At 45.5% G+C, this 62,955-nt stretch overlaps 1 long non-coding RNA gene across 3 annotated transcripts; it reads left to right on the forward strand.

The window, feature by feature from the left end:
- Positions 1-15,009: 15,009 nt before the first annotated feature.
- On the forward strand, positions 15,010-55,708 carry LOC144892942 (uncharacterized). Of its 3 annotated transcripts, XR_013624080.1 has the most exons (5): positions 19,171-19,206; positions 20,536-20,606; positions 20,728-20,814; positions 52,256-52,639; positions 55,601-55,708. It is a non-coding gene; the product is annotated as an uncharacterized LOC144892942 (long non-coding RNA). The 3 variants fall into 3 exon arrangements; XR_013624079.1 differs by lacking the exons at positions 19,171-19,206; positions 20,536-20,606 and adding an exon at positions 15,010-15,083; XR_013624081.1 differs by lacking the exon at positions 20,536-20,606 and having other exon boundaries at positions 19,160-19,206.
- Positions 55,709-62,955: the final 7,247 nt, after the last annotated feature.

Raw genomic sequence — 62,955 nt, forward strand, 5'->3', positions numbered from 1 at the left:
AGGATTTTAGGACCCGTGGGCTGATGCCATCTGGTCCAGTTGCAGAATTAGAGTCGAGGTTTGACAAAAACTCCTCCACCTTGTCAGGAGAGAAGGTCACAGAGTCCAGGAGCAGTTTGGTTCGACTGGGAAAGGTGGGAACAGAGAGAGATGGGTTTGGGACTAAGGATTTTGAGGCAAACACAGAGTTGAGGCATTCGGCTTTGTCACGTGCGATGTCAACTGTGTGGCCATTTGAGGTAAGGGAGGGGATGGAGGGGGAACAAACACGAGAAACGGATTTGACCAGACGCCACCAGGATTTGGAGGAAGGAGACAGGTTTGAGAGTTCATTCTTGAGTGAGGAGAGATAGTGCTTGAAATAGAGATAGAGATAGTGAGTGCATTGAGGCTCCTGTAATCCACACAAGCGATACGATTGGTTCTTTTTCTGAATGAGAACCATAGGAGAAGACCATGGGCTGTAAGACTCTTCGATGATTCCCTGCTGTCGTAGTTTATTGATTTCACCCTGCATGATGGCTAGGTTTGCAGGTGATGTGCGATATGCACACAATTTGATTGACGTGGCGTTGCCCTGTCCTGATGTTGTGCTCGATGAGGTTTGTCTGACCATAGTCGTGTGAATGTGTGCTAAAGATTTCGGAGAATACCATCAGGAGGCTCTCAAGTTGAGACTTTTCTTGGGAGGTCAAACCTGTGCTGTCAATGTTCACCAAAGGCTTTGTCCTTGGAGAGCGAAGCAGTGGTGGTGGCATCCACAATTTCAAATTCCTTGTGCTGGTGGCCGGTGATAGAGTGTAACTGGCCAAGGTTATGAACTTTGGGAAGATGTACAGGTTGTGTGGATGAATTAACCAACCACACTGCTGCTAAACCATTCTGCACTGTGGTTAGTGTCCTGGCCACAGCTGGACCTGTAGCCTCACCTTTTCCTGGTTCAAGGAGGCCCTTAACAGGAGTGTGCATTGTGCTGCAATCCAGACTGGCTGTCACAGTCATCTCAGACAAAGGTGGTACAGTCACAGGAGAGAAAATAATACCATTGCTTTGCAATGGAATGCGGTGTTAGGACTGTAACAGAGGCAATTTTTTGTTATTGAATGACAAGTGTCTGTGGACCAAATCAATGGTGACGTGGTGTTGTGTGAGGAAATCCCAGCCAATGACAGGATAATTAGCAGTGTGGACGACATGAAACACATGCTTCAATGTGTGGCTTTCCATATGCAGCTGCACCACAAGAGATCTGCATGTCAAGATGTCCTGTTACAGATGATGCAAAAACAAAGGACTTTTTTTTCTTTCTTTTTTTTGTATACAAGATCGAGGCTCGTGAAAGAGCTAACATTAATCACACAAAAGGTCAAACTGACACACAAAACATATAATAAGGGGAGCGGAAGACAAGATGGGGAGAGGGGGGGGAAGGACACAAACACAACATTTGAGAGCAGGGACATCGAGAGATCTGTGGGAGGGAGAGGGCTTGGGGGGAGGTGGGAGAGGCATAAAACATATGGACACCACAAGGATTTTCAGGAAAGAAGTTGGAATTTCAAAAAAGTGTATCTGGGGTGAAAATTAGCGGGGATAGAAAAGATCAAGGTTTTGGATGGGGGAAGATAAGAGATGGTGGTGAACAGCTGTTTTAAAGACCTGGAGGGAGGAGTGGGATTGAAGGGAGTGGGGGAGTTTGTCAATGGTGTTTCTGATGTTTGGAAGGGAACAAGATCTTGGATATTTATGAAAGCAAGAGGGCCCTGCAACATTCTGATCATCAGTCTATTGTTGTCCAGCTTTCTGTGGCTTATCTTGCAATTCACCTGCGGTTTCATCTGCAACAGGTTCATTATCTCCTTGGCAGAGTTTTTTTTTCTTGGCAATCCATCCATCGATTTGCACATTTTTGCAGCTGCTTTCTGTTCGTGCTCTTTCTGCTCATTGTGCCACCATATGACAAAAATGTTCCAATTCCAACAATCATAGGATATGGACATATGGTGGTGAGACCAAGTGCCTTCAGAATTTCATCAGCTCTCTAAATGTGCAGATGACACAAAGTTTAGAGTTAGGCTTCAGTCACACTGGATCGTACGATTTCTGGATCGTGCGATTGATGGCAATCTGGCCGAGGTACGACCAATCGTCAATGTTTGCTACGCTCTCCATTTGCGATCGCAAACAGCGATTGGTCTTCGGGGTCATCGTACGATTGGTGGTACACGTGGTTGTGCGATCACCAACGATTGGAGAAGATCGATCGCAAGATCAATCGTAGGTAATCGTGCGAATAGTGGTGGCGATCAGCGACCAATCGTACGATCAATCGTGGCGACTTGCGACCGCTCGGACAATCAATCGTGGCGACCTGCGAATGCTTGCAGGATCGATCGCAGACAGTCGCCCTACCGATCGTGAGGTTGAACGACAGGTGGCACCACCAATCGTCAGGTGGCAGGACCAGCAGCACGACCAATCGTGTGACTACTTGACCCGCGATCATGCACGACTGGTGGTGCGTCCATGCGCGACTGGTGGTACAACCATGTAAGACCTGTCTGCGACGTCTTACGATTTGGAATCGCAGGTCAGAAGTTTTGAACATGACCATCGACCTTGTTGCGACTGATTTTGCTCTGGCGATCACCCACGACCTCTGCGACCAGTCGCGCGCTCTTTCTACGATTTGCCCGCGATTCACAAAATTTTCGGTCGCAGCTAGGTCGTAACCTGGTCGCAGGCCCGGTGTGACTGGGGCTTTAAGTTAGATATAGCAGAGAAGGGAGGGGGAGATGATTAGATTCGGAAAAGTTTGGATACTTTCATGGATGGCGTTTAACATAAAATAAAATAAAATAGGACCGTAGGTCCTGAAGCTTACCTGGATCAGGAGCAACAGTCACTCAAACCCCCTCAGAACCTGATATTTTAAATAATGTGAACAAACTTTGGTACATCATGGGCGATTTTTTTTTTTTTTTTTTTTTGGATACTGAATCGAGGCTCATGAAAGAGCTAAATGAAGATGAAGGTTGGGATCAAGTTTCAACGAATCGTGTGTATAGTTTCGGAGAAGAGAGCAAATACCTATTTTGTGGGGTCGACACCCCCAAGTCAACACCCCAAGACATATTCCAAGTGTTTGACCAATTTGTGATTTTGTCAAGGTCTGCAGAGAAGGAAGATGCTGCTGCCTGTTTGTCGGAAGGATGAGAGATGTCACGACAGAGAGTGGAGTCTTCAGCAAAGAGATAAAGAGGATTTTCCAGAGAGTCAGTGAGATTATAGATGAATATTATGAACTAGCCGAAACCCGTGGAACATCCACGGAAGGGAGGATGTGGTGTATGGATAGAGTGTACCATTATGGATGGCATAGGGGATTTGCTTGTCACGAGTAAGAGTTCGGAAGAAAGATGAGAATGAAGAGTGCGTATATGAACAACGTATTTATTGCTCAGATTTTTCGAGTATGGCTGTACGTGATAAACAAAGAGCGCGGTTGGAAGAAATTATGGTAAACTCACCTGATGAGGTTAGCGTACACCGCGATCGACGACACCGGCACAAATGCATGCTCAGGGTTGTCCACTCAGTGGACGGCTTGCTGTCGCCTTCGATTGTCCAATCAGCGGACGGCTTGCTTCGCCTTCACCCAGCAGACGCCAATAAGATGGCGTCGTATCGGCAGTTAATCGGATGCTTTTGGGCCCCAACGTCGGCTAATTCAGATTTTTCGAGTATGGCTGTACGTGATAAAACAAAGAGCCGTTCGTAGATCGTAAATCCATTAGTGCCGTGGGCATCGGGTCACTGGGTGCGGCGTAAAAGGGATAACAAAGTCGAGGTCCTTACGCTATTATTATATAGATAGGATTGGGCTGAAAACACTGCCTTGTAGAATTCCAGCTTTGACAGGGAGAGGATTCCGTTGAGAGCCACACATTGGCTGGAAGAGTGGAGGAAGTCAGTAATCCAAGAGTGGAGTTCGCCTTGGATTCCATTGGCAGACAGTTTGGAGAGCAAGGCAGGATGTCAGGCTGTATCACAAGCTTGAGATATGTCCAGAGTGACGGCCCTAATCCCATGTCTGATATTGAGGGCTTCCATCCATTGTTGGGAGAGTAGAAGCAGCACGTCCAAAGTAGAGTCATCAGGTCTGATTCCAAATTAATGATTTAAGATGAGACTGTTGGAGAAAAGTAATGATTTCATGTCAACCGTGATGATGGATTCCATGACCTTGCTGATGATTGGAAGTAAGCTAATTGGTTGGTAGTTGAGGGGATCCGTTTTTGCACCCTTTTCACCCCTAGCCCAAATTGGGCTAAGGGGTATTGTCGTCATGGGCGTTGTCCGGGCGTCCGTCAACTTTTCGTTTCCGTCAATTTCAAGCAGAACGGCTTGTCCGATTAAATCCATTTTTGCTGTGTGTTGGTGTTGAGTAGAGGAAGGTTCCTTTCGAAAATTGGCGTGCTGCGATTTTCAATATGGCCGCCACGTCAGCCATCTTGAAATTGGTTTCCACCATGAATGGGCTGAGGGGTTACGCCCGCTTTGCGGTGCGATTTATTATGTAATGCTGTGACATTTGGTTGATGGCCGAGGGCAAATGTTAGGGTGAAAAGGGCAGTAGAGATGAACTGCAAGAGCAGCAGAGCAGGTTTTAGGACTTGTGAACTGATGCGTCTGGTCCAGTTGCCAAATCAGAGTCGAGGGTTGCCAGAAAGTTCTCCACCTTCTCAGGTGCAAAAACCTCAGAGTCCAGCAGCAGTTGGGTATGAGAGAGAGAGAGAGAGAGAGAGAGAAGAGAGAGAGAGAGAGAGAGAGAGAGAGAGAGAGAGAGAGAGAGAGAGAGAGAGCGAGAGAAAGAGAGAGAGAGAAGAGAGAGAGAGAAAGAGAGAGAGAAAAAGAGAGAGAGAGAAAAAGAGAGAGAGAGAGAGAGAGAGAGAGAGAGAGAGAGAGAGAGAGAGAAAGAGAAAGAGAAAGAGAAAAAAAGAGACAAAAGAGACACAAGATTTGGAAGCAAACACAGAGTTGAGGCATTCGGCTTCCTTACAAGCGGAGTCGGATTTGGTGCCATTTGAAGTGAGGAAAGGGGTGGAGGGGAGTATACTCCAGAGCATGTGGATCATCCGCAAGAAGCTTCGGAAAAGAATCAAGATTGTTGGGCAATTGCAAGATGATAAGCTGGTGCGGGCAGAAACTGTCGACGCAGGTTTATACATTTTTATTGGTTTGGCCCAAGTGTTTAAAACTGATGATGTAACGGTGAGAAATGTCACAAACTGATGAAAGATTGCTGCATCTGTCGAGTGAAAGAGTTGTGTGGTGACCACGAAGAGGGAGTCACCAGACTACTTCTGCATGTCCGACATACAGCACAGGATTCCCCCAAACAATCGTCCAAGTCAGAAATATGGACCCATTCTTCACGTTGTTGAAACCAATGCGTTCAGAATCATTGGAATCTCCCGCGATGAAGCGAACTCCAAGGGCCTTTCACCGCAGGCAGGTTGGTGGTCTTTCCATCTTCTACCGACTCCTCTCTGGCCTTGCCCCCCTAGCTCTCTCTGGGCTCTGTCCCCCAAATATTCCTACAGGTCGCAGAAAATCTGACTGCAACCCTCTTATGGTTAAACTGCCAAAATCAAGACTCTCTGCTCACCTTCACTCCTTCATTCCTTCATTCCTCTTTTCTCCCGCCTCTGGAACAAACTCCCTCACTCTCTTCAATCCCACTCCACCCTCCAGGTCTTTAAAACAGCTATTCACCACCATCTCTTATCTTCCCCCATCCAAAACCTTGATCTTTTCTACCCCCGCTAATTTCACCCCAATTCCACTTTTTTGAAATACCAACTTCTGTCCTGGAAGTCCTTGGTGTCCTTGTGTTTTATACTTCTCCAACCCCCCCCCCCCCCCCCTTCCCACGCCTCCACCCCCCAAGCCCTCACCCTGCCACACATCTCCCGATGTCCCAGCTCTCAAATGTTGTGTTTGTGTGCTTCCCCTTCTCTCCCCATCTTGTCTTCCGCTCCCTCTTTTTATATATTTTGTTTGTCTGTTTGATTTGTTTGTGAAATAAATGTAAGCTCTTTCACGAGCCTCGATTCTGTATACAAAAAAAAAAAGAAAAAAAAAAAAAGATGTGGGCATTTTGCTACTCGGACACGTGGACAAATTGGATATGGGTGTACATCTTCACTCCAGCAAAAGGAGAAAGAATCAATCCATCGATGTGACTAAAATGCACACACATCTCTCAGTGAAGATGTATATGCCAAGCCCTCATTGGCTTGCAAGCTTTTCAGGATGTGACACGACTATAGCTGCTTCTTTGGAGGCAAAGATGAAAAAACGACCATTTGAATTGATGTTGACCTCTCTGGCACATCTTGAAGTATGTATATTCTTATTCTTGTGCAAATAGTCAGGTTCACTATGTTTTTTCGTTAAAAATTTTGGTAGATTAGCAAAACTATACATTTTTGGAATATTCAGAGCATGAGGAATCCAAAAATTAATGTTTACATTTGCGAAGACACCTTTGCGAAAATGACACTCAGGACAGTGATGAAGATCTGTAAAAGCATATTCCTGAACGGTATAGACCGAGTAGATCCTGTGTATAGGACTTATAGTTCAATCTGATACTACCTATAACGTCCTATAACAACCTATAACTTCAAAGGACTTGCAATATCATGTATTATGTAATACAGTTATATCACAAATATAAAGACAATGGTTTTCAATTACCTTTGTTTGTTGCTTTTCTATAATCCTGAGCACTATTTTGAGGCCTTTATTGGATTCCTTGACCCAGAAAACATAGGATTAGCATATTTAATTAAGTCTCTAGGTTGACTAGAAGCCGAGATAGCGCAAAATATGTATTTTATGGCGGCCATTTTGAAAATCCAAAATGGCGGCCATGCAGGTGTCTGTGCAAATGCCAACATTGATTTTCAGATTCTCCATGCTCTGAAGATTCCAAAAATGTACAGGTTTGCTAATCCCAAAATTTTGAAAGAAATTATATTTGTTAACATATTGAACCTGACTATCTTCATCACTGTCCTGAGTGTCATTTTCGCAAAGGTGTCTACGCAAATGTAAACATTAATTTTTGGATTCCTCATGCTCTGAATATTCCAAAAATGTATAGTTTTGCTAATCTACCAAAATTTTGAGAGAAATTGTATTTGTTAACATAGTGAACCTGACTAAAATTTGTAGTTACAAATCAAGTTTACTTTGTTACTTTCTAAGCACATAATTTGCATGCATTTCAATATTTATAATCACAGAAATGACCAGGACCAACCCACCAGTAGTGTGTGTGTGTGTGTGTGTGTGTGTGTGTGTGTGTGTGTGTGTGTGTGTGTGTGTGTGTGTGTGTGTGTGTGCTGCAATGCCCCTTCAAGGCATATCGATTAAATATAATAACAAATAATAATAATGCATTTATTTTGTATAGCGCTTTTCAGGAAGCCCAAAGACGCTTTGACAGAGTGCAAAACATAATGCATAGCAAAACATAAAAACAATTGCAAAAAAAACAAGAATCAATAGGTAAATAATCAAAGCAAAAGGAAGGAGAAGGAGAAGGAGAAGAGATAGTCAGGGGTTAAATGCTGTGGGTTAAATGTTGAATGCAGTGTTGAACAGGTGGGTCTTGAGTGATGTTTTGAATGTGGTGAGTGAGGAGGAGTCTCTGATGGTGTGAGGTAGTGAGTTCCAGAGGGAGGGAGCAGCGATGGAGAAGGCCCTGTCCCCCCAGGATCTGAATTTGGTCCGGATGGGGGGTGGGGGGGGGGTCAGGAGGTTGGTACCAGCAGAGCGGAGGTTGCGGGTGGGAGTGTGTCTGGAGAGGAGGTCAGCCAGGTAGGATGGGGCCAGGTTATGGAGGGCTTTGTAGGTCAAGAGGAGGATTTTGTACTGGATTCTCTGGGGGATGGGGAGCCAGTGAAGCTTGTAAAGGACGGGGGTGATGTGGTCACGGGTCCGGGAATGGGTGAGTAGACGGGCAGCGGAGTTTTGAATGTATTGGAGTTTATTGGTGATTGTTGAGGGTGAACCATAGAGGAGGCTATTGAGACGGGATGTGATGAAGGCGTGGATGAGGGTTTCTGCAGCCATGGAGGAGAGGGATGGACAGAGACGGGCGATGTTTTTCAGGTGAAAGAAGGCTGTCTTTGTGATCTGTTTAGTGTATTTGTCGAAGGAGAGGGTTTGGTCAAAGATGATGCTGTAGCGGCTACCGCTGGGTTTTCACAATCGCCTTGCACCTATCAAGGACGCGGAGCGATCACCATGCCGGGCTCGTCCAGGACGCCCGGGCAGGCCCGCGCTCAACTTGCCAGGCCTCGGTCGGGACGCCCGGGCATGCCCGGGCATGCCCGGGCAGGCTCGCCCTCAACTTGCCAGGCCACAGCCAGGACGCTGGGCCACGCCCCCTCTCGCCTTTCCTGGGCAAACGCTCCGGGATAATATGTATATATATTGCTGCCCGATAAACGGGCTTTTCAGAGTGCCTGAGTGTTTGGTTTGATTAAAGCAACTCGGATGAATTCCAGCTTTTTGTCGCGTCCATTCTTCCGATCGACGTGGGAGCCCCAGCTCCTTCATTGGTGACCTACCGACATGGACACGGCAGTCGCCCTTAAACTGCCTACCTTCTGGGAGGCTCACGCGGCGGTTTGGTTCGCACAGGCGGATTCCCTGTTCGCCCTGCGAGGCATCACGGCCGAAGACACCCGCTTCCACCATGTGGTAGCAGCGCTCGGTTCGGCCACCGCGGCCCGCGCCCTGAAACTCCTCGAGAGCCCGCCAGGCGCTGACAAATACGGCGCGATTAAGAAGCTTCTCCTCGACGCTTTCGCCCACCCATCGGCGGAACGCGCACGGCGCCTGCTCGAACTGCCCGAGCTCGGCGACACGCGCCCTTCCGAGCGAATGGACTACATGCTTTCACTGCTCGGCGAGCACTCTCCGGCATTCCTGTTCCGGGAGCTGTTCCTCCGTCAGCTGCCGAACCCGGTACGCCTCGCCCTGGCAAGCACGACGATCACAGATCCCCGGGCCCTTGCCAGAGAAGCCGACAAGATCTCCGCCGCAGGACAGCGCATCGCAGCGGCGACATGGGACCCACCGCCGTCCGACGCAACACCCATGGCGCCCGAGCACCCGGCACGGTCGACGACCGAACTGCCGACGCAATTGGCGGCCGCTACACCGAGCCGACCACCTCCAGCACGACGACCGGGGCCTCCACCTGACCAAGCGTGGTGTTACTATCATGCCAGGTTCGGACAGAAGGCCCGGACATACCAACCACGGGACCGCCGGTCTACGCCAGGGCCCGCCGCCTCGACCCAGCCAAGCTCGCCGTGGCGAAGGCCGAATTCGACGCGTTGGAGCACCTCGGCATCGTGCGGCGCTCCGATAGCGCGTGGGCCTCGCCACTGCACATCGTGCCAAAGCCGGGGGGTGGATGGCACCCGTGTGGTGACTACCGCCATCTCAATGATGCTACCACCCCCGACAGGTACCCGATCCCGCATATCCAAGACTTCTCCGCCCGTCTGGCGGGACGGGTCATTTTTTCGAAAATTGATCTCATACGGGGATATCACCAGGTACCTGTCAGGGCGGCCGACGTCCCTAAAACGGCAGTCATCACGCCGTTCGGCTTATTCGAATTCTTGCGGCTGCCGTTTGGTCTCAAGAACGCGGCTCAGGCGTTCCAGCGCTTGATGGACGGCATGCTGCGTGACCTGCCGTTCCTTTTCGTTTACCTGGACGATATCCTCATCGCCAGCAAGTCCCGGGCCGAGCACCTCCTCCACCTCCGAACACTGTTCGGGCGCCTCAGCGAGCACGGCCTCATCGTCAACCCGGCCAAATGCCACTTCGGCACGACGGCCGTTGATTTTTTGGGCCACCACATCACCAAGAACGGGGCCGTGCCGCTGCCAACCAAGGTCGAGGCCATCACCACGTTCCCGCGTCCCCACACCATAAAGGCCCTGCAGGAATTCCTGGGAATGGTGAATTTTTATCACCGCTTCGTGCCCCGCGCTGCTCAACTCATGCGGCCCCTCTACGAAGCCCTCCGGGGCAAGCCGGCCAAGCACGACATCGCCTGGTCCGCAGCAATGGATGCGGCCTTCCAAAGCTCAAAGCGGGCCCTCGCCGACGCAACACTGCTCGCTCACCCGGTGCTCAACGCTCCCATCGCCCTCACCACGGATGCCTCCGACTACGCGGTGGGCGCCGTACATGAGCAATGGGTGAACGGGGTTTGGCAGCCACTCGCTTTTTTCAGCCGGCAGCTCCGGCCGAACGAGCTCAAATACAGCACGTTTGACCGGGAGCTCCTCGGTCTACACCTGGCCGTCCGCCATTTCCGCCACCTCCTGGAGGGCCGACCTTTCACGGCGTTCGTCGACCACAAGCCGTTGGTTTACGCCATGGCCAAGGTCACGGAGCCGTGGTCGGCCCGCCAACAGCGCCACCTCTCCGCCGTGTCGGAGTTTACCATGGACATCCGGCACGTCGCCGGCAAAAACAACGCCGTGGCCGACTGTCTTTCCCGGGCCAGCGCAAACGCGGTCCACCTGGGCGTGGACTTTGCGCTTATGGCGAGGGACCAAACCACTGACACCACGGTGCAAGCCCTCCGGGCGGCGGACACAGGCCTCCGCCTGGCCGACATCCCCTTCGCGGACACTGTCCTGCTCTGCGACGTCTCCCAAGGCCAGCCTCGCCCCATCGTGCCCGTCACCTGGCAACGCCGCATCTTCGCCTCCCTCCACGGCCTTTCCCACCCGGGCCGGAAAGCTTCCCAGAAGCTGGTGTCGGCGCGATTCGTCTGGCACGGCCTTCGTCGGGACGTCCGCGATTGGACCAGCACCTGCACGGCCTGCCAACGGGCCAAGGTCCACCGACACACCCAGGCCCCGCTGGCACCTTTCACCGTGCCCGAACGACGTTTCGACCATGTCAACGTGGATCTGGTGGGCCCCCTTCCCCCATCACGGGGGTTCACACACCTGCTCACCATGGTGGACAGGACCACCAGGTGGCCGGAGGCCGTTCCCCTCGTCTCCACCACCACCGCCGACGTGGTGCAGGCTTTCATCGCCACCTGGGTCGCCCGCTTCGGCGCACCGGCGGACATCTCTTCAGACCGCGGACCACAGTTCACCTCCGAGCTGTGGGGCGCGGTCGCCCGCAACCTGGGGGTCAAGCTCCACCGTACTACGGCCTACCACCCCCAAGCAAACGGGTTGTGCGAGCGATTCCACCGCTCCATGAAGGCCGCGCTCATGGCCGGCCTTCAAGACGGCCGTTGGGCCGACCGGCTGCCGTGGGTCCTTTTGGGCCTCCGCACGGCCCCCAAGGAGGACCTCCAGGCATCCACCGCCGAGCTTGTCTATGGCCAGATGCTACGCGTCCCGGGCGAATTCGTGCCCGACGCTACCTGTCCCTGGTCCGCAGCTCACCAGCGGTCGGACCTCCAGGAGGCCGCCCGACGGTTTGCTCCCGTGCCAACATCCCACCACGGTGACCCCCAGTCCTACGTCCCCCCAGCACTTCGCACAGCGGAGTATGTTTTTGTGCGTCACGACGCACATCGGGGGCCACTCCGGCCGCCGTACGACGGGCCCTTCCGGGTGCTGCGACGGGACGACAAGTCGTTCGTCATCGACATCGGCGGCAGGTCGGACCGGATTGCGGTGGACCGCCTCAAGCCGGCGCACATGGACGTCGACCACCCACCACGGGTGGCCCTTCCGCCGCGGCGAGGCCGCCCCCCGTCCACGGTGCCCCCCACTCGACCGCCCACCACCACACCGGACCCCCTCCCACGACCCGCCAGGGGTCGTTTCGGCCGGGTCATCAGGACCCCCCTCAAATTGACCCTGCCGGTGCAAGTCGATTCTGGGGGGACGTGTGTAGCGGCTACCGCTGGGTTTTCACAATCGCCTTGCACCTATCAAGGACGCGGAGCGATCACCATGCTGGGCTCGTCCAGGACGCCCGGGCAGGCCCGCGCTCAACTTGCCAGGCCTCGGTCGGGACCCTGGGCCACGCCGCCTCTCGCCTTTCCTGGGCAAACGCTCCGGGATAATATGTATATATATTGCTGCCCGATAAACGGGCTTTTCAGAGTGCCTGAGTGTTTGGTTTGATTAAAGCAACTCGGATGAATTCCAGCTTTTTGTCGCGTCCATTCTTCCGATCGACGTGGGAGCCCCAGCTCCTTCAATGCCAAGATTCCGGATATGAGGGGAGGGGAGGTGGATACTGGGAAACCGTCGATGTTGAGGGCAAAGTTATTGGTGGATTTTATGAGCGTTTTTGGGCCAATGATGATTATTTCAGATTTATCACAGTTAAGTTTGAGGACGTTTATTTGAAGCCAGGATTTTATTTCAGTGATGCAGTTTGTCAGGATAGAGTGGGTGGCGGTGGAGATGGACTTGGTAGAGATGAAAAGCTGGATGTCATCGGCGAAGCAGTGGAATTGGAGACCATGACGGCGGATTAAGTGACCGAGGGGGGACATGTAAAGGATGAAGAGGAGGGGGCCAAGAACTGAACCTTGGGGGACACCTTGGGGGGAGGGGAGCAGTGGTGGATTTGCAGTTATTGATGGAGATGAACTGGCGTCTGTCAGAGAGGTATGATTTAATCCAAGAGAGAGCAGTGCCGGTAATGTTAAAGGTGGTTTCAAGTCGGGTGAGGAGGATGGTGTGATCGATGGTGTCAAAGGCGGCGCTGAGGTCGAGGAGGATGAGAATGTTGAGGTTGCCAGCGTCATAGGAGAGGAGAAGGTCGTTGGTGATTTGGCCCCATTGGCCATGAACCTTGTTTATTAGTGAAACTCTTAATGCCAAAAGCAGTGGACCTGGAATAGTCTAGTAGGAAGACTAGGTCCCCCTGCACCCCCCGGAGATATACTTCTAATCAGTGTTTCTAGATTGGAAAAAATGTGTAGAAAATGACTAGCTATGGCCCCAAGCTGAAAAAATGTCCCACATACCATTTGTATGCAAATTACTGCTGCAAATTTTATGCAAAATTATGCAAATTTTATGCAAATTTTTGATGAGGAGTAGAGTTGAGGGGTCTTTGAGGGCTTCATCGAGGTGCTCTCGGTTGCAAGACTGGGTCATTCTGAGAAGCACAGCAGGGTCAGAGATCATGATGTTCTCCTCCTCAGTGAATCTCTCCATCAACAGCCTCTCCATTGCCTCACACACTGTTTTGAGGCAAAAGAGGGACTTTGCGTAGGCCTTTCCACTGAGAACACCTTTGAGAGATCCACTTGTTACTAGTTGTGCCTCAAAGAGAATCTCTGCATATCCAGAACCACGCATCTTGTGTCCAGTGAGCATCCCGATGTAGTTCATGGATGTGTGGAAGGGTCCAATCGTTACTACATGACTAGCAAATTCATTTGGCCAGCGCCAGATGATGGGAAGGCTTTCATGCAGACACCAGATCAAATGTATTCAGGACCCATCTCTGACCCACCTCAGCAGTTGCTGCCTCGGAACGCTTCAGTAGCTCACGAACAACTGCGTTGTCTGTGATCGGTTGGTGGATAGGCGTGCAGTAGTCGACTGTTGATTTGCTGGGTGGGGAGAACCAGTTGCAGAGGTGAAACCCCCTAGCCCAGGCACAGGCTGCAGGCCATTGCCATGCCATGCAGGCACCAGGCACAGACCGATCACAGACAACGCAGTTGTTCGTGAGCTACTGAAGCGTTCCGAGGCAGCAACTGCTGAGGTGGGTCAGAGATGGGTCCTGAATACATTTGATCTGGGTGTCTGCATGAAAGCCCTTCCCATCATCTGGCGCTGGCCAAATGAATTTGCTAGTCATGTAGTAACGATTGGACCCTTCCACACATCCATGAACTACATCGGGATGCTCACTGGACACAAGATGCGTGGTTCTGGATATGCAGAGATTCTCTTTGAGGCACAACTAGTAACAAGTGGATCTCTCAAAGGTGTTCTCAGTGGAAAGGCCTACGCAAAGTCCCTCTTTTGCCTCAAAACAGTGTGTGAGGCAATGGAGAGGCTGTTGATGGAGAGATTCACTGAGGAGGAGAACATCATGATCTCTGACCCTGCTGTGCTTCTCAGAATGACCCAGTCTTGCAACCGAGAGCACCTCGATGAAGCCCTCAAAGACCCCTCAACTCTACTCCTCATCAAAAATTTGCATAAAATTTGCATAATTTTGCATAAAATTTGCAGCAGTAATTTGCATAAAAATGGTATGTGGGACATTTTTCAGCTTGGGGCCATAGCTAGTCATTTTCTACACATTTTTTCCAATCTAGAAACACTGATTAGAAGTATATATCCGGGGGGTGCAGGGGGACTAGTCTTCCTACTAGACTAGAAGAAAACTGAAAATGTGAGATATACAGAAAATAAGTTTCATCCTCCCTTTTGACAGAAGCAGTCTTCCATTCCCGAGTACGGACATGGAGCATACGCAGTGTGGAGTGAGAGGCCTTAAGTTCTACCTATTACGTACTTACAGTATACAAATATATGATGGAAACTTGGAACCCACTCTTTTCTCCCCCATGTTAAATCTGCGCTTACCCTCTCTTTTCCTTCATTCTATTTAATAAATAGATATCTGCTACCCTGGGTGCATGGAGACCAAAGTAACGACCATTGGTTAGGTACATACATATGTCGATATATGTGCCTCACCCACTCCTCCCCCCCCCTAAATCCCCCCAACCCGCCCCCATCCCCCCCCCCCCCACACACACACACACACATAGTTTCATTAAAAATATATGTTTAATTATACTTAGCCTGATTTGTGTATTTGTGCTTTGCAAACCTAAAACCTAAAACTTGGAAATTGGAATCCTGTATTTTGCTGATAACGTCAAAGAGCAGAGGGAACGTTTCCAAAGTGCCGGGACAAACCACGCCCCTCTACGTCACACACACGTGACACAGGGCAGGTAGAGTAACGTTCTATCATCGTTTCCATTTCGAGACTCCGACTGTTCCTTCACGTGGTCTCAGGTTTGAAGTTTTTGTTGTATTTGCTAACAACTATCGTGGTTATTGTAAGTTTATTTTAACTTGTGATTAATTGTAATGCTGCGTCTTCGAGCAAACCATCGTGTCTTTGGTTTGGGATTGAATTTGCGAAATCAGTTTTTCAATACAAATGTGTAAATTATGGGCTGTTAGTTAGTGTTACTGTGTTATTGTGTTAGTGTTAGAATGCGTGACCACGACGTGGAAACAATTGTAATTCATGAAACTCCAGTGAACATGTCCTAATCGGTGATGTCATAATTGTTACACTATTTTTACTACAAAATGCAACCTTCGTGGAAAGGTGGACTTTTCCAGGATGTTTTGATACATCTTGAGGATTACAGGTAATACTACTACTACTACTACTACTACTACTACTACTACTACTATGACTACTACTACTACTACTACTATTACTAGTATTACTACTACTACGACTACTACTAATACAACTACTACTAATACTACTACGACGACTACTACTACTACTACTACTACTACTACTACTACTACTACTACTTCTAATACTACTACTATGACGACTACTACTACTACTACTATTACTAGTATTACTACTACTACGACTACTACTAATACAACTACTACTAATACTACTACGACGACTACTACTACTACTACTACTACTACTACTACTACTACTACTACTACGACTCTTACTACTACTACGACTACAACTACTACTTCTAATACTACTACTATGACTACTACTACTACTACTACTATTACTAGTATTACTACGACGACTACTACTACTACTACTACGACTACTACTTCTTCGACTACTACTACTAGTACTACTACGACTACTACGACTACTACTACAAGTACTACTACTACTACTACTACTACTTCTAATACTACTACTACTAATAATACTACTACTTTTAATACTAATACTACTACTACTACTACTACTACTACTACTACTACTACTACTACTACGACTAATACTACTAATATTAATACTACTACTACTACTACTTCTAATAGTACTAATACTACTACTAATACTACTAATACTATTACTACTTCTAATACTACTACTACTACTAATACTACTACTACTACTACAATTATTCTGACCTTGTGGGGTCGGCCGAGGAACATTTTTTATCTAAGTCTTTCACGAACCGGCTGGCTAGGTCTGACGTTGTAACGAAAATGCAGGTATTTGTATCCTGTTTGGGGTGGTGGGGGCGCAATAACTTCACTACTCTTCACAAAAGACATCGTGAGATCTTCAATATCTGTCTGCGACCAGTGCTGGCAGGAGGATCCACCGGCTTTATCATCAAATATTGAGGATTCCTCTGAATGGAGAAGTTTCACTGACTTCTATTATACAGGACTAGTTATGCTTACACCAGTCGCACAATGGCGATGGGAACATTATAATGAATTATCATGAACTTCTGGTTAGCTCACCTGGAATGTAGTTCTGGGAAGCTTATTTGTAGGATGGCGCATCGTACGTCCGTCCGTAAACACTTGAAACTTCTCCGAAACCGCAGATGGGATTGCGACCAAACTTGGCACAAATTATATTTGTTGTGTTGTGACTAAAGTTTGTTCACGGCATTAAAACAAATCCGGGTTTAAGGTGGTCTCCCGGGGGTCAAAGTGGATTCAGGTTTGACCCCCAAAAATAGGAATTTGCTTTTTCCTCTGAAACTACACACAAAATGTCAATGAAACTTCACCACAACCTTCATCACCCATGATGTACCGAAGTTTGTTCACACCATTTAAAATATCGGGCCCTAAGGGAGTATATTGAGGGGGGGGGGGGGAAGGTTGCCCCCCAAAATAGGTATTTGCGTTTTTCTCAGAAACTACACATGCAATTCCGATGAAACCCGACGACAACCTTCAACAACCGCGATGCACTAAAGTCTACCTTTCAGAGCCATTTACCCCTGGACCCCCAGCTAAAAGCAAGTATGATGGTAGAAATTAGTTTATTTGTGATGCCTTGGACATTTGTGGTGCCAGAATATAAAACAGGTGTTTTAAAACAGGTGTTTGTTCATATAAACAGCAGTGGAAAACGTTTTTTCCATATCTCGCCACAAAACCTTTGCGGTCTGTCTGTATCTTAAGATAAGCGTGGAATAAACACCACTTTGCGATAATAAAGTAAAACTAGAAGATGCAGGAAACTTGACTCCCAACCTATTTTTGCAAATCAAAAATTAAACTAGAAAACATCTGAAAAGTGCAAAGCCCATCCACGTCCACCTTGTATTCAGACTTCTTCTTCTGTATACTACGCATGACAAAAAGAGATTCAAAAAAAAAAGGGACGATTTTAGGCGACCTTGATATTTTGACCTCAAAAGCGATAGGCTTCAGTGACCCAATATGCAAATCCTGCTTAAATGTCAAGTCAATCAGATGAAAACTTTCAATTTCAGGTCAATTTGATGAAAATGGATGATTTTATGCAACCATGACCTTTTGATAAAAATAAAAAAAGCAAAACAATCAGCTTCTAGCTTTTGATTGGTGAACCAATTCAGTGACCCAATATGCAAATTCTTAAAATTTCACATAAATTGGATGAAAACTTGACGATTTTATGCAAACGTGACCTTTGACCAAATCATTCATTTGTTTTGACCAAAATCCACGGACATGTGTTTCGGGCTTGTTGGCCCTCATCAGCGTGCAGCAGAAGCTCCTCCCGAGAGTGAACCGGTCAAACCCTAGAAGGCATTATTAAGTCGAGATCAGCCAGAAGAGCCTTTAAAAAAGTATACAGTATATATTGAAATAACACAAGGTGCGGTTAACTCAGCCTGTCATCCTTCCGAGGTCGGAAAAATGAGTACCAGTGTACTGGAAGTAGGGGCACTGCATCAGCGGCATGACCGCACCCTCAGTCAATGATGCTACCTACAGTTCTGTGCTGCATACGAAAGAGGAAGAAGATATATACACCGAATAAAACAAATTGACACTACTAGGAATTTCAGGAAATAAGTTTTAGATTGAAAGGTGGATTTGGGGAGATTTAACGGGGGTAGAAAAGATCAAGGTTTTCGATGGGGGAAGATAAGAGATGGTGGTGAACAGCTGTTTTAAAGACCTGGAGGAAGGAGAGGGATTTAAGAGATTGAGGGAGTTTGTTCCAGAGGCGGGAGAAAAGAAGAATAAAAGAGTGAAGGTGAGCAGAGAGTCTTGATTTTGGCAGTTTCACCATAAGAGGGTTGCTGGCATATCTTGTGCGACCTGCAGGAAAATTTGGGAGGCAGAACACACACAGAGCAGGGGGAGCTAGGCCGGAGAGGAGTCGGCAGAAGACAGAAAGACCACCAACCTGCCTGCGGTGAAAGAGAGAAAGGCCCTCTCAATCAGCTTCATCGCGGGAGATTCCAATGATTCTGAAAGCTTTGGTTTCAACAGCGTGAAGACGAGCTCGGTGTGAGGCAGGAGCACCAGCCCAGAGGGGAGAACAGTATTCCATTGAGCTGCGGATGAAAGCCTTGTATGTGGTGAGGAGCTCAGGTGTGCCAAGGAAGGACTTCGCACGATGAAGTATGCCCAGACGGCGACTGGCTTTGGAGGTCAGCTTGGAAATGTGGTTTTCCCGAGAAATTATCTTGCAACAAACCAAAAGTGCAGCTTTTAAATGCATGCAGGACATAAATGTTACACTGGATTCAATACATGTACTGTACTTAGACATGTATCTCGTACAAGCATTGCTGTCTGCCTGCACGCGCCATGGCATGGGTTTGAAAGCACAGATGCAACATTGTCAAAATAATCTTCTTGGTAAGAAAACATTTTCTTAAAATAAGAAAAGTTTTCTTGAACCAAGAAAACCATGAAACATTTTTATTGTGGGTAGAAAACCTTTCAATTCAAGAAAACCATTCTTATTTTAAGAATATGTTTTCTTACCAAAAAGATTATTTTTGGCAGTGAGGTCCATAGGCGGATCCAGGAGTGGGGGGGGGGGGGGGGGGGGGAGATGCGCCCCTCCTCCTTTTGGATTGATGAATTATATGCTGTGATATTGGATGCATTCCAGTGGCAGATACAGAGTGGTGTTCACCATTCAACGTTCTCTTCATGAGTGAGTCAATTAAGCGTGTGTTTACAGGATACACGTGATGAGAGGTGTCGAGTTAATATTTAAACTCTTCATTAAATGTGTGTTTCCCAATCGTGCTGCTCAAATTTTAAGAGTGCTTTAAATGCGTGTTTCCCAATTGGCACATCAGAATGCACGGTAATCAAGCGTTACGTTGCGTTATGTAATCAAGTGTTATGTTATGCGTATTACTAAAAAAAAAAGGGTTAAGTAACTTTTTAACAGCCATATATTGGATGAAACAATCTGTGACCATGTGATGAATCATCTCGTTCTGATATAACCGTGGGGAGGCTGACATGAATAAGACGTGTCGAGTTAATTTTTTAATAGCGCATTAAATGTGTTTCCCAATCGCACTGTTCATCTTTTAAGAGTGTTATAAATGCGCTTTTCCCAACCCGGTCCATTACCAGATTTTGTTGTAGGTTGTGACCGCAATGCGGTCATTCTTCTTTTGACTAAGGATTTGGGCTGGACAAGTCGTTTCATCAATTCGCCATTTTGGCCCATTAGTCATCGTGAATCGGTTGAACTGTTGGGCCAGGGAAGAACGCAGGAAATGCAGTTTCCAACGATCAATTTTTCAAAATTTCCTGGGGGAGCACCCACAGACCCCTCTCCACCCATCCCCGTTCAGCACTTTCACTTAGTGCACCTCCATCCCCCATCCCTCCGTTCTGGAAATTCCTGGGTCTCCACCCCTGAGGTCAATATCAACTAAGCCACCGTGTGGACGAATTTGCACCATGCATGGAGCATGCACTAAAGGTGTCCTATGGACTAAGTTGAAAACATAAATAACGAAAAGGGGTGGAATAAAAGAAAGAGAGGAGATCAGGGGAATGTTGTGAGGAGTTTGGAGAGAAAGTTGAGGTGAGAAAGTTCATATTTGCATACATAATAAATAGATGGCTCTTTCCTTGAAAGCCGACAATAGCATGGTGTTTAACCTATACAAAATAGACATTTGTTGAATCATTCTGAAAGTTAAGAAACACTTCAGGTAGATAATACACAACCCGTTCCCTCCGTTAATGACAATACAGGTACCACCCACGTACGAGTATGCTCAGATTTGGCATTTTAAATGTTCTGGGGTGTTTATAGGGTGTAAGTGAAACGTATAGTTTGGGTCACATCACCATCGCAGTAAGCACAGTAATAAAGTAATAAAGTAATAAAGTCGCATAAAGTCGCATAAATAAAGTCGCATAAATAAAGTCGCAGTAATAAAGCAGTCACCATCGTTAGCAAAATGTGGGATATCAGAATAATGTTTTAAGACCTTTTTTGTTGTTGTTGTTGAAGTTCAACAATACAGCCAACCAGTCCTCAACAACAATGATGCAACCAACAAACCAAACTCCTTGTTGAATCCGGTGGAATGCATTCACGGGAATGATATATTTGTTGTACGATATTAGTTGCTGTTCGTCTTGAATTAATGTGCAGTTAAAATATTTTGTATTTTATGAGACAAATCAAATGTATTTGTTCCAGATTTGAAGAAAATGATGGATCAGTCATTACCCAAAATGTTCATCTTTGTATTACTCCTCCTGTGGTCAATTCCTCTCATCATCAAAGGTAATTATTACCTCCTCCACCAAAGGTGGATGGAGGTTATGTTTTCACTCGTGTCTGTTTGTCTGTTTGTTTGTTTGTGAACAAAATATCTCAAAAAGTTGTGGACGGATTCGGACGAAACTTGGTGGACCGGTTGGGTGTCTGACAAGGACGATTCGATTCGATTTTGGGGAAGATCTGAATATTGGATTCGGATATGAGTGATTTACTTTTTTAAGTGATTCTTCATCATTGTGGGATACGGCCAAAAACGATACATAGCAGGATATCTCAAAAAGTTATGGATGGATTTGGACGAAACTTTGTCGACCGATTGGGTGTGTGACAAGGACGAATAGGTTCGATTTTGGTGAAGATCTGAATATGGATTCGGATATGAGAGTTATTTAATTTTTTAAAGTGATTCTTCACCATTGTGGGATACGCCCAAAAACGATACATAGCAGGATATCTCAAAAAGTTATGGATGGATTTGGACGAAACTTTGTCGACTGGATGGGTGTGTGACAAGGACGAATAGGTTCGATTTGGGTGAAATCTGAATATGGATTCGGATATGAGAATTATTTCGTGATTCTTCACCATTGAGTGATATGGCCAACCAGGTGGAGGTATGCTCTCTACTCAGTGCCGTTCTAGTTACCCTGTGCTCGCGAAGCGAAAAGCGGGGTTAGGCATTCGTGTGCGTCGGTTCAATCTCGTCTGAATTTGAATTCAGGTTGTGAAAGACCACCTACCTACCTGCCTGCGGTGAGTGAGTGAAAGGCCCTCAGAGTTAGCTTCATCGTGGGAGATTCCAATGATTCTGATAGCTTTGGTTTCAACACTGTGAAGATGAGCTAGGTGTGAGGCAGGAGCACCAGCCCAGAGGGGAGAACAGTATTCCATTCAGCTGCGGATGAAAGCCTTGTATGTGGTGAGGAGGTCAGGTGTGGCAAGGAAGGATTTCGCACGACGGAGGATGCCCAGTCGGCGACTGGCTTTGGAGGCCAGCTTGGAAATGTGGTTTTCCCAGGAAAGATCATGGCAGATAGTGAGACCCCAAAGCTTAAGTGACAGATCTTCTTGGAGAGGATTGTTCAGAAAGAAGATGGGAGGGTTGTCCAGTCGGTCTTTTCTGAGAGACATAGTGAGAGTGTGAGATTGGCAGGATTGAAAGACATGTTCCAATTGTTTGACCAGTCTGTGATTTTGTCCAGGACTGCAGAGAGCAGAGAGCAAACCAAGCAACAGACTGCCGATCTGAGGGATGAAGAATGGAGCGGCAGAGAGTGGAGTCATCAGCAAAGAGATAGAGAGGATTTTCAAGAGTCAGAGAGATCATTGATGAAGATCAGAAAAAGTACAGGGCCCAGAACACTGCCTTGGGGAACTCCAGCCTGAACAGGAAGGGGAGATGAGAGAAACCCATTCAAAGCCACACATTGACGACGACCAGAGGAGGTCAGCAAGCCAAGCGTGGAGATTTCCATGGATACCATATGAGGAGAGTTTGGTGAGCAGAGTGGGGTGCCAGACCGTGTCGAAAGGCACGTGATATGTCAAGGCTCTAATTTCTAATTTCTAATTCATCCCTCCATCTCTAATTTCCAAGACAGCTCTAATTTCCTGTTTGACAATGAGGACCTCCATCCATTGTTGAGACAGAAGCAGCATGTCCAGAGTAGAGTGACCTGGTCTAAAACCAAATTGATGATCAGAGATCAAGCTATTGGAGAAGAGAAGGGATTTGATACCTGAAACAATGATGGATTCAATTGATAATTGGTATCAACATTGTTGATAATTGGGAGCAGGCTGATTGGTCTATAGTGTCAAGGATCTGTTTTTGCACCTTTTTGTATGAAGCAGTAATGTTGGCTTTTTTCCAAGCTGATGGCAGATGACCTTGAGCAAAAGAGAGGGTGAAGAGAACAGAGAGAGGGTGTGAAAGAGCGGCAGAGCAGGATTTTAGGACCCGTGGGCTGATGCCGTCTGGTCCAGTTGCAGAATCATAGTCGAGGTTTGACAGAAACTTCTCCACCTTGTCAGGAGAGAAAGACACAGGGTCCAGGAGCAGCTGGGTACGACTGGGTACGACTGGGTATGGTGGGTACAGAGAGGGACGGGTTTGGGACACAAGATTTCGAGATAAACACAGAGTTGAGGCATTCAGCTTTTTCACGTGCGGAGTCAGCTGTGTAGCCGTTTGAGGTAAGCGAAGGGATGGAAGGGGAACAAACACCAGAAACAGATTTGACCAGACGCCACCAGGATTTGGAAGAGGGAGTCAGGTGTGAGAGTTCAGTCTTGAGAGTAGAGAGGTAGTGCTTCCTGGCTCTCCTGAGGATGGACACATACTTGTTCCGGGCTTTGTGAAAGGAAATGAAATTTCCTTCAGTTGGATTTGCCTTCCAGGAGGCGAAGGCAAGTTGTTTCAGGCAACTGCCTCACCACAACATTCCACGTACCATAGGCGGGAGGAAGGTTATGACAACTGAAGACCAGATGGGATCAATCTGTGCATGAGAGAGAGCAATTTACTTTGGAAGAATTCCTAGGATGAGTTGATGTCAGAGGCAGCAGAGATGGGAGACCAGTCCAGATGATTGATGGCTGCTTGAAGACTGTGCCAGTTGACCTGAGTGAAATGCCAGGCTCTTCGACACTGAGGAGGCTCTCTGAGAATGGCCAGAGAGATGTCCACTTTAACAAGCATATGGTCAGATGAACCGATTGGAGCAGAAGAAGAGCAGCAGACATTTGCAGGGAAGTTTGTCATAACCAAGTCTAGAAGAGAAGATGCTCCTTGACTGAGATCCGGGTCGGGAAATTGACAGATTGTGTCAGTCCGAATGAGTCGCAGAAGTCCTTTGCTGAGGTGCCATGACTGGTGAGAGAGGAACCCACACCCAACCAGGTGGCATGATGACAATTGAAATCACCACATATGATGAAGAGAGAGTTGGGATGAGTAGATAGAAGTTGGTCCATGTTATCAGACAGCGAGATATAGATGGAGTCATCACTGTTTGGGGGGATGGTACAACACACATATGAACAAAAGGTGGGAGCGAAGGGGAAGCCGTAGCCAGAGGTACTCCTGGGGGTGAGAGAGAGAGCGAGAGAGAGAGAGAGAGAGAGAGAGAGAGAGAGAGAGAGAGAGAGAGAGAGAGAGAGAGAGAGAGAGAGAGAGAGAGAGAGAGAGAGAGAGACTGAGACTGAGACTTGACTTTTAAACTCTTTTTATTATAAAAGTATAAAACAAGAGTACCACCAAAGGCAATTCATCCAGGAAAATCAGTAAAATCATAGAAATCCCGGAAGGAAAAAACAATCGGTGCACTACAAACCAAGCAACAGAAAAGGTGCAAATACCAAAAAAACACGAGGAGAAAATCTAGGCATAATTTCTAAACTAGGCATAATTTTATATGTACAAATTTACAATTGCATCTGCAACCCTGAGGAGAGACGGAAGAAAGAAAGAGTAGGTCAAGACCAGGGGGAGAAAAAAGCCGGCAAGGAGAAGCATGGAACAGTGTATAAGAAACACCCGCACTGTATTTTACAGAAATTAACAATTTGTTATCTTGGACCTCACAAATCCCTCCAACACACCAGGTCACGACAAAATTTGCAAGGTCGTTTGCAGTTTGGACACAGCCAAATTCAAGCTTGAGCCTTGCTGACACAAACGAACTAAAAAACACCATAATACTGCATTCCTGCATGGGTCTGCCGCCCAGCTTCGCCTTCCGCGACAGGTATACGGCCAGTTTAGCAGTAGCGGTTAGGAACCCGAATACAATAGATGTGGTTCCCTTTTTGGGAGGAAAGCCAAAGATGTATGCTTTCAAAGAAAAGGTAACCCGCAATCTATGGGAAATAAAATTTAACCAATGAAACAAAGGAGAAAGTCTTTCACAATTAATGAAAGCATGAAACAAATCTTCCCTCACCGGACAAAAGGGGCAACAGCCTGAAATGGGGGGGGAAAAACGAATGACAGCATTGGAAGGAACAATCCAGTGGGTCAAGTGCCACTGAAGGTCACCTGTTCTTTTACAAATAAGTCCAGCATACATTGTATCCCATAAAGGCTCAGAGGGGGGACTGGGAGGCAAGAGTCCTTTCCACCGGGTAACCCCAGTTAGAGGTGGGTCCCCAAGAAGAAGTTTCACACAAGACCTATAAATACTCTTGCTGCTCATAGCATGGAAGGGGGGTGACCCTGCGCTCATGGGGGGCAGCTCATTTGGGGTAAAAGCCACAACTAATTTTGGAACTGTGGGCTCAACCTCTGCGCCCTGGGTCCAATGTAGGCCTAGCTGGTGGCCTCTTCGGATCACCGCTCTTAGTATGTTCCCGATTTGCCTCCTGGACCGAACACCTGTTAGGTACGCCAGCTCGTTCGCAGGCTTCCATCCCTGTCCAGAGTCGTGCCGGAGATGACACACTTTCAGGATGTTGGCCACTATAAAATGCTGGCAGAAGTCACGACTCCTCGGGATATCGGGGAAAAGTGGGTTGAAAAATAAAGGCTCGTGTGCATACATGTTAGTGCCATACGAGTCTGTTTGGCGACTTATTGAAACGCCCTGCCAGGCATTCAAGAGGCTCTGATAAAAGACTGGAAGCAGAGATGTATCGACGTGTTGAAGGTTGGTCAGGAAAAGTTCCTGTCCGTATCCGAGCCTCCCAGCTCGTTGAAGAATGGAGCAGGCCAAGGGCTTTCCTGGTAGGTGTTCTGCATAAAGCAAGCGTTGGATGGAGCAGAGCCGGAAGGCCAACAGGCGGCATTTCACGTCGACTAGGCCATGACCACCCTCGGCCGAGGGACAACATATGGCGCTGGGTCGAAGCCAGTGGTAGCCTCCCCCCAAAAAAATCCACCAGTTTCCTCTGGATAGCTTGGAGCAAAACCTCCGGTGGTTACAGGCAGATGAACCGGTGCCACAAAAGGGTAGTGACAAGGTTGTTGACAACTAGCACGCGACCCTTATAGGAAAGGTGGGTAGAGCTCTTTTCCATCGGCTCAAACGCCCATCTACCTGGTCAATGATCCTGTCCCAATTGTTCTGGGCATACTGAGGAGGACCGAGGAAGACGCCCAAATACTTGATGCCATCGTTTGCCCACACTAGCTCTGCAGGAAGGGGAGGTGGTGGTAATAACGGTGGCACAGGTAAGTCGTTTTTTGGAAAGGGGAACCACAGAGCCTTGCTTTTCCCCCAATTACACCTTAATGATGAGGCAAGGTTGAAGTCCGACAAACACTTTGCCATGGCGTCACTGTCGCATTTTTAAAAAACTAGGGCATTGCCCGTACGTGGGTGCCCGTTCCTTGCCAAAAAAAAAAAAAAACGCTACCCGTACGCTCTACCCCGCCCGTACGCCCGTAAACAAAAAAAACAACGCTCTTCGCTTCCGCCCTTCGCTCTGACTGAATTGGGAGAAATAATGCGCATAAGAAATCGAATTACGTACCGTAATGGCGGTCAGCTCGTAACGCGCTCAGCTCCGCTCGTCTCACATCGGCCACGCCTACGCAACAAAGCGTTCTGTGATTGGCTGCCGGAAGTGAAGTCGTCACTGTCCGGAAGTTCGCAAATCGCAGTTACGATGAATCGTTTTAATTTAATCGCAGTTTGAATTCGTTTTAAAACATAGTTTAACGGCAACATAGTTTTCCAACGTGAAATAAATGAATACGCTGTCAAATGTGCCGTCCGAGGCAGAGTCTGATCGCCACGTTCGGCACACGTGATAGCTCGCTGCTCTCTGATTGGTTGAAGCGTTTTTTGGACATAGCTCGGTAAGTACTTGTCCGATTAATTTAAAACCTTGAAAAGGCACATCCTCGGGTCCCCAGCAATATACCTGGCAAGTTTCAAGTATATCGGACCCGTGGTTGTCGAGAAACAGCGGTCACAGACAAACACACAGACACACAGACACACAGACACACAGACACACAGACACACAGAGATTGCTGGAATTATAGATAGATAATGACACATAGGTCGTCGGCATAAGCGGACAGGGTCAAAGGTGGGTGTCCTGGAGAAAGAACAAGTCCAGGGATATCTTTTCTGAGGGCGATTAAGAGAGGTTCCAAGGCGAGGGCAAATAATAGACCTGAAAGTGGACAACCTTGCCTTACCCCTCTCTGAACCTTTATGCGTGGGCAAAATTCGTTGTTAACTTTAATCAAGCTGGAGATGTTTGCATATAACAAAGCTATGTAGGCTCTAAAATTAGCACCGAGCCCGCAAGCTTGTAACACATGACACAAAAACTCATGATCAATGCTATCAAAGGCCTTTGCAAGGTCAAGAAACACCAATCCAAAATCCTCTTTGACACATTTACCAGTTAACAAATCTCTGATTAGGAATATGTTGTCGTAGATGGATCTGCCAGGGATGCTGCAACTTTGATCAGGTGACACCAGGTCCCCAATAACTGTCTTCAACCGGTTCGCAAGGACCTTGGAAAACAGTTTGTAATCCGTGCACAACAGAGATCGGACGCCAGTTTGACAGGTGTCGGAGATCGCCAGTCTTGGGTAGCAGGCAGAGTACTGCTCTTCTAAGACTGAGTGGTAATTCTCTGGATAAAAGGGACGCATCCAGAACATTGAGCAGCTCGGGGCCCAAAATGTCCCAGAATGCCAAAAAAAATTCGGCGGGTAGGCCATCGATGCCAGGGGCCTTTCCCGACTCCATCTCAGCAAGTGCACCGGTTAGCTCTGGAAGGGTAATTGGAGCATCCAGTTCCAGACGTTGGGCCTCAGCCACAGAAGGAAGATTAGAGGTCAAAACATTCATCATTTCGTGAGAAACTGTTTTGGCCTTGAAAAGATCAGAAAAGAAATCGATTACATTTAATCTTATATCACTTGGATTTGTTAGGATGTTCCCCCCTGGGTCCAAAACCGAAGATATAAGTCGTGCTGGTTTCTCTACAGTTTCTAGGTGAAAGAAAGACTTAGTTTGGGCATCTGAAACCTTTATATTCTGTATTCTTAGCCTGACCAGTGTGCCCGCTGCTTTTTGATGGATCAAATCCCTTAATTGGGCCTTCTTCTCGGGTAGCAACCGATAGTTCCCTGGGTTGCTCTCATTGGCCAACTTGCCCTCTAACCTTAAGATGTCTGCTTCCCAGCAAGCCATCGTGATATGTTTTAAATTGGTACAGTGTGAATTAAATTGTTGGCAAAATACTCGAATTTGGGCCTTTAGGTTGTCCCACCAAAGACTAATTGAGGAGAAAGAAGATTTTTTAGTACTCATTTCTGCCCAGAAATCACGAAAGGAGTCTGTAAATAAACTATCCTCTAAAAGTTTAACGTTAAACTTCCAGTAACTATTTCTGCATGTGGGTCGAGGAAAAGAAAGATCTAAGGTTACCATATGGTGGTCTGAAAACAATGATGGAAAACAACCTGAAGAGACCGCGACATTCCTAAAGGGTACATTAATGTACCAGCGGTCGAGTCTTGCCGAAGACACCCGGCCATTGGCACATCGACACCAGGTATACTGGGCTATGTTGGGGTGATGCAATCGCCAAACATCCAGTAGACCGGCCGTCTTAAAGAAACGGGATAGGTCCGCATGGGACTCAGGGTGGGGTTCTGCAGAGTTTCTGTCCTTTGAAGGGTCAAAGGTGCAATTAAAGTTACCAGCAATGCACACACATTGGTCGAGATCAACTGATTTCAGGTGGTTTACCATGGAGGTGAAGAAGGCCTTTCGGTCCCTGCTCTCACTAGGTACGTACACATTTAAAATGGTGCAGCGGAAGTTTTGGTGTACGTGCTGAAGGGAAATAAGCCGGCCTTTTATGACTTCCTGAAAATAGCAAGACTCAAAAGCTAGACCTGGCTTTAGAAAAAAACCAACCCCGGCAGATGAGGCGGACAGATTGCTAAAATAGCATTGCCCTTTGAAAGTTTGGCACCAGTCATGTTCCACGTTAGGTGTGATGTGGGTCTCTTGCAGTAAAAGAACATTTGCCTTTTTACGGTCAAACAAGTTTTTATGGATTCTGGGTCCAGATTCAAACCCAGGCTATTTATTTATTTAATAAATAAAGAATTGTGTAAACAAAATAACTTTCTCAATTATAACTTATGTTGCATGAAAATTGTGCCTTAGTTGTTAAAAGCATTAATTACTAAGATGACTATTAGGTATTTATTTACCACGACTGCAAATATAGATTTAACATAATATAGTGTACCGGTACATCATTCTTTGGTTCCAATTGCTATATGTTTCTAATACATTTTGAACACTACAATTATCATTGTCTACATTTTAGATAAAACGTATACACACACACACACACACACACACACACACACACACACACACACACACACACACACACACACACACACATACACATACACACACACACACACACACACACACACACGTATATAACATATAACATATGACTGTAGTTTATTAGACAAAAATAACAATGTGTACCCTTCAGTTTCAGTTCACCTGTGAACAAATGGCTTTGTTTGGATTGACAAAACTCTCACTCACTTATCACCTTGTTTACACATTGGCAATTCACTCCATCGACTTATGTTTCAGCTAGTGTTTCATATGCATGCGCTTGTATTTAAAAAAAATAAATTCCTTGAACGACAGCTGCAGCTCCAACTAAATTAATGTCGTCACTGTTTAACGTTTCATTTACGATTTAGATCCACAACACAATATTCTTTTTACAACTTTGATATTCTTTATTATCAAATAATATCATCCTCCCTCCAGGTCTTTAAAACGGCTGTTCACCACCATCTCTTATCTTCCCCAATCCAAAACCGTGATCTTTTCTACCCCCGCTAATTTCACCCCAAACCCACTTTTTTGAGGTGCCGACTTCTTTCCTGGAAGTCCTTGGTGTCCTTGCGTTTTATACCTATCCTGCCTCCCCCCAGGCCCTGTCCCTCCCACACATCTCCCGATGTCCCTGCTCTCAAATGTTGTGTTTGTGTCCTTCCCCCTCTCTCCACATCTTGTCTACTGCTCCCCTTATTTTGTGTTTTTTGTGTCGGTTTGACTTTTTGTGTGATTAATTTTAGCTCTTTCACGAGCCTCGATCTTGTATACAAAACTTGGGCCTGACGGAGGTGACTTGCACCCACACCATTCATATTTAAGGTCGCAAAGGAAATGTTTTTCATTCTGTGTTAATGAAATCGCCCTGTGCTTGGGAACACTCCGTACCTGCTCGAGTAACAAACTTTCTTAACCTGTGGAATTGAGATTTTGTCAGGTCAAAATCCTCATGCGCTTTGATTATTGACTTTGCGGTGCAAATGAATGCAGCCAAGTCAGGGAAATAGTCTTTAATGACAATGTTGCGGTGACGATACGTTTCGTTAAGGAATGTAAAAATGAGTTGAGGAGGTACCTCTGAGTGACCTGTCATCGCTTGTGACAGCTCGGTTGCCTCAATGTCATCCTCGGACTCAGACACATCAGATAACATGTCGTCAGGTTCTGGGGTATTACCCGCTGCCCCCGCGGTCTTGTCTGGAGGCACCTTCACAAGTTTCCCAAGGTGTTCCCGAGAGCACTCGTTAACACTTTGGTGGATATTTGTATCTGGGGTTGGAGCTTGGGTTGGAGATCCCAGCAAACTCAGATTTACCGGCCCCGTTTGTACAGTGGGAACGTTTATTGAATCCATAGTCTGCTCGGTATTCAAAGGGGGGACAAGCGGAAAAACATTTCCCAGCTCGGAAATGGTAGTAATTTCACTGGAGGTTTCGCACACGGAAACTTCCAGGTGAGAGGTACAAATTTTATTTTTCGGCTCATTTACATGATGAGACTCGCTGGTATCGTTGGTAACGGTATTCATGTACTCAGTTAGTGAGGGAATGTCAGAGGGACGCTCGGACACATGTGCACCGGGAATGGTGCCGCTTATGACCGCCTTCTTTGCAGCACCAGCGAAACTGCTTGGCACTGGTGCTCTTTGCTTTTTAGAATACACTATGGATTCTTCGTTCATGGGTTCGGGAAAGGGGGCAATGCTAGTTGTGTCAGTCACATCGGTGGATGTCATCACATTGGAATCGGAAAGCACCGGTGTGTCAGACGACTCAGTCGTGGTGTCAGAAGGTACGGTCGGGGTGTCAGAAGGTGCGGTCGGGGTGTCAGAAGGTACGATCGGGGGGTCAAAGGGTACGGTCGGGGTGTCAGAAGGTACGGTCGGAGTGCCAGAAGGTACGGTCGGGGTGTCTGAAGGTGCGGTCGGGGCGTCCGAAGGTGCGGTCAGGGTGTCAGAGGATACGGTCCGGGTGATGGAAGGTACGGTAGGGGTGACAGGAGATACGGTCCGGGTGACGGAAGGTACGGTAGGGGTAACAGGAGATACGGTCCGGGTGTCAGCGAGCACGGTGGGGGTGTCAGAAGGCGCGGCGGGGGGATTGGCCTTTTTACAATCCCTTTCGTTATGTCCCGGTTCACCACACTTCGGACAAGAGGCCTTAGGACAGAATCTTTTAACGTGTCCGAATTCTCCACAATTAAAGCATGTTAAGGAGGCTGAGGAAGCATACATGTGGTATTCCCGATCGTCCAACGATACTTTGAAGGATATGTTTAAACCTGTATCGGCTCCGCGATCCGGGAGAATCGTGTACACTTGCCTCCTAAAGCTCATTACGTGTTTGACACGATCGCTGCGACACCCGAGCGGAATCATTGAGATTCGGGAGACAATTTTACCATAACGAGACAGAACGGATAGGAGTTTCTCGCCTGGCATAAACGGTGGAACGTTGGATATTGTTATCTTGGTAGCTGGCGTATCCATAGGGGATACCGTCATATAATGACCCCCTTTTATGGTTAGACCGGTACTAACAACGTCATGAACGAACTTTTCTTCTGACACGAAGACAACAAATTTCTGTTTCATTCGTGATGCCGCTCGAACATTACCGTCTCCTATGATGGATCCCACGGCCAGGATAATGTCCTCAGTAGGAGCTCCTTCAGGCGGAACACATGCGAATGCATGCTTCCATGTTAAATTTTCGAACGCCTCGTAACGAGAGCGTCTATTCGCCATACCAGCGAATTTACCCCCCCCCCCTCCTTGTCCGAACCGGACAAGAAGGTATCAAACCTAAATAATCGACCTAAAGTAAATAATTAACGTGCATTATAAGCACAAAAATGGCGTACAAAGCGACGTCAAAGCCAGTAGGCCGCACCCAAAATGGGCCCGCTCTCAAACCTCTCTCTCTCGAAGACAAAGGTGCAGAACGGATGAAAACACAATGCCAAAGCACACAGGATGGAAAAGGAGAGGGAGGGGGGCAGGGGAGGGCAGGAGAGGGGGAAAAAACTCACAACAGACTCACCAAAACACAGAGCAGTTGCTCACAGCCGCCATGACGCCATGCCCAACACAAACGGCCTGCAGGGGGCGAGAGAGAGAGAGAGAGAGAGAGAGAGAGAGAGAGAAAGAGAAAGAGAGAGAAAGAGAGAGAAAGAAAGAAAGAAAGAAAGAAAGAAAGAAGAAAAAAGGTGCAGAGAGAGAGAAAAGTGCAGAGAGAGTGAGGAAGAGAGTTTTTGATAAAGATAGCAACCCCACCTCCAGGACGAGGCTCAGGTCTATCATACCGGAGGAGGGAGCAACCCGGGAGAGATATTAAGGAAGGACTAGAAACACTAGAAACTACAAACACACAGTATACACATACACAGCAAAAATAAAACTCAACTTTGATAGACATGGACGAGCTCAGACAACACAACCTCAATCGGGGAACCAGAAGAAAAAGAGGCCTTTTTAGTCTTCTGGGTCTTTTTGATCCTCTGATTCTTTTGGGTCCTCGAAGTCTTTTGGATCCTCAGCCTTTTGGGTTCTCAGAGTCTTTTGGGTCCTTGGTCTTTTGGTTCCTTGGTCTTTTGGTTCATCCATCTTTTGGGTCCTTGGGGTCTTTTGGGTCCTCAGGGTATTTTGGGTCCTCTGGGTCTTTTTGATCGTTTAAGGCTTTTGGTTCCTCAGTCTTTTGGGACATCGGGTTATTTTGGGCCATCGGGGTCTTTTGGGTCATCGGGGTCTTTTGAGTGTTTTGGGTCTTCGGGGTCCCCAGAGTCTTTCAGGTCCTTGGGGTCTTTTGGATCCTTAGGGTCTTTTGGGTATTTTGCATCCTCTGGATCTTTTGAGTGTGAGGAGTCTTTTGTGTCTTTTGACCATAATGAATACACAGTCGTGTTAAAAGTTTGGCCTTAAAAACCCTACTCAAATCGTCCTTATGAAGGGGGACAGACATCAGACATTTGTTCAAATGTACAAACGCACACTGTGTTTTATATGGTATTTTATATGGTTGATTGCATTAGATTGACGTAAAGTCTGTAATGGAGTGTAGGGCATGGCTAAGTCTGAGTTTATCTTTAAATTTGAATTTATATTTTACTCATTACAACATACATATGTTATACAATGTAAAGTCCAAAACATATTCACGAATTACATGTAAAAAAATAACAACTTCAATTCATTAGGAAAACATGATTAGGCCTAATCTGATTTAATTTTGCATAAAAGTGTCTTAGAATGTGCTAATTGAAGGTTAAAATTACAAAATGTAACCACCGTGGAAGGAGGACACCTCCCCTCACAGACCATCTCCCCTCGGCCGCTTCGCTCCCTTGCACCACAGATCATTTCCATCCTACCGCTGTTTGTTCTCTCAATGTTGGCAACTACGACACGGGTTGGTGCAGGGTAGGCCTCCTTCTGTGCCAAAGATCCTTGTGTGTGCACGCAATGTGTTTCAAGCTATGCGTGCCAAATCTGACAATTCTAGGTGCCCCTGTTGTTGATTTATTCTGCCAACTAACATACAAAGACGTCTTTATGCATTATGAGCAGAGCAGAGACAGGAAGCACGCTTGATGGAGGTGCTGACCCATGCCATTATGTTTCTCCTCTAAGTCATGGTTGCTTGGTCAATTTCACTTAAAGTTTGCAAATGTGCTCGGGCCACCCATGGGCAGGTCATGTGTGCAAAATGAATTTAATTTTGCCCCCTACTATATATTCATATTTGTGTAGATTTGTTGGTACTTAAAATTTTTTTTTAGCACTTCTGTCTAAAAAAAAAAACCGCCATCCTGTAGTAATGCTAAATTCCAGTGAAAGGTCATCATACTAAAATATAAAACTGCCAATTCATATTATCAGTGTATGTGCATAAAAATACGTTCCGACTTCAGCTTAAAACGACTGTCAATCCTGTTATAGTACATCAAATCACAAAACAAACATGACTTCTCCAAAGAGAAACATAATGGTGTGAGTCAGCACCTCCCTGAAGTGCAATCCAGTTATACCATGAATTAACACTAACATAGCGGAGGTGACTGAACTGCGTACGTAAAACATCATCGTTCATTTCACCTTATCTTACCACGTCGCTCACTCGGCCACATCATATAAAGACATGTGTGAACACCGTGGGGTCGCACCACAGCTCTCACTCAAACTATCACCCATCGCTAGCAAATTCCACCTGTTGCTTCGCTGAATATGGATGAGGGAACTTCTTCTTCTTCTTCTTCCTCCTCGTTTTAAGTTTTATGGCATTTTCAGAGCTGCGAGGCTCTATATACGTCACACGCCCAGACATAGTGAATGGAGGGAGCCTTTAGCTAATCGATAATACTATATTGATTTCCGGCTCTCTGTATAAAATCTCAAAACCGCCTTTCAGAGTCTGGAATGCTTCTGGTTCAAATGGCTGAAAGTGTTCGGCAGATTCGATATGTCAATCCCCACCTCTTTCATACTTTAAGATAGACTCCATCTTATCTCCCTCATATGGAGGGAATTTTAAAAACAGGTGGTTCAAATCTTTGGGTTTCCTCCAAGTATCGCAGGTCCCAGTCGAATGACACCCTATCCTATGGAGGTATGAATTAAGACAACAGTGCAGAAGGAGTTATAAGAATACACTTAGTTATAAGATTCGTTATTTTCTTACAATTTTCAGATTTCACTTCAAATTTAGACACTTATTTAGTCCATCGGATCCGATCCTTAAATCCAAGGCCAGATTTCTATAATATACTTTAATTAGTCAGTGTTTATAACATTGTGATTCCAAAGCAAGGCATTTTTTTAGCAGGCCGAACAATATGGCGGCTTAAGAACCCAGTGATGTGGCAGAAGGCAGACGAAGATGGTGTGCCACCATTTTCGTAAGGTTTTTTTAAAAACATTTTTTGTGATGGGCACCTCCTAAATTATCTTCAAAAGGGGTGTTTAAATGTACTCAAACACTCAGTTTTCACTTATGCACTCCTTTGGAGTTCCCTTAATATGCTTACAAAGTTTTGGCCTGATCAGTTTCATGGTTTTGGAGTTATGGAAGACACACACACACACACACACACACACACACACACACACACACACACACACACACACACACACACACACACACACACACACACATAAAAATATAACAGGCAGCTCCCCACTCCACCAGAATTAAATCCCCTACAACTCCTGTTGCACATTCTTCCTCTTCCTCTGAACTCTTCACACTGCAAGAAAAGAAATTATTTCTCACAAAAATGCATATATTTCATGTACAATGCATCTGTTATAACGAAGATCTTCATTAATTAAACTAGCGTGACTCAGCGCGCTGGGCGCGCCTCACCACACGTCGTTTCAGAGGGGTAGGCATCTTTGACCATTTCAGTGTCTTTTGGGTCTTCATGGTGTTTTGGGTCGTCAGGGCCATTTGGGTCTTCAGGGTCTTTTGGATCCTCTGGGCCTTTAAGGGTATTTTGGGTCTTTGAGGTGTTTTTGGGTCTTCGGGGTCTTTGGTGTCTTCAGAGGCTTTTGGGGTCTTCAGTGTCTTTTGGGTCTGTGGGGTCTTCAGGGGCTTTTTGGGTCTTCAGGGTCTTTGGGGTATTTTTGGTCTTCTGGGTCTTTTGGGTCTTCGGGGTCTTTTGGGTCTTTGAGGTATTTTTGGTCTTCGGGTTTTTTTGGGTCTTGGGGGTATTTTGGGTCTTGGGGGTATTTTGGGTCTTCGGAGTCTTTTGGGTCTTCGGGGTCTTTTTGGGTCTTCGGGGTCGTTTTGGTCTTTTTGGTCTTCGGGGTCTTTTTGGTCTTCGGGGTCTTTTTGGTCTTCAGGGTGCTTTGGGTCTTTGGGGTCTTTTTGGTCTTCGGGGTGTTTTGGGTCTTCGGGGTGTTTTGGGTCTTCGGGGTGTTTTGGGTCCTCGGGGTGTTTTGGGTCCTCGGGGTGTTTTGGGTTTTCGGGTATTCAGGGTCTTTTTGAGCCTCAGGGCCTTGAAGTGTCTTTGGGATCTTTGGGGGTATGTTGGGTCTTTGAGGGTCTTTGGGGTATTTTGGGTGTTTGGGGGTCTTCAGGGTATTTTGGGTCTTCAGGGGTTCTTGGTGGTCTGAAGGGTCTTGGGGGAATTAAAGGGTTGTCAAAGGTCTGAGGGTCTCAGTAGTCTTGACGCAATTGAGAGGGTTAATTAAGAGGGTGGTAATTTTATTTGAAGAAGAAGAACCGGATGTTTTCGTCGCATATAAACATACATACTGTTACGGACCACGGATAAGATGTTGGTTTTTGCCGAGCGGAGGCCCCGCGGCCCTAACAGTTACCCCGACTAACCCGATTCCCGAACGTTGGCCGGATCGCGCCACAGATATTCAATATGGAAAAGACAAAAGCGACACGGAAGTGAAGAAGAAGAAGAAGACGAAAAGGTTGGCAATACTACTAAATTTATTCCTATTATATACACGCTCAAAGTAACCAAGGAAGAAGGAAAGATATTAAAATAATTTACAGAAGATATTAGGGACACAGTGCAACGCTAGCTTATACAAACTTAATTAACCCAAGGACAGAACAAACAAAACAAACTCACGTACACAAGAAGATGGAAAGGCAGGAGGTGGATGGCTGGAGGGAGAGGAAGGTCCAACGGACACTGCAGCACGATCGGCGCGTTTGGCAGCCGCCGTTCCTTCGCGACCCCGCTCAAAACTGCCGTCAAGACCCCAAGTTGCTGTGTTGCTGCTGTGGCTGCCGCTGTTGCTGCTGAAGCTGCCGCTGTTTGGACGTCGCGTGCTCTTTTTAGGACTCGTCTCTCTCGTCTTGTCCAAGCTCATCGGGTCAACAACGACGCACGTCTCCCTGTCAAACAACCCTTTCTCTCTTGGTCCAACCACTGCACTCAACAACTCCCTGTCCAACAACCCTTTCTCTCTTGGTCCAACAACTCTTTCTCTCTTGGTCCAACTTGGGCGAGCAAGGCGACGAATAGCAGGCTTTTTGCTTCCCTGGATATCATTCGGCAGTACCTTGCGCGCGCGCTTTTATAGCGCCTCCGGCGATCAAGCCACCGGCATTTAGGACATGCCCATCGGTCAGCTCGCCTCGGCCCTGATTGGTGGGCACAGGCCCTCTGACCACGAGCTGAGCACATGCTTAATGGCGGCTATTGGGGTGAAATCAGCAACCCACCGCTGTAACAAACCTGTGCCCCATGCAGTTGGCAATGGAGGCTTGGAGGGGATGTAATTGGCAATCGAGGCTTGGCAATGAAAGTTTTTGGGAGTGGGAATGGGGAATGAAAGGAATCTACTCTATTTCACTTGGTGCAATGGAGTGTCATCTTAATGGAAGACAAGGCCTTACCCTAATACACATAATAAAGATATAACTATCAACCAGGGGGAAATCTATGATTGGCTGACGTGATTGTTTATGACCGAATTATGGGACGCCCTTTGACCTTTATACATAACTGGAGTAAGGAGGGTCCAGAATAAAGAAATATTTCACAATAATTTACTATACAATACAACACAATAAAAAAAACCACAATCCTCATATCCGCAACACTGCACCCTCCTCCTCTTAGGCACGTCCCGGGCCTATAACTTTAATTTAGTGTGACACGTAGGTGTAGTTCCCTCTACTTTTAACCTGACCGTGAGTGCGACAGTTTTAAAACATAAATAAATATGTCCCGCTGCTCCATTGCACCCTACCTAACAGACTCACGCCCACAGCTAACCGAATTGCGGAATGGTCTTCAAACTATACATTTACGGTGGGTATCATTATTTACAATGGCTTTACTTTATTTACAAAACGTAACCCAGGACCTGTGATTGTTCTTTCTGCGGGGAGACAGTCTGCTCTGCATCGACGCACCATGAAAGCACCCAAAACGCACCAACACACCCTCAAGCACCAATCGGTGCACAGTCATCACTGTTCATGAAAATAAAAACAACAACCCCTAACCCTGCAGGTGGTCTCTTGCTCTTCGGCTCCCTCTGCTGGCTATTATTATTTTCCTGGTGTTGTCATCTTCCTTTGCTGGCGGCCTATTTGCACTATTAAAATGCACCCAACGTGTCCATTTTTATTTATTTTATTTATGGCCCACAGGGCCGACTAGTGTTGTTCACCTGTGGGGCATCGGTGCCCTGTGATCAAGGTCCGCCAGCAAGATTTCGGGCCTTCATGGCCGGTTCCAGCAGAGGGGCCATGCCCCAACCCATGGGGTCCATAAGTGGTGCTCGGCCACAGACATGTGGTCCATAATGTGGTGCATTGATGCAGACAGCTGGTTCTGGGAGTTCCGGGCGCACAATGGCGGACTCACGCACGCTCCCCTCGGCGCCCAGTGGCGCACAGGTCCTCATGTGGGAGACAAAAAGGGGGAAAAGACAGATGAGCGAGGGGCAAGGTCACAAGGGTACACATCAATAAGGCAATGCAAGGTGAAGAGCATACGGAGAGTGAAGTGAGAAAGCTCGTCCCTACCGTACGTCACCCCCCCCTGTCACCTACTCTACCCTTGCCCTTACCCCATATTTACAAAATCTACACATTTACAAATTCGTCACTACTGTCACGTCTCCCCATATCTCTTCTATTCCAAATTCATCACCACAATCGCTCTAACCAAAATTTGCCATCACCCAATTCATTATCAATCCTCATAAGGAGGCAGAGATGGAACATCAAAGCACAATGTCACACCCACGTCATGAAGCGTCTCACATTCCAAACATTTGCATCAATAAAAATAATAAAAACAACCTGGCATGGTGTGGAGGTACGTCATCCCAGGTGAGTGGATGTAGATGGTGCGAGGAGACTTCAATCCTAACTATCCTCTAAATGACATTAACACACTTTACACTACCCGGGGTCTTTCCCTGCCAATCCATTGGCCAACTTACACTATGGGTTCTAAAAACCAATTCCCATTGACCAAACTGTGGTGCTTCTCAATTTGGGGTCTCACTCCCCCCGATTCATCTCCCGGTGCCCTTGCACAATTTCCAGGCTGGGTCGTGTAGCTCTCCCAGCAGGTCTACCCACCTGCACACCTCCACCACTGCAGTTGCCACCCGAGCTTACCTAGCTCCTCACCCTAACCTATCTAATGGGGAAGGCCCCTCCTGGCTCTGTCACCCCTCGGTGCCCTCTGGCACTGGGCTACCCGGGTCCGTCCTCCGGATCCTCGGGCCCCATCCACAACAACTCTACCGGCTCCCAGAGCCCACCTGCGGCCTCACTTGGCCGACATCCTCACAGTGGTGGAGTGCCCAAACCAACTACACACACTAACAGGCTACACGCCCAGCCATTTCCACAACACTAATGCACCCATCCAAATACCATTCTTTCACCCGCACCACAGATGCCAATATCCAACCACAATTTACCTATACCCTCTACCTAACACTTACACTACCCTCCCCGGGTATTCGTGATGGGGGTCCATCCTTCCCCCATTCACACCTTCGCACCATCCACTCCACTCCACAGTTTCCACCCTACTCACTCCACGACCATCCATTCCAATACTCCATATATTCCACACTCCATGTATTCCACACTCCATGTATTTCACACTCCATTGATTCCACACAACCATTCTCCATACACCTGTTGTTGCACACCTGTGCAATCACACCTGGTGCCACCTGCACCCTCCTTCCTTCCTGGACCATTTAGTCAGCACAATACTCATCACCATCACTCACTCAAACACTGCTCCATACACCTGTTCAGTTGCACACCTGTGCAATCACACCTGTTCACCATACACACGGCATCATCTAATCTACCTGGTGCCCTGCTAACTTAGTGCTCCTCGTCTTCCCTTTAAACTAAGCACATACCACGTCATTATCATCCACTCTAATCTACCTGCGTCCCCACTACAGGTATCATTGTCACTACCTAATCTTAACGTTACCTATTGTCATCTTCTCTAGATCCCTACACATTATCCAAACCCTCCCTCGGTGAGCTTACACTGCCATTAACCCCATAAGTCTAGTGCTCCTTTGCCCCCGCTGTGAGAGATGGCAGAGTTGCCATCCCACCACATCGGGTATCTTTCACTATAAATTTAGCTCGTCCAAATTCAACAAATCAAAAATTTGCCAATCATCTGCCAATCGTCTGCCAATCCTCACTCTGCCAATCATCAACTTTTGTTTTTCTAATTTCGGGGCCAAAACACTATCCTCATCATCAGAGTCTACTCACTAGTGCCTCTCGGTGCGCCAATTCACTTCTACAGCCCGGCTTCGCACGGCCGAGCAATGAATGCGGGTTGCTTGGTGCCGGCGGCTGGATACGTCCCGCATTCGGTGCAGGGACGGGGGCTTACCCGGGCCAAGATCCCACGCACCATCTCGGCACAGAGCCGTCCAATGGCCCGATCTCGACCTGCCGGAACGCCTCAACAAAAAGGGGTCGCCATGACGACCCTTCCTATCGGGCTGCCCGCTCCGCCTAGTGGAGCACGGACGCGGCCGTTCAAAGCGCGGCCCGGCGTGGATCGCGTACAGCGATTCTTTCGAAACCGCCGTGGTTCAGATCCCCGCTGGTCCTCGCGGCACGCGAAGCTGCCCGGCGCACACCCAGGGCCAGATTCGGCTATAAGTCGCTCTAATCGCTAACCCGGTTACCGTCGATGCTTCACCTGCATGCTCACACGCATACGCTACCCCTTTCACCCTCACCGAGCTCGGTGCTCCAACATCGCCCGTACACCCCGCATACTTCGTCATTGCACTCGTTCTTTCGCTCACAGACTTGGTCACACACCTGACAACCGCACACCTTTGCACACACTCGTCGTTCGCACACCTCACCAACACACCTCTTCGTGCCCCCTTCTCGGTCACCTCCTCGATGACAACCACAGGTGTGCTCTCACTTGCACACCCAACCACGTGCCTCACTACCAACTCAAGTGTGCATTCCCATACGCGCTCTACCATTCCAGGTGTGCATCCTTCAATTCCAGGTGTACATCCTCTCTCACCTGCCACAACCAACTCACGCTCCGTGTCACTCTCACTACTTTTACGACCACACTCGGTCGCGCACTCACCCTTACTCTCGTCAGCGCACTCTTTACTCATGCACCCGTCCGTTACACACCTTTCTCGCGCATCCTCTTGCGCACACTCTCTCGTTACTTCCTCCGTAACACTCACCACAGGTGTGCACTCTTTCTTACTCTTGACAGCGCACTCTTCCCTCATGCACCCGTCCGTCACACACCTTTCTCGCGCATCCTCTTGCGCACACTCTCCCGTTACACCCTCCGTAACACTCACCACAGGTGTGCATTCTCCCTTACTTTTGACAGCGCACTCTTTCCTAATGCACCTGTCCGTTACACACCTTTCTCGCGCATCCTCTTGCGCACACTCTCTCGTTACTCCCTCCGTAACACTCCCCACTACGCGCTTCCATGTGCTCCCTCGCACACGCGCTATGACCGACTCACTCTCGACAGCACACTCACTCCTCGGCGCGCACTTCTCCCTCACACACCCCAGAGTCGGACATTCTCGCACACCTCCTCCTTCGCACACTGTACCTGTCGCACACTTCACCAACGGCCTCTCACGAACACCCGGATCCAAATCAACCCCCAAGCCGACTGAAGCTCCCCTCACATCATATATATTTCCTCGTATATCGCCACTCACCTTGGCACCTCATCTCCGCACCTCCTTCGCCACCTGCAAACTCTTTATTTGGTTAGCGAGCACATCATCACGATTTGAGCACCGACCTTATACATATTCCATCACCTCCTCCTGTATTTCTCTCTTAGTTTCCGTCCGTCTCTTCTTAATTTCACGCACCCCCTCTTCCACCTTCTCTAACTTTTGCTTCACCTCTTTTATTTCCCGGTGCGTCTCCTCAATTTCGGACTCTAAGGCTACCTTGACCGTTTATATGTGCGTCCTCACCTCCCGGTCCTTCGTCTCCATTACTTCTGTCACCTCTTCCAACCTCGTTGTCAGTCCCTCACGTACCATCTGACATTCCCTCTGTGTCACTATTAATTCATTTTTAATGTCTTTCCGTGTCGCTTTTAAACCTCCTAGTACCGCAGTGTTCTTTTGTACCTGCTCTACTAACTCCGTCTGTCCCACCGTCAGCTGTCCCACCTCCTGCGTCAGGTCCTCTATGCCCCCTTGTAACCTTGCCGTCCCATTTCTCACCTCTTTCTCCATACGCTTCTCACTTTGCCTTACCTCCTCGCGTACCCCCGAGACCTCCTCGCTTACACCTCGTCGTATCTCCTCCTTCATCCCCTCCCTCACTTTTGTAGATGCCACCCTCATATGTCCCAATTCATCCCTCTGAGCATCCAATTTACCTTCTAACCCGATTTTCACCTCCTCTATCTGGTTCCCCATCCGTTTGATTTCCCATGGCGGATTGCTCCCCTACTTCCCGCAATTTGCCTTCCATCCTATCTTCTAGCCCCCTTAACCCATTTTTCACCCCCTCTATCTGATTCTCCTGGGCAGCCATTCTATTTTCCACCCCCGTTAACCCATGTTTCACCCCTTCTATCCCATTGTCTAACCCCTCAAATTTCTTGTCTAACCCCTCAAATTTCTTGCCTAACCCCTCAAATTTCTTGTCTAACCCCTTAAAATTATTGTCTAACCGTTCACCGGTACCCCTCGCTTCGTCCCACATTGCTCCCATTTGGCCCCTCAATTCGTCCCTCATTTGCTCACCCATTTTTTCCATATACCCCTTCATCTGCGCCGCGAAGAGGTTCAATTTCCCCAGCGCTGCGTTCTCGGCTGCCGCAGCGCCGCCATTTTGTGCATCTTCAACCACGTGCGCGAGGGCGCCATTTTGTGCGCCTGACACCTCCTCAACCACCTCCTCATTGCTCTCCTCCCTTTCCTCCCTGTGGTCCTGAGTTACCCCTAACCCCTCTTCTAGCTCACCCACCTGCATCCGATCGCCTTGACTAGCCATGGCGCGATTCCAAAATTCGGGTTTTTTTTAAAACAAAACAAATTTCAGCAGCTTGTAATTTTGAGCGCGTTAAGCGCACTTTGGGTCCGACCCCGCTCCCGACACCAATTGTTACTGCCAATAGTACAATTGGTGTTCCAAAATTTGGGCTAAATAAATTTAGTCCCAGGTCCGAATCCGACACTCCTGACACCAATTGTTACGGACCGCTGGTGTAAGATGTTGATTTTTGCCGAGCGGAGGCCCCGCGGCCCTAACAGTTACCCCGACTAACCCGATTCCCGAACATTGGCCGGATCGCGCCACAGATATTCAATATGGAAAAGACAAAAGTGACACGGATGTGAAGAAGAAGAAGAAGACGAAAAGGTTGGCAATACTACTAAATTTGTTCCTATTATATACACGCTCAAAGTAACCAAGGAAGAAGGAAAGATAATAAAATAATTTACACAAGATATTAGGGACACAGTGCAACGCTAGCTTATACAAACTTAATTAACCCAAGGACAGAACAAACAAAACAAACTCACGTACACAAGAAGATGGAAAGGCAGGAGGTGGATGGCTGGAGGGAGAGGAAGGTCCAACGGACACTGCAGCACGATCGGCGCGTTTGGCAGCCGCCGTTCCTTTGCGGCCCCGCTCAAAACTGCCGTCAAGGCCCCAAGTTGCCGTGTTGCTGCTGTGGCTGCCGCTGTTGCTGCTGAAGCTGCCGCTGTTTGGACGTCGCATGCTCTTTTTAGGACTCGTCTCTCTCGTCTTGTCCAAGCTCATCGGGTCAACAATAACGCACGTCTCCCTGTCCAACAACCCTTTCTCTCTTGGTCCAACCACTGCACTCAACAACTCCCTGTCCAACAACCCTTTCTCTCTTGGTCCAACAACTCTTTCTCTCTTGGTCCAACTTGGGCGAGCAAGGCGACAAATAGCAGGCTTTTTGCTTCCCTGGATATCCTTCGGCAGTACCTTGCGCGCGCGCTTTTATAGCGCCTCCGGCGATCAAGCCGCCGGCCTTTAGGACACGCCCATCGGTCAGCTCGCCTCGGCCCTGATTGGTGGGCACAGGCCCTCTGACCCCGAGCTGAGCACATGCTTAATGGCGGCTATTGGGGTGAAATCAGCAACCCACCGCTGTAACAAACCTGTGCCCCGTGCAGTTGGCAATGGAGGCTTGGAGGGGATGTAATTGGCAATCGAGGCTTGGCAATGAAAGTTTTTGGGAGTGGGAATGGGGAATGAAAGGAATCTACTCTATTTCACTTGGTGCAATGGAGTGTCATCTTAATGGAAGACAAGGCCTTACCCTAATACACATAATAAAGATATAACTATCAACCAGGGGGAAATCTATGATTGGCTGACGTGATTGTTTATGACCTAATTATGGGACGCCCTTTGACCTTTATACATAACTGGAGTAAGGAGGGTCCAGAATAAAGCAATGTTTCACAACAATTTACTATACAATACAACACAATAAAAAAAAACACAATCCTCATATCCGCAACAATACATAGCGAAGCATATACGTTTGCTCTATTATAATAAGATTCACCCATTATCACATCACTAGTTGTAACAAAGATCCTTATTGGTTATAACTATGATCGGTTTCTGGTCATTTATTATTTCTCAACGATTTGTTAGCTATAATCTGGCAACTTTGTATGAGGGTTGATCAGTAATTATCTGGCCTGACATAGAAGCAGGAAAATATATGATAATGGTGATTGTTTATTTAAAGGATTAAAATATTTTAAGATGTCCAAGTTAAAAAACAAAATATAATAAAAAAATAATCATTTAATATAGCTGTTTAAACATGTATAAAAATTAAAAAGAAGCGATTTGTTGGTTGAAGTCCTGCAATTATAGTCAGGTTCACTATGTTTTTTCGTTCAAAATCATGGTAGATTAGCAAACCTATACATTTTTGGAAACGTTATTACATGGAAAATCTGAAAATCAATGTTTACATTTGCCAATTCCGACCAATTCGATTCGACCAATTCGACCAATCGACCAATTCCATTCGACCAATTCCATTCGACCAATCGTTTCGATCGACCATTCGACCAATCGTTTCGATTCGATTCGATTCATCGAATTCGATTCGATCGACCATTCGACCAATTCGATTTGCCAATCAATTTGACCGACCTTTGCTTGTGTGGAACGGACTGTGAAAACGATGCGGACTATATTGTCGGATACGACACACAGGACAGTGATGACGAACTCTAAATGGCATATTCTGTAATCGTGTATGTTTGATGCCATTGACTGCCTGTGTATATTTTGTCATTGACTGCCTGTGTAGATGTGAAGTTATACTGACTGCATGTGTATATATGATTTTGCTGACTGCCTCTGTATGTTTGGTGATATGAATTATTGTGACACATTTTGATGTTATTAACTGCCTGTACAAAATGATAACATGTATTTGATTATGCAACTTATCGCGAATATAAAGACAGTATTTTGCAATTCAAAACCTTTGATTCGTGTCTTACCATTCCCCATAGCACTAATTTGATACTTTCATTGGATTCCTTGTCCCTGAAAATATAGGTTTAGTATATTTTAAAAAGTTTTTAGGGTAATTAGAGGCAGAAATAGAACAAAATATGTATTTTACAGTGGCCATTTTGAAAATCCAAAATGGCCGCCATACAGGTATCTCTCCAAATGTAAACATTGATTTTTAGTTTCCTTATGCTATAACCTTTCCAAAAATGTATAGGTTTGCTAATCTACCATGATTTTGAACGAAATATAATTTATTGACAAAGTGAACCTGACTATTAGTGATATCAACCTTGTAATATTTTTTACATCATTAAAATGCATGTCTCTTTTTTCTGGAAATTTAAACGATATATTCTGTATAGCTGTTCATTATTAAATGAACTTCTTACATGATAAAAGGCATTCACTGTTCAAATAATACAGTATATCACTGCTCAAATAATACAGTAATTCACTGCTCAAATAATACAGTAATTCACTGTTCAAATAATACAGTAATTCACTGCTCAAATAATACAGAAATTCACTGTTCAAATAATACAGTAATTCACTGCTCAAATAATACAGTAATTCACTGCTCAAATAATACAGTAATTCACTGCTCAAATAATACAGTAATTCACTGTTCAAATAATACAGTAATTCACTGCTCAAATAATACAGTAATTCACTGTTCAAATAATACAGTAATTCACTGCTCAAATAATACAGGAATTCACTGTTCAAATAATACAGCAATTCACTGCTCAAATAGTACAGGAATTCACTGTTCAAATAATACAGCAATTCACTGCTCAAATAGTACAGTAATTCACTGTTCAAATAATACAGTAATTCACTGTTCAAATAATACAGTAATTCACTGCTCAAATAATACAGTAATTCACTGCTCAAATAATACAGTAATTCACTGCTCAAATAATACAGTAATTCACTGTTCAAATAATACAGTAATTCACTGCTCAAATAATACAGTAATTCACTGTTCAAATAATACAGTAATTCACTGTTCAAATAATACAGTAATTCACTGTTCAAATAATACAGTAATTCACTGTTCAAATAATACAGTAATTCACTGTTCAAATAATACAGTAATTCACTGCTCAAATAATACAGTAATTCACTGTTCAAATAATACAGTAATTCACTGTTCAAATAATACAGTAATTCACTGTTCAAATAATACAGTAATTCACTGCTCAAATAATACAGTAATTCACTGTTCAAATAATACAGTAATTCACTGCTCAAATAATACAGTAATTCACTGCTCAAATAATACAGTAATTCACTGTTCAAATAATACAGTAATTCACTGTTCAAATAATACAGTAATTCACTGTTCAAATAATACAGTAATTCACTGTTCAAATAATACAGTAATTCACTGTTCAAATAATACAGTAATTCACTGTTCAAATAATACAGTAATTCACTGTTCAAATAATACAGTAATTCACTGTTCAAATAATACAGTAATTCACTGTTCAAATAATACAGTAATTCACTGCTCAAATAATACAGTAATTCACTGCTCAAATAATACAGTAATTCACTGCTCAAATAATACAGTAATTCACTGCTCAAATAATACAGTAATTCACTGCTCAAATAATACAGTAATTCACTGCTCAAATAATACAGTAATTCACTGCTCAAATAATACAGTAATTCACTGCTCAAATAATACAGTAATCCACTGCTCAAATAATACACTAATTTACTGTTCAAATAATACAGTAATTCACTGTTCAAATAATACAGTAATTCACTGCTCAAATAATACAGTAATTCACTGTTCAAATAATACAGTAATTCACTGTTCAAATAATACAGTAATTCACTGTTCAAATAATACAGTAATTCACTGTTCAAATAATACAGTAATTCACTGCTCAAATAATACAGTAATTCACTGTTCAAATAATACAGTAATTCACTGCTCAAATAATACAGTAATTCACTGTTCAAATAATACAGTAATTCACTGCTCAAATAATACAGTAATTCACTGTTCAAATAATACAGTAATTCACTGCTCAAATAATACAGTAATTCACTGTTCAAATAGTACAGTAATTCACTGCTCAAATAATACAGTAAAATGCATGGTAAAGAGATGGAGGCATTTATACCATGTTTAGGCGCAGCGAAAGAGCCAGCACGGACCCCAAGGCAAACAACCTCGGGGCCCCCACCCCCATCCTTTCTCTCTTTTATAACTTTTTAAGGAACTTTCCTTCCTGAAAAACAAAAAACTTTAAAAAAAACAAATGGTTACTTTTATTTCGGCGTATGATCAAAAATAAAGGAGATAGCGGGACGTTTGGACCGATCGAGGCAATTCGCACCCTCGACTGTTGAACACGATTTCTCCATAAGATTGGCAAAAAATACGTGAGAAAGATGGTTAACACTTTTTTTGGGGCAAAGAGGATACAAACCCATTTATTTGTAACGCACATTCCTGGTTAATAACCATTTTCTGTGAAGTTTGAAACTACCATCAATAACAGCGGTAAATGTTGTTTCATTCCTGGCAAGAAAGCAAAATGAGCTTCTGAGTTTAAATGTAACGATGAGGAAATGAGGATGAGCCGATCAGGGGCTTCACTGTCGGCTGCTGTTTAAAAAAAATGACAGGATAGGCTCGGGCCTCTCAACGGATCCGGGACCCCAAGGCAACGACCCCTCCCCCGACCCCCGACCCCCCCCCCCCCCATCTCGACGCCCTGAGCATGTTATAATCCCCCATACAAACTTATATGATCACTAGTTATCAATTATAGTCATCGATACACTCTCGGTTATAACCACCTACATTTAATCATTTAAACTGTCATTCACCAAGTTAAGTCACGAATAGAAATGGTTTTGTTGAGACATGTCCAAAGAAATTTGAACAGAAATCGGTTTCTGACTTGGAGAGCCCAACTTTGTATCTTAATATGTAAAGATTGCCTTCCATTATTGGAGAATTGAATAAATGGGAGAATTGGAGAATTGAATATGGGGAATAATGGGAAGAATTGAATATGGGGAATAATGGGGAGAATTGAATATGGTGAATAATGGGTAGAATTGAATATGGTGAATAATGGGGAGAATTGAATATGGGGAATAATGGGGAGAATTGAATATGGGGAATAATGGGGAGAATTGAATATGGGGAATAATGGGGAGAATTGAATATGGGGAATAATGGGGAGAATTGAATATGGGGAATAATGGGGAGAATTGAATATGGTGAATAATGGGAAGAATTGAATATGGGGAATAATGGGGAGAATTGAATATGGTGAATAATGGGAAGAATTGAATATGGTGAATAATGGGGAGAATTGAATATGGTGAATAATGGGAAGAATTGAATATGGTGAATAATGGGAAGAATTGAATATGGTGAATAATGGGGAGAATTGAATATGGTGAATAATGGGTAGAATTGAATATGGGGAATAATGGGGAGAATTGAATATGGGGAATAATGGGGAGAATTGAATATGGTGAATAATGGGAAGAATTGAATATGGTGAATAATGGGGAGAATTGAATATGGGGAATAATGGGGAGAATTGAATATGGGGAATAATGGGGAGAATTGAATATGGGGAATAATGGGGAGAATTGAATATGGGGAATAATGGGGAGAATTGAATATGGTGAATAATGGGAAGAATTGAATATGGGGAATAATGGGGAGAATTGAATATGGGGAATAATGGGGAGAATTGAATATGGGGAATAATGGGGAGAATTGAATATGGGGAATAATGGGGAGAATTGAATATGGGGAATAATGGGGAGAATTGAATATGGGGAATAATGGGGAGAATTGAATATGGTGAATAATGGGAAGAATTGAATATGGTGAATAATGGGAAGAATTGAATATGGTGAATAATGGGGAGAATTGAATATGGGGAATAATGGGGAGAATTGAATATGGGGAATAATGGGGAGAATTGAATATGGTGAATAATGGGAAGAATTGAATATGGTGAATAATGGGAAGAATTGAATATGGGGAATAATGGGAAGAATTGAATATGGGGAATAATGGGAAGAATTGAATATGGTAAATAATGGGGAGAATTGAATATGGGGAATAATGGGGAGAATTGAATATGGTGAATAATGGGAAGAATTGAATATGGTGAATAATGGGGAGAATTGAATATGGTGAATAATGGGGAGAATTGAATATGGGGAATAATGGGAAGAATTGAATATGGTGAATAATGGGAAGAATTGAATATGGTGAATAATGGGGAGAATTGAATATGGTGAATAATGGGGAGAATTGAATATGGGGAATAATGGGGAGAATTGAATATGGTGAATAATGGGAAGAATTGAATATGGTGAATAATGGGAAGAATTGAATATGGTGAATGGGGAGAATTGAACATGGGGAATAATGGGGAGAATTGAATATGGGGAATAATGGGGAGAATTGAATATGGTGAATAATGGGAAGAATTGAATATGGTGAATAATGGGGAGAATTGAATATGGGGAATAATGGGAAGAATTGAATATGGTGAATAAAGGGGAGAATTGAATATGGTGAATAATGGGGAGAATTGAATATGGGGAATAATGGGGAGAATTGAATATGGTGAATAATGGGGAGAATTGAATATGGTGAATAATGGGAAGAATTGAATATGGGGAATAATGGGGAGAATTGAATATGGGGAATAATGGGGAGAATTGAATATGGTGAATAATGGGGAGAATTGAATATGAGGAATAATGGGGAGAATTGAATATGGGGAATAATGGGGAGAATTGAATATGGTGAATAATGGGAAGAATTGAATATGGTGAATAATGGGGAGAATTGAATATGGGGAATAATGGGGAGAATTGAATATGGGGAATAATGGGAAGAATTGAATATGGTGAATAATGGGGAGAATTGAATATGGTGAATAATGGGGAGAATTGAATATGGGGAATAATGGGAAGAATTGAATATGGTGAATAATGGGAAGAATTGAATATGAGGAATAATGGGGAGAATTGAATATGGGGAATAATGGGGAGAATTGAATATGGGGAATAATGGGGAGAATTGAATATGGGGAATAATGGGGAGAATTGAATATGGTGAATAATGGGGAGAATTGAATATGAGGAATAATGGGGAGAATTGAATATGGGGAATAATGGGGAGAATTGAATATGGTGAATAATGGGAAGAATTGAATATGGTGAATAATGGGGAGAATTGAATATGGGGAATAATGGGAAGAATTGAATATGGTGAATAATGGGGAGAATTGAATATGGTGAATAATGGGGAGAATTGAATATGGGGAATAATGGGGAGAATTGAATATGGTGAATAATGGGGAGAATTGAATATGGTGAATAATGGGAAGAATTGAATATGGGGAATAATGGGGAGAATTGAATATGGGGAATAATGGGGAGAATTGAATATGGGGAATAATGGGGAGAATTGAATATGGGGAATAATGGGGAGAATTGAATATGGGGAATAATGGGGAGAATTGAATTGTATTTACTTCAATAATAATTATTCCATTTTCTTTTGTCATTGGTTCAACTTAACCCACAATGAACCTGCAGTGAAAAATGTACTCTCGTATTGTGAGAGACACACGGCACCTTAAACATGCAACACAGAGGGAGAATGGCATGAAATACAATTATTTTGGATTTTATAATTAATACTACTATAATTTATTTAAACTTCCACCTTTGAGCATAGAGTGTAAATAAGGATTGAGAATTTGGTTAAAGAACACCTCGGTATATACATATTTTCAATCATCGGCAATCATATTTTTAATCGATCAAACACACACACACAAACACACACACACATCCACCCCCCCCCCCCTCCATACGCACACCTCAACCCCCCCCCCACACACACATAACCACCCCCCCCCACCCACACACACACACAGACCTTCACACACACGCACATCCACACATCCACACATCCACACACACACAGACATTCTCCCTCCCCCCACACGCACACCCTCCACACATACACACACACACACACACATCCACACATCCACACATACACACACACACACGCACATCCACACATCCACACACACACAGACATTCTCCCTCCCCCCACACGCACACCCTCCACACATACACACACACACACACACACACACATAAAGGTGGATACTTTGAGACATGGGAGGGCTCCGTTTCACCTTCTGAAACCCACATATGGAGATAACAACCAACGACACACACAGATACACACATACATACATACATACACACATACACACAGACACTTCCCTGAACCGAGTAGTAAACTCGTCAATATTGGTAAACCAACGACTGAAACAGCTCCAAGAGAATTGCTTGATTTATTATTTTTCAAAGTAAAGATTTACCTGGACCTGTAGTGTTTTGCACAATGAGTAATCCACACACAGAAGGATCACACCGACATGGTAATCGGTAGTAAGGTATAATATTGTGTAATTATCGAGATGATGTCATTCAAAAGCATTTGCTACCATACCACGTGCTCTTTTTCAGCTTCCACATGGTCCTCAAGAAATAAGAAAATGACGAATGTCAGCAAAGAGAATGTGTCAGTGAATGAAGGAGCTTCTCTCACACTGCCTTGTGCTGCTCCTGATGCCGATTCGAGGATGCACCCGATGTGCTGGAGAAGGTGCGATGAGGTTGAGGTCATGGCTCTGGTAAAGGCACCGAGAGTTGAAGGACCTTGCGAGCTCACGGGGAGGACATCGGGGTGAAGAGCTGGAGGTTCTGCAGAGGTTGAGATGATTCCATGTGAGGAACTTTGCTGGAGGTTTGGTGCAGACTGTGAGGAGATGGTGATTGGCATTATATGGGTACATGGTGTAATGGGCCAGGCCCAACTGCAATACCACGTCAGCGTCACTACACCAACGCGTAAGTGAAGTTATTTTGCAATTTTACACATGTTCTTTACGTTACGTTTTCCCTTCCCCCAATATTGCAATTCTCATATAAAAACTGCCCACACCACGTGTGACGTTACATTCCACCCACATAGTCGGAAAATCTGTAACCACTGTGCGGTTGGATGTCTTTCCAAACCGAGGAAAATGACGTTTTCGGCAAGTATCATAATAAAGAAAAAGCACTAACTAAACAGGTGTTAACTTCTGCTCGGGAATCATTTAACAACACATTCGCTTCCTTCCATGGGTTGGTCGGATAGCCTAGGCCCTCGATGTATGCACACTCACTTATGAGCTGTCTCGCCTGAGTTTGAATGTCCTCTCAGTTACAAGTGTCGTTCCTCACATTTGTAGTGCTTTGCACACCACAGGAAATCGTCACAACTTAAGTTAACGTCACAGGCTTATTATGGTATTTGAATCGGTTACATCGAGTATAAAACGGGTTTATTCTACTGATGGGAATAACTTTGGCCAATTCACCATCACCAGATTGAAACGTGTTAGGTTACGTAATTGTGTGTGGTGCTGTTGAGCGAGTTAGCCGAAGCACAACTATTCCAACCTATTTGTTTAGGCCACATTTTGCCCAAACAGTCTTTAGTCAGAAAATCCAAAGTTTATTAGCCCTTGTTGGACTTGGTCCAAAACGGGGGTTTTACGGATTGGGTCTCGTACGTGAGTTCGCAACCATATGTCTGACAAGTATGGACCGATTTTGTTCGTACTTGGCACATACATGATGGTACACGTATGCGCATCGTTTTGTTTCACGATCTGATCAAAGATGGCCGACTGGCAGCCATTTTAGTTGTAAAAAAACCCGATGTTGAACACGTCCTCAACCATTTCTCGAACATGCATTTACCGATCTTGTTCAAATTTGGCACACAGATAATGAACGATAGCTCACATACATACGTCATTTCCTTTTGAGATCAGATCAAAGATGTCTGACTGGCGGCCATTTTGATACTTAGATGTGTCCCCAAAAAATTATCGGAAGTGCATGGTCCGATTTTGTTCAAACTTAGCACAAGCACACACTGGCGGATCCGGGAGATGGAGATGGAGGGGGCAGAGGGGAGTGCAGGGGGTGCGCACCCCCCACCCCCCTTCGGATTTTGGATGATAAATTATAAGCTATGAATCTGGTCCTCTTGTCCAGATTATTTTGAGTAAGGAATGTTCCAGGCAGCTTATCAACACTCAGAGGTTTTAACACACACACACACACACACACACACACACACACACACACACACACACACACACACACACACACACACACACACACACACACACACACACACACAATTTATAGCAGAAGGAACAGCTGGGCAAGTCGGTTCACCAGTTCGTCAATCTGGCCATTAGTCATCGTGAATGTGCTGAACTGATGGACCAGAGAAGAACGCAAGGAACTGCAGAAACTTCCAAGAACGCACCAAATGCCATTTCTGACGATACAATTTTTTTTTAATCCCTGGGGGACAACCCCCAGACCCACCTTCACACCCTCCCCCCTCGTCGCTATGGTTTGGTGCACCCCTCCGTCTTGAAATCCCTGGATCCACCCCTGGCACAGTACATGATGGCATACACGTCCATCTCACTTCATTTTGCTTACCGATTAAAGATGGCTGACTGGTAGACTGGCAGCCAATTTAGTTGTAAAACTAGAACTACACTCTGCGACGTCAGGACGTTGACCCATATGCCTTCGCCCACATTATTACATCATTATAATACCTGTACCAAGTTTGATTTAAATCCGTTCAGCTGTTCTCAAGTTATCACATTTTTACCTGACACGTCATCTGACCTTTGACCCCTTGACCCCAAAATCTATTCAGTACATCTTTACATCATTATACATGCCTGTACCAAGTTTTAATTCAAATCCCTTCAGCTGTTCTCAAGTTATCGCAGTAACGAAAACCTATAATGGACGGACGGACAGCCGGACAGACGACCTGAAAACATAATGCCTGCGGCAACTTTGGCGGCGGAGGCATAAAAATCCAGTATTGAATACGTCCTCAACCATTTCTCAGACATGCATTTACCGATCTTGTTCAAAATTTGACAAACAGATAATGAATGATGGCCCACATAAGCACGTCATTTTCTTTCGAGATCAGATCCAAGATGGCCGACTGGTCGCAATTTTATTACTTAAACATGTCCCCAACCATTTCTTGAACATGCATGGACCAATTTTGTTTTAACTTGGCATAAGCACAGCACATGACATTGTACATATGCAGAAGATTTTGTTTTGTAATCCGACCAAAGATGGCTGACTGGCGGCCTTTAACTCCATGCAGCAAAATTACTAAACCCACGGGGCCTATTACATTTTATGTCTTTTTCTCCTTGTTTCTTCATAAAGTTTTCACCAACTTTCAAGGGACTATTTTTCCAACCCGAAAAACTGTACGACTGACCGATTGAGCTGTTCAACAATAAACGAAAAGTTTTTCTTTTCAGGACAACAAACATAAGTTACTTCTTGGAAGATAAACACAACATAACAAAGTGAGACAACATCATGTTTATTTCGATGTAGCAGTTTACTTGGAAAGGAATGGATTGCTTAAAGAGACCCAAATGGAGGTGACAAAGAGAAACTACAACAAAGGAGTTTGAACATTTATAAATGAAAATGTGCAAAACATTGAGATTAGAAGGGAAGGAGTTAAAAATGTAAAGAACCAAAAATCACCCTATAAATGTTTTGGGATAAATTTGAGCGTTATATAAAATCCGCATTTGTCTGAGGCTACAATGTTTCACAGCAATTATGATGATGTGCAACTTTATAATAATGATTAATTATAACTTGTGTTTCAAGTAGGTGACCAACATATGCACGTCATCGCTCTTTTTACCCTCACAAGCATGTGCCACGTGTGTTTTACAACAGACCCCATTAAATCTACCACTCTGGGGGAAACAACCACAGCGCAGATCCCACTTACATCGGGTCCACAGCGCCAAAGTAACTGCACAGCATCACCTGGTATGTTTAAAAAAAATAGATGCACAATAATGGAAACTGATTATCATTCTTCATCATATCATCATCATCACGTGGTTGCTGGTTTGCAGCGATTATCATTCATAACTTATAATATAAGTTCAGTATTTGGTGTTTCGCAGGTAGGGCATGGCATCTCAAATTGTGGCGTCTTTTGGACAGATGTTAAACTAGGCGACCCATCTTATAGCATTAGTCAGTGGACCTTAAAGATCCCACGATGTATTTTCCGGAGAGTAGGGAAGCTATCCGACACCCTGAACAAATTACAGATTCCTGCCACCATGTCCAAGACAATCGGTGTGGTGACCAGTCTTTGCACTTACCTCACACAGAATTTCATTTTTTGACCCGATGGCCTTCCGGCTATATGGCAAGATGGATGGACGGAGGAAGGTTTTTCTCTTCGACTTTTGTTTCTTTTTATTAGTCCCCTAACCATTTCACCAGAGAGGACTATAGGTTTGCTCTCCGTCCGTCCATCTGTCCGTCCCACCTATGGTTTTTGTTTTTTTAGACTTTAGAGGTGGCACCCTCGAATATATTTAACTGAAACTTAGTACATTACTTTATTATGATAAGTTACAGCACAAGTTTGAGTTTCTGGGAATTTCGTCAATTTTTCACAGAGCTATGCCCTTTTGGACTTCAATAATATCACATCGGTAGGGGACATTTATTGCAAAGCAATTCTCGCTCTTGTTTTTCTTTGTTTATTTTTCTTTTCTTTTCATGCCACACATTTTGTACATACATTGAAATATATACTTCTTCCAATTTTTTCGATGTTAATGTAATAGTAAATGACTTTGTTTTGATTTTGGTATCGAAGCATAAGTATTCTTCATACATCACGCTGTAGGTGTCCTTGATTATGATGTAACGTGTGTATATTATATGTATACATATGCAGTATATATATATATATATATGTATATATATATATATATATATATATATATATATATATATATATATATATATATATGTCAAGAAGCAGCTCTTTGTTCGTAAAGAAGTTCACAAACAGCTTGAGAATGACGAAGCTTTATTAAAAATACCAACTATACAGATCTGGAGGAAGCGAACTTCTACAGCACGACTCGCCCTCATGCCACGTTCAGCCTTCCTGAAAAATGCATTGATTCACAGTCCGCTTAAATAGGGACACGTTTATCAGAAAATCTCCGAGAGAACAAAGGAACTGCGAGAGTTCCTCCCACCGTTATCCCTAGCCCCCACCGTCATCCGTTCTTTCATCTTGGGGGAGTGCAGCACGCACCGTTATCATCCGGACCAGATGTGGTTTCAAGTCTCCGAGGTGACAGAAAATGTAACTCACAGAAGGGAGAGTGCATTCTTGGCCCTGATAAGACCATTATCCAAAGGTTTATGTCTGCAATCCAAGCATTCTACATAAAGCTACACATTCCACGCGCGTATAAGCATTCTCCTGCCCACGGCTCGAGGCGCCGTCTGCGAATCAAAGAGAGATTTTTCGACCGGACTTATCTAGCCTCGAAAGGGCACATGTATACGAGCCATTTGTCCAGCACGACCGAAGCGAGTATTTTCTCATTTTAAACTAAAGCGAAGCGGAAAACCCTTTATTCACTTATGAAATAGCATTATTAAACAACATTTAAATCATAACATATTATTCGGCCGACGTCTATAAGATAACATTAAGCAATAACAAATCTACGACCTGACATTCCTTCCTCTTGTCTCGTCGAGACAAAGTATCTCAAGAGACAACGTGCCACATCGGGCTTTATTGAAAAATAATTGTGTAATGCGGGTATCTCCCAAGGGCATACCGAGCGCCCAAAGCGCCTCGCCCGTGCATTTGGCGAACGTGTCGTGCGGTGCGTGCTTGGAACCTGAGGGCTCAGAACATGAAAGTCCATTAACGTTTCGGATCCACAACGAAGGCGTCTGGTCCAGATGAGGTTCTGCCCCGCCAGGGGGCCACCACCTCCCCTGCGGAACTTGCTCCCCCCACCCTTTGCAGACGCGGTCCTTGCAGATCTTCGAAGTTAATCAACGATCATGCCCATGAGATCTCTCACGTGCTGCTGTTCTGGGGAATACATAATGTCGTCAGTATCTTGTGTCTCATTTTCCTGGTCAGGGTACAGAGCGTAAAAATCCGATTCACTTGAAGCATTTGAACTTAAAACATATGAAGCAAAGAGAGGAACTTCCTTTATGTCAAAGTCTCCCATGGGCGCCTGGTCGGCTTGCGGGTCTAGGATATCCACGTCGGGTCCCTCGACCGCCAGACCCAGCGTCGCAATCAGATCCATAGTTGGGTCGGAAGGGGGCGTGCAGCTGTCAGCTCGTAATACATAAGAGGCGTCAGCCAGTACACGCAAGGGGTTTATAGCACAAGTATCACAGTCATCACAGACACCATTACAGGCAGCAGCCAGTTCCCACATGGGATCAACACAAGTATCACAGTCATCACAAAATTCAATGCAATTTTCTGGAGCGCTGGTCACAACTGCCTTGTTGAAGGGCTCATTCAGGTCGACGGCCTTTGTGGTCAGAACCATAGTCGTTGTCGGCGGCTTCTTCACTTTCCATCCTGTAAAATACTTTCTCATACAGAGGAGGACTAGAGATTTCATTAGTGCCCCCCAAATTACTACCCCAAGTATCACAGCCAGTGCGGTCAATAACCACTTCACTATGGTGCCCGTCCATCCCCGGAACCAGTCAGTGAGCCAGCTAAATTTATAAGAATTCTCGCGCGCGATCCGATCGATCGTCAGGGCGTGGCTAGTTTCCCTTAGTCTCACTATTGCGGCTGACACTCCTTCAGATGGATCAGGTATGTAAGTGCAACATTTTCCCTCTATTATTCCGCATACCCCTCCTTTCTCTGCCAAGAGCATGTCCAAAGCCACCCGATTCTGCATCACCATTGTACGCATGTGAATTACCGTGTCCAATAGTATGTCATGAGCCGTAGCGGTGTCGTTTGCCACCTTTTCTAGGGCCAAAGCCAATTTATCTATCCGGAAACTATCCATGACTGTGCCCGCTCCTGGGAAGAAGAAACCTAACACCTTTTCCCATAGGCTCCCGTGTAGTTTAGTGGTTCCATCTTCGTTCATGACTGACCTCTTATAACGCCTGTCCAAGGACTTTGGGTCTAGCTCATCCAGTATCTCAACGTCAGGAAGGACTGAACCCAGATAACATGTGCCCCCCCAATTATTTGGTAAATAGGGGTAAGCCTTGTCGCCGCATATAAACATTGTCCCATGGGGTGGGACCAGGTGGGTGGATAAGCACCGGAGTCCCTTTACCACCCCATTAATCCTACTAACCCCCCTAGAGAATGTTATAGCCGTTATGTTGTGGTTGTGTTTATCTTGCAGTACTATTCGTAATGTAATCCCCGAGCTCCCTTGTCCCAGCTTCCCGGGGAGAGTGTAGGCGCATTCTGATTCTCCCATACGCAAGTGGCCGGAACCCTGGAGGCAGACCGTCCCTTTCTGTGGTTTGACCCAGACGGGGGCAGGCCTCTCGGCCACATGGGCAATCATTGACGGGCGATAATTAAATTGTCGATTGCAACTCTTGCCGTTGTCAACCCCTTCTCTTTCCAGCGTGGTGACTAAACATGGGGAATCGATAGGTTGTGAGCAGAGGTCATTGAGGGACAGAGGTAGCACTATCATGTGTATTCCTGTGGTGCCTGCTTGGGGAAAGTGCATGCACGACCAGCAGTGTGTCCTATTTTGAATTGTTGCCACCTCCCTGGCCACTTTCCAATATGTGTTTTCCCCCTTCTTTGGGGCCTTATCCTGGGGGTGTGGCGTGAGTATGTATTCGATGCATGGTGTGTGTTTAGTTTCGCCACTGGCCGCTCCAGGGGTCCAGACGCTGCACCGGACCTGCATAGTCATGCCTTTCTCTAGGCGCGTGCGTGTTTGTAGCTTAAAATCAGGGGTTCCCCATTTGTATCCTGGTTGGGCCAAGGTCTCAATGCTAGCTTGCCCGTCTTCCCGGAACTCTCGTTGCTTTCGTAGTACAATGCCAACGCGTCCAGGCCCTGCCGACAGTTTTTTTTTTTTTTTTTTTTTTTTTTTGTATACTGAATCGAGGCTCGTGAAAGAGCTAACATTTATTTCACAAACAAATCAACCAGACAAACAAAATATACAAAAAGAGGGAGCGGAAGACAAGATGGGGAGAGAAGGGGAAGCACACAACCACAACATTTGAGAGCAGGGAGAAGTGTGGGAGGGAGAGAGCTTGGGGGCAGGAGGCATGGGAAGGGGAAGGGGGGGGGGGGGGAGAGGTATAAAACACAAGGGGACCGAAATTAGCGGGGGTCGAAAAGATCAAGGTTTTGGATGGGGGAGGATAAGAGATGGAGGTGAACAGCTGTTTTAAAGACCTGGAGGGTGGAGTGGGATTGAAGAGAGTGAGGGAGTTTGTTCCAGAGGCGGGAGAAAAGAGGAATGAAGGAGTGAAGGTGAGCAGAAAGTCTTGATTTTGGCCGTTTAACCATAAGAGGGTTGCAGGCAGATCTTGTGCGACCTGTAGGAATATTTGGGGGACAGAGCCCAGAGAGACCTGGGGGGGCAAGGCCAGAGAGGAGTCGGTAGAAGACGGAAAGACCACCAACCTGCCTGCGGTGAGTGAGTGAAAGGCCCTTGGAGTTAGCTTCATCGCGGGAGATTCCAATGATTCTGAACGCTTTGGTTTCAACAGCATGAAGACGAGCTAGGTGTGAGGCAGGAGCACCAGACCAGAGGGGAGAGCAGTATTCCATAGAGCTGCGGATGAAAGCCTTGTATGTGGTGAGGAGCTCAGGTGTGCCAAGGAAGGACTTTGCACGACAGAGGATGCCCAGTCGGCGACTGGCTTTGGAGGCCAGATTTGAAATGTGGTTTTCCCAGGAAAGATCATGGCAAATAGTGAGACCCAAAAGCTTGAGTGACAGAACTTCTTGGAGAAGATTATTCAGAAAGTGGATGGGAGGGTTTTCCAGTCGGTCTTTTCGGAGAGACATCGAAAGAGTGTGAGATTTATCAGGATTGAAAGACATGTTCCATTTGTTTGCCCAGTCTGTGATTTTGTCCTAGTTTGATAGTTTGACAGTGCTAGCCATTTTACGCTTACCCAATTTGTGTGCAGGGCTTTCTGTTCGAAACATGGTAGTGATACTCTTTGTCCCCATGTTACGGTGAGGTGTCGGGTTTCGTTTTCGCATCTATTGGAATCGGAGCTTCCCCTAGCTGCTGTCGCTATCAATAGTATCGTACCTATGATTAGGCCCATCCTTACTGTGGTTGCTGTGGTGTAGTGTCTGGTGCTTGTATGGCCAACTTACAGTGCGTGGCGTGGATCCACGAGGTCTTGCCCTCGCAAAAGACTGCCGTTGGTGTAGTCAGCAACACCTGGACTGGTCCCTTCCACCTTGGTTCCAAGGCGTTCTTGCAGGTGAAGTGCTCCACGAACACCTGGTCTTTTTCCTCTGGTGGAACACCTGGTCCACAAGCGCCCTGGGAACACCTGGTCTCCAGGTCTCCAATTCATAGATTCAATTCATTCAATTCATAGTTTCATAGAACACCTGGTCTCCAATTTCCTAATCCACTTTTTCCAAGTGGATCCAATTTTATCCAATATTCAATTTTAAATTCAATCCAATTTAATCCAATCCAATTCGAATTAAATTCAATCCTTCTCTCAGCATCCCATTTGCCTGTTTCCAACATCAATAATAAATAAAAAATAAAAATTAAACGAAAATTACTTCAGCTAAAGTTTCAACTAGAATTAACACAAACAAACCACCATTAACCTCCATGAACCTCCCCCTATTATTTATTTATTTTCACGAATAAACAAATAATAGAAATAACCTGGTCTAATTCCAATTCCAATTATGGTCAGTTCTGGTGTCTGGTCACACACAATGTTTTCTCACCCACTGTGATTCGCTCAAAATAGATTCTCACTGTTGTTATGTCTGAAATTCGTCTCATGAAAACCCATTCAAGAGTCCGGTGTAACAGACAGACAAACACATAGACACGCTGAAGACCCCAGGGTACCCATCAAACTAGCTAGTCCGCAGATTCACAACACAGCGAAACATGTAACTTTACTAAAATAATCACTTACTCATAACTAATACTCATACCACTAATTACTCATAATAACTCATAATTACTTATGTAATTACTCATGCCAATACTTACTCAAAATAATGTAATATCCCAATCTTCACCCCCTATGCAAATCGAAGCACCCCGGACAATCCACAACCAATATCAACCACTGTAGCCGCCTTCCCGACTCCAGGCAGCCACACACAGCCACATACATCTCCACCCACGTCACACAAGACAACAGCCAACGAGTGTGTCCACCACACAGAAACCTTTGGCAATGCAACAACCGAACTCCCAGACAACCAACAACAAAACATCCAATCCATCTCCATGGCTCACCAAGCAGTTCCAACTTAATCCAGCTTCACATACCAATTTCCCCAAAAACTCGTGAAACTTCACCCCCATTCTGGAAAAACCCTGGACTAAACCCTGACACCCTAAATAACTTCAGACCCATCTCCAACCTACCCTTTCTGTCAAAAGTTTTGGAACGTGCTGTGGCCACTCAACTCAAACATCACCTCTCTGCCAATAACCTGTATGAAACATTCCAATCCGGATTCCGCTCCAACCACAGTACTGAAACTGCTCTCCTCAAAATCACCAACGACCTTCTCTCTCCTCTGACGCCGGCAACCTCAACATTCTCATCCTCCTCACCTCAGCGCCACCTTTGACATCATCAATCACACCATCCTCCTCACCCTGCTTAGACCAGCTTGTGCCTATTAAACCCAAATCAGTTCACTCCCAAGCCTACAAGGACCACCTACAGCACTACAAAGATGCCCTCTACTCCGCCTACTACTCTCAAATTATCCACTCTGGCTCCGGAATCCCAAAAGCACTCTTCTCTACAATAAACAAACTAAATAAACAAATAAATAAACAAACTTTACAACGTGAACAAACTCCTCAGCGCCCTGGATACCACCACCTGTCATTCAGAGTAGACAACTGCATCTCCTTCCTTTCATTCATCCAAAGCAAAATTGACAGCATCTACAACAGCTTAATCACCACAATTCGCTCTATCCTGACAAACTGCATCACTGAAATAAAATCCTGGCTTCAAATCAACTTCCTCGAACTTAA

Source organism: Myxine glutinosa, chromosome 7 (assembly GCF_964187855.1).
Source record: "Myxine glutinosa chromosome 7, kmMyxGlut1.1, whole genome shotgun sequence".
Lineage (NCBI taxonomy): Eukaryota > Metazoa > Chordata > Myxini > Myxiniformes > Myxinidae > Myxine > Myxine glutinosa.